This window comes from Mya arenaria, chromosome 8 (assembly GCF_026914265.1).
Source record: "Mya arenaria isolate MELC-2E11 chromosome 8, ASM2691426v1".
Classification (NCBI taxonomy): Eukaryota; Metazoa; Mollusca; class Bivalvia; order Myida; family Myidae; genus Mya; species Mya arenaria.
In genome coordinates this window covers 2,958,480-3,017,922 of record NC_069129.1, presented here as the reverse complement: position 1 = coordinate 3,017,922, position 59,443 = coordinate 2,958,480, and the positions used below count along the sequence as shown (strand labels likewise).

At 35.8% G+C, this 59,443-nt stretch overlaps 2 protein-coding genes across 2 annotated transcripts; both read right to left on the bottom strand.

The window, feature by feature from the left end:
* Nucleotides 1–14,957: 14,957 nt before the first annotated feature.
* On the bottom strand, nucleotides 14,958–30,885 carry LOC128242968 (extracellular protease-like). Its single transcript, XM_052960423.1, has 3 exons — nucleotides 30,156–30,885; nucleotides 15,543–15,617; nucleotides 14,958–15,298 (listed from the first exon to the last, which is right to left on the bottom strand). Exons 1-3 carry the CDS (start codon nucleotides 30,883–30,885, stop codon nucleotides 14,958–14,960), a joined length of 1,146 nt encoding a protein of 381 aa, XP_052816383.1.
* A 2,297-nt stretch (nucleotides 30,886–33,182) lies between these two features.
* On the bottom strand, nucleotides 33,183–33,686 carry LOC128242967 (uncharacterized). Its single transcript, XM_052960422.1, has one exon. The coding sequence runs from the start codon at nucleotides 33,684–33,686 to the stop codon at nucleotides 33,183–33,185; it is 504 nt and encodes a 167-aa protein (XP_052816382.1).
* Nucleotides 33,687–59,443: the final 25,757 nt, after the last annotated feature.

The window sequence follows — 59,443 nt, the reverse complement described above, 5'->3', positions numbered from 1 at the left end:
AGCCTTTGCTAATCATTGTATGTATCAGAAGCTGAACAAACAAGTGTTTACTTTTTATTAAGAAAACTCGTATTATTTAAAAGATTTATTAAACAAATTTGCAAAGAGTTAATCTGTAACTGCAAAATCTGTAACTGCCAGCATGATTTCTGACTATTATGGATACTTCTTCATCTGTCCTGCTAATAACCTGAAAATTTAGGTTGATACACTTAACAAAGATTATATATATATAATCATAACCAGAAGCTAAAAGAAAATGTGCTTTCATTAACTGAGAGAAAATTTAAGTTCATGAATGTGTATGATATTTTAACATAATCTGTGCCCTTTTCATGAAAGCATCTACAGAGACTGGTCATTATGTACGTAAAATCCACAATAAGTAAAATCAAGTACATTAAAAGATAAACAAGGCAGACGTCATAGGGACCTGTCGCCACATAAATGCTTGTCATAAGCTTAAAAGAAAATGGAAGCCAACGCAGATGGACAAATTGGACGGCTAAGTGCCACCAGCTCTGCCTCGCATGGGACACACAAATTATGTAATTAATACTCAAACATACTTATTCTTGAATGTGTACAACAGACGACTTCCAAGCATAAAGACATAAGGTGGTTCCAACATCTGACTGGAATAGGGCGTGTTTGACATCATTTATGACCCAAGTTTTCTTTTTAAATGTTTTGAAAAAGTTAACCCATGGCCATTCTTTCACCTTAAATACAATACATTTCAACATTTAATTTAAAATTACATTAAAATTACCTTTTTTAAAAAGTAACAACAATTCATGAAGCACTTGTTCTTTTAAGATTCCATTAACCATGATTAATGTGACATTTCAAGCTTGTTCTAATTCCCACAACATAGTTAAAGGTATGTTTAAGTGAGAATTCTGAATGATTAATTAAAGTATGACTGTTACATTGTTATTATATATTATCAATTTACAAAGTTAATTATTAACAAAGTCATTCAAATAAAACAAGAAACAAAACAGGAAGCAAGAACCTGAATGGAACATGAACATTGAATTTTACACATTTAGGCATAAGCCATTTTAGCTCAATTCGTGGATTTTTCATCTGACCAATAGTAGTGCATACCCGCATAAATGCACAAAATTTAACTTTTCTTAAATAAATGCACATGTACTGTGGAAAAATTATTAGTGGGGCACTTATTTTTGTGGGATAGCTAAACAACGAATTTAAGATCCCACTGAACATTAATTTCCCCTTGCTTTTTTGTTACAGTTATGAAATCCACGAATATGCACACGTTTCAATAAACCATGAAATTTCATGCCAACGATTATGAGTGTATTGACAGAATGTGACAGCATTGGAAAATAAAGATATTAACATTTTTTAAACTTTGGAAACCGTCTTACCACCGCAGGTAGGAAGGACTCCCCATGTTTAATGAGAAGATATTCTCCAGAAGAGTACCTGGCTCGCATGGCGACTACGTTCTTACTTCAGACCGATATGACGTCACTTTACGTCACCGGCTGTCACCTGGGCCCTCCCATACGGTTAACGTGGGGACCTCGTTTCGCGCTTTTGAACCCTTTCGCGTTGACGTAGAAGGCTGGGACCGGGCGCGTTGTTCTTAGACGGCGGCTCGCATGGCGACTACGTTCTTACTTCTGACCGATATGACGTCACTTTACGTCACCGGCTGTCACCTGGGCCCTCCCATACGGTTAACGTGGGGACCTCGTTTCCCGCTTTTGAACCCTTTCGCGTTGACGTAGAAGGCTGGGACCGGGCGCGTTGTTCTTAGACGGCGGCTCGCATGGCGACTACGTTCTTACTTCAGACCGATATGACGTCACTTTACGTCACCGGCTGTCACCTGGGCCCTCCCATACGGTTAACGTGGGGACCTCGTTTCCCGCTTTTGAACCCTTTCGCGTTGACGTAGAAGGCTGGGACCGCGCGCGTTGTTCTTAGACGGCGGCTCGCATGGCGACTACGTTCTTACTTCTGACCGATATGACGTCACTTTACGTCACCGGCTGTCACCTGGGCCCTCCCATACGGTTAACGTGGGGACCTCGTTTCCCGCTTTTGAACCCTTTCGCGTTGACGTAGAAGGCTGGGACCGGGCGCGTTGTTCTTAGACGGCGGCTCGCATGGCGACTACGTTCTTACTTCTGACCGATATGACGTCACTTTACGTCACCGGCTGTCACCTGGGCCCTCCCATACGGTTAACGTGGGGACCTCGTTTCCCGCTTTTGAACCCTTTCGCGTTGACGTAGAAGGCTGGGACCGCGCGCGTTGTTCTAAGACGGCGGCTCGCATGGCGACTACGTTCTTACTTCAGACCGATATGACGTCACTTTACGTCACCGGCTGTCACCTGGGCCCTCCCATACGGTTAACGTGGGGACCTCGTTTCCCGCTTTTGAACCCTTTCGCGTTGACGTAGAAGGCTAGGACCGGGCGCGTTGTTCTTAGACGGCGGCTCGCATGGCGACTACGTTCTTACTTCTGACCGATATGACGTCACTTTACGTCACCGGCTGTCACCTGGGCCCTCCCATACGGTTAACGTGGGGACCTCGTTTCCCGCTTTTGAACCCTTTCGCGTTGACGTAGAAGGCTGGGACCGCGCGCGTTGTTCTTAGACGGCGGCTCGCATGGCGACTACGTTCTTACTTCAGACCGATATGACGTCACTTTACGTCACCGGCTGTCACCTGGGCCCTCCCATACGGTTAACGTGGGGACCTCGTTTCCCGCTTTTGAACCCTTTCGCGTTGACGTAGAAGGCTGGGACCGGGCGCGTTGTTCTTAGACGGCGGCTCGCATGGCGACTACGTTCTTACTTCTGACCGATATGACGTCACTTTACGTCACCGGCTGTCACCTGGGCCCTCCCATACGGTTAACGTGGGGACCTCGTTTCCCGCTTTTGAACCCTTTCGCGTTGACGTAGAAGGCTGGGACCGCGCGCGTTGTTCTTAGACGGCGGCTCGCATGGCGACTACGTTAACGCGAAAGGGTTCAAAAGCGGGAAACGAGGTCCCCACGTTAACCGTATGGGAGGGCCCCGGTGACGTAAGAAAGTCCTGGAAAATAGTACTCGAAATTATAAGATTTCACATTTACTGATAGAGCTTCTCCTGTATTACTTAAGACCAACATTCAACAGGTATGCTTACACAAATTTGTAAAAAAGGGGAAACCAGTATGAAATAAGAGGATCCCCATCATACTATATACAATTAGCATTTTTTGTATAGATCAGATTAATTGCAACACTTAATTTTGTGACCAAAAAAGGGAAATCAGCTGAAGAGAAAATTGGCATCCCTGATTCAATTATGATATCCAAGACTATATGTCTCCATATGGCTTTTAAGTATACTTCATTCTATTTTATACTTTGCTTAAATTGAACTTTAGCTGTAAATCTTAATACTATGTTAATGGACTAACCCAGAAAGCAACTGATTCAGTGGAAGAGCCTCTTCAGCATTGGGATTGATCTTCTCATCTAGAGCCGTCTCCAATGCCTCTCCAATAGTACTGAAACACAAAAGGGCATTCTTTGTACATTTAAGGTTCAGTTATGCATCTGATCGTGAATAAAACAGGTAGCAAGTTAAGCTTACTGTTATTCATTTGATATTTACAATACTTACCAAGAGTCTTCTACACATACCACATGGGTCCCAGGGTGGTATTTCGGCTTGACCTCTTCTTTGTTGAAACTGATTGTCTCGTCAGCAAATTCATCTGGCAATTGGTCACTGATTATGTTCAGAATATGGCTATCTGCATCAAAACTCCAGTCACTGTCACTGTCCTCAAAATATGTTCCATCAGAGTTCGTGCTGGTCATTGGCAATAGTACTTTGAAGTGATTGAACGCGAACTCCTTCTCAGGAACTTCAATGCCTGTGAGACTTGTCCACATAATGAAGACAGTTTCTTTTTTGCAACGGTCTTCACTAAAGGGGTATAAAATCAGATGCATATCATTTCGCAGAGTGTGTGTGCCGTAGGTTGGACAAACTGACACAACAGGACAACCTAAAACATTTGCCAAGCTGGCTAGCTGCCACAATCCCATCCATTTTCCACTCTTTCGTATGTCTAAAACTTCTTTTCTGTATATGCTTTGTATTGCCCGTTTGTTTAGACCCTGTCCCATGTAAAATGGCGAAATATGCGCAAATGTTTGTACAACTCGTTCGTTTCCAAGTTCATTTTTTCCCTTTTGCATTGTTTTATCGTCAAGATAGCGCGTCTCATTCTTTGCAAGTTCATACACTATTCTACAACGCAGGTCTTCGTGATATTCTTCATTTCCATAGGCTGACACACTAGCTGACCGTGGCAAACAGAGGAATATCACTAGGCACAAGCTGTGAACTTAAGTTATCCACACTTTTCTTAATCATAGCAAATGACAGGTCTTTAGAAGTGCCAACTGCTTCATTTTCTTTTACTGCCTGTTTTTGCAGGTCTTCGAATGTTCTACATCCCAATATTTGATCTTTCTGTGTTTTTCTTTTTCTTTGTATTTTGACTTTTGGTTCCTCTTTTCTTTTTCTTGTCATCCCATTCCGCTTTTGTTTGTTTCCAACATCATCCTCACTGTTGTATATTGTATGATGCACCCAAACAGCAACATACAGTCGAACCTCGCTGTGTCGACGTCGGATAAGTCGACTTTCCGGTTATGTCGACTTTTTCCAGTCCCGAATTTATTCCTTCTTATTCTATATAAAATAAATCTGTTTGTGTCGATTTTTTATCTCCACTTTTTCGCTATGTCGACCTCGTTTTTCAGTCCAAGTGGTCGAATTTCACACATTTCCTATGTTCTTTATGTCGAACTGTAGATCGAGACGTAGGTATTGACACAAATTATAACATTCAAACCTAGCATCAAGTGTGTCAAGTTACATCTTGAACTAACAAATCTTTTTTTTTGCAAAAGAATACATTTAAATGCCCGTTTTATTGAGGACAAATTTTAACATGTATAAAAAAATGGAGATGCATCAAAAACTTGCAGAACATTTTCTGTGAATTCTGCACAGATGTTTCATTGACAATAACACAGACATAGCTGATACCAATTATGGTATCATTATGGTATCAAATAATATTGTTTCATAAAATGATACAAGTCAATTCAGAGATTGATCAATTTTAACAAAAGACTTTCTTCCAAGATATTGGTTTAAATAAAGCGTCCTACAACAGTTTCTATTGGATAGCTAGGATGAATAAAGATGTAACTAAGAAACCTTTTCTATTTTTAAGACGTAACTTGGACTCTACTTATGGTGTCAAAATTACATCTATATTTCAATTCTTGTAAACAATGTGAAAAGGGATTTCACAGGCAACCAAAAAAATAAATAAAAATTGCAGTGTAGTAAGTAGACATATTTTCATAAATGTAGGCATATGAACCAGTCTGAAGAAACAATTCAGAAGACAGTTCAAGAGATGTTACAAAGACTCCAACATTTTATAATTGATGTAACAAGGACACAAATTCTGTGTCAATGTTACATCATTGTTTAATTATATGTTATTATCATAACAACACTGAGGTACATATTACCAGGACGCATAATATTTTTTTTTTGCAAGTAAACATAATATTGCTTTGCTGATTCTATTTAGTTCGTTTTTGGGCAGACCAAAAAAAAGATGTCACATGTACTCTGATGCGTGTATTTAGACATAACATGGACACAACCACACATTTTTAAAATGTAACATTGACGTGACCAAGTATAATAACCGGTTTCCACGATACATCCTTTTAATGTTTTGGGTTTTTTAATTGTTCATACACATGTATTGTTCATTCTTCATTAAAAAAGTGTTGGAATGAATTTTCAAGCCATTTAAACCGAAGAATGTCTGTATTTCTTAATTCAGAGGTAACTTGGACAGAAAACAAGTGTCCAGTTCAATACTTTCGCTAAAAATTATAAACAGGCTGCATTTCTTCTTTTTTAATAATTTATTCCTCTTTAAGATGCATATTAAATTTAATTGTTAAATCATGAATATTTCTTTGTCACAAGCTTTAAAACAAATGTCAGTCCTGCGTTTTAATAAAATAATTATTTGGACGTAACTTGGGACTCTTTACCCAAATGCCAAAATCGATAATGAATGGTGTCGCCGTTACGTATTCGTGTAATAAAGAGCTGTGTGACAACAGGCATTTTTAAGAAATTCCTTATTTATCTGGTTAAAATTTACTCAGTTTATATGCATAAACTGCGAATTGTGACTATTTAAAATACAGCGTGTACCGATGTAAACACAATGACTTCGTAGACGTAACATAAGACACTAAAATACCAGCTTCGGATCGATCTTCACAAAACATTTGAACCGAACGTGCGTGAAATCGAATGTTTTAAACCTCAAGACAATTGAGACAAATCATTATTGTTTGTACCCGTACAGGCGAAATATACAAGCTGCATCAATTAATGTCATGGAACTGAATGAAATAAGCCCACCTCGAACCTGTTAGGTCGTAACTTCCACGACAACACTTACCCATGCTTTGCTTGATCCACCATCTTGGATATACTACACAGTATCAATGCGCGCTTTCGGTGCTACTTTCCGCTCGCGGGATTAGCTATATGCCACACAGTTAACGTTTGTCGAAATACACAACGGGCTGTGTACATGAATACAATCTGAAAAATTTGTGACGTAACATTTGAGACACGACTTTAGGCGAAATATTTCGGGTGATCAATACACGTTTTGTACGTAATTATGGGAACTATTGTTTTCATCAAATGAACACCTGACCTTGGTAAAATTAAAAACAGGTCTCTTGGTGCATTATATATGTTATGTTGTCGTCCAATCACCAAGCGACCCGAGACGTAACATATTTAACACGAAATGTTACGTCATGTTTTCTTCTGATAAAATCGGGATTTATATGTTTTCAACTCCTCCAAATGCTTATTTGGCAAATGGACGTTGGGAAATACCTTTCTATAAGAATAAACCGTCTGAAGCGACCAAAAGTCCAAAGTGCTGAAGAAGGCAATATCAGTTTTCTGAACCCACTGTAAAAATGTTCATCACAAGTCAAACAAAATTGACCAAATTTTATAAAAAATAACTAGTTCCTGTATTTTTAAAAAAAAAATATTATTATACACATATAAAATTTCATCAATGTTGTCTTTCTAATGATTACAACACTGGAAGCATAGAAAAAACGCAAACTACAACAAAATCCATTTATTTGATATGTAACTGTAAATGCAGGACAGTAAATTCTTCCTCATATTAAGGATTCCCTTAATCATTATAGGCCCATGTCCAATCCATGCATTTCTAAAATTAACCAGTCTTGGTTCATTTGTACCTTGTATGTTACATGATGCATTTCTGATGTTTTCGATGAAATCAGGCTTGTCATTCAGTTGAAAACATATGAATGCATTTTCCTGATCTTGATATGGCCAAAAGCCATCCTTTTGAGATATCTGGAATTGTATATGTTTCTGTCTTCCTATTTCACATAGTACATATTGTATGGGCATTGGATCTCCATATTCATTTGATTGTTGCCAATCTTGCAAGAATTGTCTTTCTGTGCGTACGTTATACAATGGACAAAACTTATTGGACAAGGCTAATACCCTGATGAGAACTTTGAATTATTGTATGAGCATGGACTGAAACGAAGTCTAAATGATATCAATTCCCATTCAATATCGTAACCTTTTTTCTCAGGGATATCATCTGGTTTATACAGTTCATGTGTGACATTACAGTACTCTTGATTTGGAAACATTACTGTAGCATATTTGACCATGTATTGATCTGTGTCAGTGTTTTTGATGGGAACATATGTGTACACTTTATGATTGTGTATACTTGTAGACTCCCCTGATTTGAATATTTTAACATCCTCGAATGAATCCATAGATGTTGTATCATTGAGTAATGCATTCAATTCCATTTTTTTAGTATTGTTTCCAGTGTAGATTCTGGTATATACATTAAGGGATCTAGACCCTGTTCAAATAGGAAAGATGTTGCCTGTTCCTGTATGGAAGTACTACGAGTCTACTACTACCACCATCATCATTACTCACTTTTTTAAATGACATGTTGTTATACGACGGATATTATTGTTTAGGATACATTATCAACTATGTCTATAACTTTTTCAACTTGTTTTGGGTGTCCACCTCTTATTAAATTTATAACTTCTAGTACACCGAACTTGCTGGTAATAAATTTATTATTTTCAGCAACGTCTACGTCTCCTTTGTCCTGATGCTTACTTATAAAATATGGTTCTTTATTGTCTCTAAATACAGCGTTATATATCTTTTTATGTGTTACTAAATATGCTATAAATTCAGTTTACTGATCTTCAGTGTATGCATTTTTTTGTTTATTGTATGCGTAATTCTCTTTTACGGGATCCCACGTATATTTTTTTGGTTTGTTCACAAAGTCTTTATGATATGTCCACCTCCCCTCGTCCATTCACATCATATATGTCCCAGGCCAGTAATCGTCCACTGCGAAGTAATTGTAACAGTTTATGTCTAATCAATGTATGAGGAGGTGGCGTTGCTGGTGGTGATGTTGCTGCTGCTTTTTTGTTTTGACTGTAATATAATATTATATTATACAAATAGGTTCATTTTAGCTTGTACATTGACGGAAGTTTGTCTGCTCATGATCGTGCCAACCGTTATCGCCGCTGGTTTGTCTTTGTTTAACATCATCGCTCCAGCTGTCATTACAAGGGTATTATTTGATGTACCAGTAGATGGCCAATTTGATTTTGTATATTGACTATCACCTTTATTATCATCATTATTACTAGCAACTGCTTCTCCTATACCAAAACGGGAACCAATGACAGTTGCAGCTACAGCAGAAATTATTTGAATCATTGTTGCAGCAGAAATAGAAGAAGCACCACCAGCAGCAGCAGGCAGATACACTTAATGAAATAGCTTCAGTGGTGGCTTCATGTACAGCACCTGGAGCGGCACCAGCGGATGTAGATCCCCATAGTAAGTAGGAATTTAATGTTGGAAATGATGATAAATATGATGATGACGCAGCTGCAGCAATAGCCGATGTCTCAGCAGCAGCACCACCACCAACAGCTGAAAAAGAAAGTTCTGCATCTTCTGCGGCTATTAATGCGTTAACTTCAGCAAGTCCTGCCTGCATTGCGTCATATTCTGCAAATGTTGTTTCACCAATATTATAGTTGACAGACTATCCATACTTGATAATGTTGTATCTCCAAATCCAGCAAAGAGATTCCATTGAGGCGTTTGCAGACAAACTGGCAATGTCAAATCCACCACTGGATAGTAATCTAGATGTTTCGGCTGCTGCACCAATGTCTACAAGTGATATTGCTGCACTTGTACTTCCTGCTACTGTTGCTTCTGCTGTTATACCTAATGCTGCAGTAGCAGCACTGCCAGCTACTGCAATTTCAGAAGTAGCACCAACTGCAGCTGCTGTACCAGCGATTACATTAGTTCTTGCTACTGTTCCTGCCACTGCTGTTGCTCCTTCTGTTGCTGCTGCAACTACACCGGCTACTATTAATGATGCCATTATTATGATTACTTTTTGACTATCTTATAATAGTCTGTTATACATTTTATAATATACCTTCTAGTATTTGTTTTCGGCAATTGCTGGGGTGCTACTGAATATCGGGTCCTTTTTTATGAAACTGGTGCTGAATGTTGACCGTTCCTCTTTTTTTTTGGAAGGCATTTGTTGTAGTGGTATTTAAATCATCAGAAATTACCTATAAGGATTAAACAATTTATTGAAAACATTTATAACAATAACGTATGACACAATTATATTAGCATCTCCTCAGCTAGTGAATCACACAGTAATAACCGACATCTCCTCGGCTAGTACATTAGTGATTGTTATAGGTGCCTAACTAATATAAATTAACACAGCAGCCACCTGATAATTATACTAAATATAAAGGCTGCGGTCAGTCCGGACAGTGTTTTACAGAGCATTTGCAGTCGAGGACGCCACGTCGTGGTGGTGGTGATGGTCTTCATAGCTATGGGTAAGATGATCTTTTTTGTCGATGTGCACTGGTAGTCCGTTTGGTAGGACACCAGTGTGTTCTTACTTAGCGATGTCGACGTATTCCGTCTCGTTTGCCCTGAGGTTGTATTCCATTTGTGGATGATGATCGAATAGGCCCATGATGAATTGGTGAACATTGGTTTTGGCACGATTTATTGCCCAAATAAGAGGACCCAACTTGTCTCGGGGATATGTTTGGAGTAGACTATATAGAAATAATGCCATTGTATTCCCCTCAGGCATAATATATGTATTAGGAGATTGTCCCGACATTCTGAATAAAAGTAATAAATAAATCTTACTACACAATCCAATTCATCTGGATAAAATTTGTTGTCTTCATCGGTAGTATGGTTTTCATTGTTGGCGGCTAATCTAACTATTCCTATTTTTTTCGGCAACATTAGAGTAGGCCCACGGCACATTATGCCAATGGTTAACCATATAATTGTGTCATACAATTCAAGTCTATTATATAGGGTATGCAGGTAAAAGTTTTAATTTTTTTATTATTTAAGTTATTTTAAATAATTTTTTCATGTTGCCAATTTAATCTCGATCATCTAGACGCTTGTATCCATGTCTGTATCGTTCATTGACTCTAAATAGAGCGGCTGCATGAATGAGCCGGTGCTATGATAATTGTAACGATCGAAAAAAACGCTGTTATAAGGGAAAAGGCTACATCCTACTAAACAAATTAGCGCTCGTAAAATAAACACTTTTTTTTTTTTTGCTTTTCTGAAGAAAAAGGTGCGGGAAATCCGATAAATAAGTTATTAATTTGGTGTGGCCTAAAGGCAATATTTATGAAGAGCACTTGTCTTCTAGTTTTTGAAAATGAATACCTGAAACAAAATATAGGGTTGAATATAGCATCCTTCCAATAACTAAGCTTTCAGTCCTTCGATTTTATGAAGAGTTTGCTAATTCATGTTATCTTTAGAACCGTATTTTGCGAACACGTTTTTGGCTGTTTTGGCATGTGACTTCATTTTCCATAGTAAATGTCGCTTATATTTTTAATAATGTTTTCCTTATTTGTTCCCAGTTTAAGCACAGGGGCAGGTTGCGTTGTTTTGACACACCACGCCCCCGTCCGTTTTTTTTTTCATTTTTTTTTTTATCAAATTTTAGTAAGAATATGATGTGGTAACTGTAACTTGTGAAAATTGGCAATTTTTTTTTTTTTTTTAAATTTTTTATTTTATTATCTTTGTAAAGGGTGACGACTTGACCCTAAATTTCCATGTATTTGCCGATATGACCCTGTTTAAGAGGCCATAACTTTATCAAATCTTAACCAAACTCTACATTTTTGGACTTTCCTTGTAAAGTTAGTGTCAATCTTTAAGAAAATGTACAGTTTTAACGAAAACAAATGCAATTTCAAACCCAAATTTCCTAAAACATGTTACTCGACGAACCAACTACCCGCAAATTTCACCGAAATTTTCCAGACTAAAATGCATTATTCCGGTATTGCATCATAAATTCAACACGTGTGCTTAAGACAAACAATATATCTATCACGATACAGGTGAAATGGAAGTCAAATATCGTCCCATCGAGCCGTGCATGCTAAAAAATAATACTTTGTATCAAATGAAATGAAATAAAACAAAAATGTATGTACTCTTACCGTAAATAAAGCTATATATCTAAAAATAATAGTCACGCTATTTTCACTTTATAAATGTCAACTAGCCGGTTTACTCACAAGATAAAATAGTTCCAGTCAAAATATCTAAAATTTACGAAGTTATAGATAAAATAAGGGCTCATACGGTTACAAAACGAAAAAGCACACAGAAATACAATCAACAATTACAAATAACACATATATCACAGACAAAACATACACAAATCCTTCCGCGGCGCTCCTCTTCTATCACGTGACACGCTATCAGCTGATAACTGTCAAATATGACAGATACAATGTATATAAATAAAACAGAATTAGAGTCTCTCGTGAAATATACTTCACGATCAGGGAGGATGGGTGGGAGAAAGAGACAAGGGGGGGGGGGGGGGGGGATATACCAATACGGAGGTGCCGGCGGATCTGCTGGACTTTTCAACCGCTTCTGGGCGTCAAAACGCAGGCAAAATCCCCTCAACGTCTGGTCTGGAGGACACGACAGCCTGGCATAGGACTACGCCAACCTCGATCGGGTAGCCATTTGTAGTGGGTGTGTGGAGACGACCACTCAACTTAAGAGTTTGATTGTATTTTTAAGAACGATGTCGAAAAAAAACTAAAATATATAATTAAACATTCTGAATTAAATGAAACAATTTTCATGTTTATACTCCAACAATAACAAGAACAGAAATAAAAATGTACAAACAATGACAAGAACGCATTTTTTTCTAAGGTAGCAGACCACCCGACTGACATTTCAAATTCTCTAAAACTGTAATACCCTCAACTTCAATACTTAACATGAAGCATTGAAAACTAGTCCTAAATTTGTTTTTATTAAATCCTCGCTCGTTTCACTTTCCATCGCCCCGAAAAAACACTTATTCCGTCCCACTGTCACAATTGGCATCGCCCTGAAAACACTTATTTCACACTCGAATTGGATTAGGTGAGCGATACAGGGCTATCAGGGCCAACTTGTTTAGTATATTTTGTTTTTCTCGCAACCTGACTGGTACGTTGAACCTGACCAAAATTGTACTCTGGTCAAGAGTGGGAATATAGAAAGTACAAGTTGTTTGATCGGTAACATAAATATTCTTGGATGTATGAACATATTATAAAAGGATATTTGTGAAACTTGTTCATATTGTGTGTAGTGTAGGTAAGATCAATGTCAAGCTAATTTTGGAAAAAAAGTCCTTGATTTATAACATCGATGAAATAGCAATCCTTAAGTATTTTCGATAATGTTATGATTTATATTGTGGTGACGTCATAACATTGTTTAACTGCTTTTGCAGAGAAGAAACAAGTTATAAATATATTATTACATTTGTGTCCCTTGTTTTTTTTTAAATATTAAACGTGTTGCACATAATGATAATGCTTGGTAGAGTGCGCAAAGTATCAATCTGTGCAACGTGTTTAACACTTTCAATTAACATTTATATGTTATCCTCTATTTAGCATTGTCATAATATGGACCCGAAACTTCATGATAGATTACTGGCAAACATTGCAATTGGTTCGAGTTCTTGGATCAAGTTCAGTAACTGAAATGTATAAGGTCAATAAATCCAGTAAGAATTGACATGCCTACACTGCCAAATTATGTTGAGATATTGCAATTATTGGAACTACTATTGATGACCAAGTGCAATAATTCACTGTGGCAGCACAATCCAGAGGTGGTCTGTATAAGACAAGGCAACACCTCCAGAGTTTGTCTCCAAGTTTGTTTATACGTGGTCGATCATTACTCTCTGAACGTGAGTGAACTGATGGATATCTTGATGGGAACCGTGACTGGTAAGAACATGGTCAACATTAATGTTGAAATCTTCACCTATCACTATTGTACTGGTGCAAGAATCAAAGGCTTCAATTTCCTTTAACGATTGATTGAAGAAAATGGTAGATCCTAGGTTTGGTTGCTTATAAGTTAGCAGCAAATTAAGACGACCATGTGTTAAGAAAAATGTCCTAGCCATAACTTGTATTTCATTTCTAGTTGACAACACACCATGTTTAATGTAAACTGCTAGTCCATGTTCTATATCTTTGCCTAAGAGGTGGAAACCCTCAATTGCGAAAGGAACAATGTTCTTGACGTGAGTTTCACATAAGCAAGAAATAGAAACCTTGTTAAAAAAAATCTGATTTTAAAGTCCTTGTGATGACAATTTAATGAGCATATAAAAGGCTACAATAAAATCATTTTCTGTTAACACTGAAAGAGGATGAGTCCAGCTAAAGAGACTGTCTGCTCTCATTATCTCTATTTCATCAACAGCAGCTTTGTTAACCACTATACAATTTTGTGAGAAGTTCTTCAGCAGTAATACTTTTCTAGATGTTACTTTGCTGAGAATGGTGTAAGCCTGTCTAGGGGTTATTGTCTTCATTTTGGTGCTTCTGGCTAAATCTGCAACTCAATGTTCATAGGTGCTGCCTTGTGATTTGTTACATGTGATGGCAAAAGCTAAAACTAAAGGAAACAATTTACGTTCCACTGAGACTGGACACTCTTTTGCAAGAAAAGAATGAAGATGTAGTGGCTTGAATTGGTACACAATGTTTTAAATTTGGTGGACTGCCCTGTTTAGCTGCTTGACCAATACTTTCAAGTGGGAATTTCACATGCTCGACAGACAATCTTCTTCATGAACAAGTTTTCTTTCCACAATACCAATTGTGTCACTCACAAGGTGATCTGCTGTATCTATATTTTTGGTAATAATAACAGCACACTTTTCTGCAATTGTGATTTGCCTTGGTAAGTTCCCTGTTTGATAAAAACTATTGTTCTGTATATTCACAGGTGCTGTGTTGGTGCATTTGTCTCTCTTACTGTCTGATGCAGTAAATGTAACTGTGTTTTTGAAATGCTTTACTTATAAGTTAGTGTATGATGCCCTCAGTAAATTTAGTTTTTCGGGGCTAGATTTTTTGTACTGATTCTTTGACAAGGAATGTTTTACAGGTAAGGTAAATGCTGCGTGTAGAATTGTTCCGTTTATGTTAGCAGCAGCCTTATCCATTGAGGCAGTGAGAAGTACAGTAGGTAGATCTGGGTTTTGTCCTGGTGTTCGCAAAGCTCGAATAAGAGCTGAGAAACAGTGTTAATCAGGTGGGTTTTCCCCACACCACCGCCACATCTGAGGAAGATTTAAAATGGTTTCGGAGGATTCTGTGACAATTTGATTTCCACGCCCCATTGGTAGGTGAAGTCAAAAAGTTGTCTTTGCTGTTCATTTAAGGATGTAACTATCTGATAATAGTAAGTATCATTGTGTTGTACTGTAGAGGTGAGAGAAAACGGGTGAGTTGATGGCTTTGGTACTTTCAGTCGTTCAGCTGTAATGTTCTTTGGGTCTAAGAAGTTGTGTTCAGGAACAATCGCACTGAAGGTAGTTTCTACTTTTTTCTGTTCCGTTTGTGTTGCTATGTGTTCCCAAGCTTCTGGCAAGAGCTCTTCTGGGTCAAAATTGTCAATAACTTTGTCAACTTCTTCATGGAAAGGTTCAAACATTTTAATTATACTGAATATTTCTGATTGAATTGATCTAAAAATTTCAGTGTAAGATTCCTGTATCAAATCGTCTTCGCTTTTCCAAGGTTTGTAAAGAAGTAGCAATCGATGATGATATTTTCCAAAATCATTCTCCTTAAAGATGTATTGGTATTTAATGACTTGAGGATTCAGGCGCCTTTTCATTCGACCCAAATTATTACCTTAGTTTAATAACTCCACCTGTTTGGTAAGCATCACATTCAGTTAACTCTTCTGTGTTCTCTTTCTTTGCATATGACGCTGTTACATAGTATGCTGAAATTTCAGCAAAACACAGATGTTCAAGACTTGATGGTCTTGCTGCATATTTTTCATGTATACCTGGCAAATAAATGTCATTGTCATCATCATCGAGAGTTTTTAGCGCAGAACTGGGTTTTAACATTCTGGTGCGAATTTCCTTGTAGTCTGTTGATATGAAAATTACAGGTTTACTTGATCTCATAAGTGGAATAGACAGAACACGCATTATTGCCTCATGATGTGAAACTTTACGACCTTTGCGCAGCTGATTTGCTATATGATACATCTTGTCTTTAATGTTCTTATCTGCACTTTCTTTGCTTGCTTTCCGCATTAATTCAGATATTGTTTTCTCTAGTTTACATATATATGATGTGATGTAAGCTATTCATGCCCAAATCAAATTGAAGTTATCATTTGAATGTCCATGTTTGAACGTCGGCATTTCAATATAACTGGATTGTAGTTGTTGATAAATATGTCCTGTGGAGTAGGTTTGATCACTAGGTGTGTTCTTCTATGTGAGACTTAAAGCACTTCTTCGTAGTCTTATCAATATAAAGACCAATTAAAAAACTACAATGTGTAAAACGCATAAGATATATATGAGAAGTGTAAGAATGAGCTTTAAAGGTGCCATATAAAATAGAAGATGCTAGGTGATATACTAAAACACTCACATAATGAAATTGATGAGATCCAGGTGAAATGTTTATGTTGTCACAACAAACGTTTTCAAAATGTGGGTCACAACATTGTCGTCGTCTTTTTTCAGACCGTTAATGTTATGTAAGCCAATGACATCTGGGGCAGGTTGCTCAAAACCTCTATTTATGCCCCCACAAAGTGGCGGCATATAGGGTTGCCCTTGTCCGTACGTACGTACGTACGTACGTACGTACGTCCCGAAGATTGTTTCCGATCTAATTCTTGAAAACCGTTTGTCCAATCCTCACCAAACTTTAAACACATGTTTGTGACCATAATATCTTGATCAAGTTCGATAGTCATGGAAATCGCTTTAGTCATTTAGGAGTTACGGCCCTTTTTTGCCAAAAATTCCCGAAGATTGTTTCCGATCTAATTCTTGAAAACCGTTTGTCCAATCCTCACCAAACTTTAAACACATGTTTGTGACCATAATATCTTGATCAAGTTCGATAGTCATGGAAATCGCTTTAGTCATTTAGGAGTTACGGCCCTTTTTTGCCAAAAATACTTCAAAAATATATGTTTCCAATCTAATTCTTGAAAAGTATGTGTCCAATCCTCACCAAACTTTACATACATGATTGTGACCATAATATCTTGATCAAGTTCGATAGCCATGGAAATCGCTTTTGTCATTTAGGAGTTACGGCCCTTTATTTGCAAAAAAAGACTTGAAAAATACGTCCCGAAGATTGTTTCCGATCTAATTCTTGAAAACTGTTTGTCCAATCCTCACCAAACTTTTAACACATGTTTGTGACCATAATATCTTGATCAAGTTCGATAGCCATGGAAATCGCTTTAATCATTTAGGAGTTAGGGCCCTCAGATTATCCTGAATAATCATTATGGCTTATTTTCTGTGACAAAAAATCGAAGTGGGGGCATCCGTGTCCTATGGACACATTTCTAGTTAATACATATATTAAATAACGTCAGCGTTAAGTCCATAACGCCAGTGTTAAATCCTTCTAACAGGCTGTTAAATTTCTACTTCTTGTCCCATAATGCATCATTTTCCTTCCAAGATGGCTAACTTATCTTCTGCAAAAAAAGAGAAAAAACAAACTTTAATAAAAATGCAGTTTTGATGTTAGAGGAACTAATGAATGTGGAAGAGACTCAAGAGCTACTTAGCTGTAGCTTCAGTAACAAGGTTACGGATCAGAAAAAAAAGATGAATGGCACCGAATTGCTGGAGAAATTTCCTCTTTGGGCTTTGCCATAAGATCTTCGGAAGAAGTGTCAAACAAATGGCAGAATCTAAGAAGAATTGCAAAGGAAGAGGTAACAATGTGAAAATATTTGTTTAATTCTTAGATATATATAATACTGCAAAATAATAGATAATACCAAATGTCATCTTAATAAAAAAAAGATATTGTGATGTTGATAATTTCACTGTTTTGTTATGTTGTTTTCACAGCAAACAAAATCATTAGAAAATGTTTGTTACTAAACTGTAAGTGAAGTTATTGGTCATGGAATAATAAAATGGCAATACAAGCTTCAGCGGCATAACAGGAGGGACGGACACTGACGAAATCCACAGTAATCAACATTTTTTGTCAGTTTTATAGAAACACGATCACACGGTAAGATAAAGCATTCAACTCCCAAGAATGAATACCGCAAAAAAAACTATACCAAGAATTGAATTGCGACGCAGTGACCTCCCTTTACCAGCTGTTGCAAAATGACACAATATTAATAATGGAATTCAATTACATTGTTACTTAATTTCAATTGGAAACTAGATTTTGTCATGTACAATTGTTATATACTTACAACTTAGTTACATGTGTATATATATTATAAATTTAGTCGACTTTCAAAAGCAATTCAGTGGCATGATAAATCGATAGCCATTAACTGTTAATTGACTTTTCTGTCTTTCTTGTTGGTAAATTTTGAAATAAGTCAAAACGTACTTTATTCGTTGTTCTTTAATACAGGTTGTTAGAAACTTATTGCATATACGAACTAAGTTTACGGCAGCTTCTAGAATATCGATTTAACAGTTTCAACTTAACCTTGTCTTGATAATTGCATTCTCTAAAGGCCTAAGCGAAGAGGTTGCCGAGTGGCAAATTCGTTTCTACAAATCTCAGGTGGCATTGTCGGAGAAGAAGGTATAAGCATCATTTATAAAATCAATTTTCTATATTTTTTTTATTGATTTTGTGATTGTTGCAGCTAATTATCATTATTGAAAGATATAGAATTAGAACTAGAAGTGTAGTAGTACTAGTTATAGTAGTAGTGGTAAAAGTAGTAGTAGTCGTAGTAGTAGCAAAAACAGCAGCAGTAGCAGTAGAAGTAAGTAATAGTAGTAGTAGCATCAGAAGCAGTAACAGCAACAGCATTAACAGCAGCAGGAATAGTACCATCATCAGCAGTAGCAGTAGGTTAAGTAGTACTAGTATCAGTATCAGAAGCATTATTATTATAATTAATATTAACATTACCATTATTATTAATTTAATTAATAATAATAATCTTTTTCAGCAAAAGCTGGTTGAGACACAACAACGTCACTGTGTGGGAATGGACACCGGATATAGCTCAAAAAGTAATAAGTAAACAGACAATTATGCAGCTCTTTTTCTTAACCAGAGGTAAGATCTTGCTGTGTTAACGCATATCTACCGTATCAACAAATGAAGCAAGTGTTTGAATTAATACCTGAATGCTAAATTTGGCCGTTGGTATACTTTAAAGTGCTTACGATTTAGCAGACTTCGTAAAATGATTCTTCAAATCTGAGCTGATCACCTCAAAACTTTTCGACAAGTATTGTTATTTTTAGAAAATATATCGAATAAATAAATTTGAATCGAAGGATTTTACTAGCATAAGCTCAACTACTTTTAATGTGAGATATGGCAATGTAACTTTTATGCCCTTAGAAATGTTCACAGTACTGTCCTGGGGATAGCCGTATTATTTACTGGGATAGTTTCAAGGTTGAGAAATTTGTGTCCTGGTGATAACATATAAAATGGGACAAAAAATGATAGTAACTCGGTTAATATATAATATACATGTATATGTCTATTTCGAACTTTCAAATAATCTGCAAAAAGTGAGAGTACAATTTGATAAGAAATTATTGAGCAAACTTTAGTTAACAATGAGTTTGATCCATGCTCTCCTAAATGAACGTATATATGCAAGCTGCGTAAATATCAGGGCTGGTCAAAGTACATTCTTTCTCACTGAAATGAACGAACAGAGACCATCATTCTGTTCTAATGCACCAGTCAATGGTAACCACGGACCCCCAGGTCCGGGGATAGCCGGGGAAATGGGCCGTGTTTTTACCTTTGAGGTGGCCCCGCAATGTCGGATGAATGCGGTGGTTTTATAGCGGGGAATGGGCCTTACCCAGGGTCACTTGGGTGCGGGGGCATTTGGCGGGGACTTGACCAGTGTTTCGTCCCCGCAGGGCGGGGATTTTACCCGGGCTTTGCTGGACCGAAAGACAAAGTCCCCGCTATTCCCCGGATCTGGGAGGGCCGTGGTTACAATTGACTGGTGCATAAGTAATACCAAAATCGACCCAAGCTAAGAAAAAAGCTTTACGTGATCACAATATCTCATTCCCCACTGGTGACATTCTGTGTGCAAAAACGTAATGACTTGATTTATAAAGCAATACTATATATATGAAAAGAAAACACCAAAAAAATCTGCGGCCATGTTTTGTGTTACTCAATAAATCAGATTACCGGCGTTTTTCAAATATTTAGACATTGATGCTTGTGAAAAAGACATCATGGTTAATTAATATATATGAATGAAACAGTTTAACATGTTTTTGCTCTCATCCCTCGATATTGACAACATCGAACAATTTCCATCGAGCTCACGTATAGATAAATATCCGTAATCATTATCACAGTCTCGTTATTCTAAATACATCGTTACTATCCTCGGTCCACTTAATAGCTATCCCCTGTGCAGTTATTCATGTGCTTCATCTATCCCCAGTACACTGCCAGGGCATCAAAAGGTATGAATATCTCCGTAACAACAAAATATATCATATTGATATTTTACACATTACTAGATTATGTTATATCAATGAAATCGCTCGATTCAGTTTTTATTCTTATATTTAATTTGTTGATTTATGTTTGGAATCGTACCACATAAACGAACATTTGTGAGCGATCATGCAACATTCGGAGTAAATTGGGCTATTATACAAAAGAGGAGACATATTTCCATCATAGTCGTATATTGCACAGTATCAAGTAATTCAAAACTCATCGATTTTATTAAATATATCAACATTAAATACAAAAAAAATGATAGAAAACTGACCATGTGTCAAAATCAAACTCTTATCGATTTATATTTTGTTGAGCTATATCCGGTGTCCATTCCCACACAGTGAACGTGTACTCGAGAAATGAGAGAGGCGTATGGACAATGAGGAAGTTGAATCCTTCATAAAAAGTCAATTCTTCAATTAAATTAAATTAAATTTAATTGTATTGTATTGTATTGTAAATAGATATGTAAAAATTTCAACAAACAAAACAGTTAAAGCTTTTCTTTATTCCAGCATGATGATGATAATGATGATGTGAACATGATGATGATGAAGATGATGATGATGTTAACTTGATGATGTGAGCATGATGATGGTGATGATGATGATAGCATGATGATGTGAGCATGATGATGTGAACATGATGATGATGATGATGTAAACTTGATGATGTGAGCATGATGATGATGATGATGATGATGATGATGATGATGATGATGTGAGCATCATGATGTGAGCATCATGATGATGATGTGAACATGATAATGACGTAATCATCATGATGATGATGCCGACGATGTGAACATGATGATGACGTGATCATAATGATGATGATGATGATGATGCTGATGATGTGTACATGATGATGATGATGATGATGATGATGATGATGATGATTAATTCCAAAGTATTGGAATCAGGATCTTGACTGTCAAAGAGTTTGGGATCTCCTAAATACATCATCATATCTTTCATATATTGACCATCAGCAATCAAATGAGAGTAAAAACCAGATGTACCACCTTCATAATACCTGATATAGTGCACAGTGTTATCGTCTGCAATTTGGGCATGATGTAATGCCAATCTGGGTGGATAATGTATAACATTTGCATCATCAGGCCATGCATCTGTCAAATCTGACAGACATTCTGCATTTGTTTGTTCTTCGTTAAGTGTTTTTATTAACTGCCAGTTTTTATTGCTGTTAACATACAATCCGAAATCACTAATATTGTGTACACCGGAATGACCTTCTGCAGCCTGTGTGGTAAATAGATATAACAGAGTTATATCCATTATCATTTCTAGATACATATGGAGTAAATCGTAATTATTATACAGTTTTGTCAGGTTATCTCTTTCCCAATTGAAGTTCTTTGATTGTGATTTCCAACCTCTGTCTGTAGGTAGTAAATTGTCAAATTGGTCAAGTAATGACATTGCCCATTGTTGCATATCTTCAATGACCCTGTTGAAAGATCCTGCTATTTTGGGTGCTGTCCAGAATTGAACGAAATCTTCGAATGGTTCATCAATTGGATTACTACCAGTTGTTTGAGCTGCGGTAACTTGTGTTGTACCACCAGTTACTAGACCTCCTTTGTTGTATACTTTATTCAGGAAATATTCCATTTTATGATGTATACTCCAATATCCTCTATCAAAGGCTTTTTTTCCACTGTCGTTTCCATACGAATCCATTGTATACATTCTTTGAACTTTTATATTGTTTTGATTGCAATTTAGTGTAAGCGCTATCAATATCTGATGGTTGATATTGAAATATGGGATTAATATCTGTTTGGAAATCACCATGGTTATGCTCTATACATGCAGCCAATGTGGTTACTGCATCAAAAGGTCCAACTTGTAAGAAGTCTGTCAATATATTCATACTACTCTTTTTATTAAGTCCTTTCTTTTTAAACATCATTACAGATGATGTTTTGAATATATTGTTCATTGTGGTTGGAGTTTCACCCAGATTTATATCTTCTTCTGGTTGTGATAATATCATAGGACCACGTTCGGACTCTGACTGCCCACCAGTGGTAACAATACCATCTCCTCCAACATGTAGGTCTGACCTTTGTGGTTGTGCATCTTGTGATATACGATTGAGGTTTGTAATCTGTCTCCCAATTGATCTATTGCCATATTGAGTACCTAACCAAACATCTCCAGGAACTATTTTTCCTATGTATTCCTTCATTATATTTTCTTTTAAAATTTCCATTAGATTGATATCATTTTGTTTCTTAACATATACTGGACGTAACTGTAACTCTATAGTGGCCTGCATTGCCATATCATTTTCTGTCATAGGTTGATCTCTAGAATCGAATTCACATGCTGATAAAATATTAAGGATTCCCTTAATCAATATAGGTCCATGTCCAGTCCATGCATTCCTACAATTGACCAGTCCTGGTTCGTTGGTACCTTGTACATTACATGATGCATTTCTTATGTTTTCTATGAAATCAGGTTTGTCGTTTAATTGAAAACATATGAATGCATTTTCCTGATCTTGATATGGCCAAAACCCATCCTTTTGAGATATCTGGAATTGTATATGTTCCTGTCTTCCATTCTTACAGAGAACATAGTCTATGGGCATTGGATCTCCATATTCGTTGGATCTCTGCCAGTCCTCCAAGAATTTTCTTTCTGATCTTATACTATACAATGGACAGAACTTGTTAGACAATGCAAGTACCCACGAGAATTTTGAATTCTTATATGAACATGGACTGAAACGAAGTCTAAATGATATCAATTCCCATTCAATATCATAACCTTTTTTTCTGGTATATCATCTGGTTTATACAACTCATGTGTTACATTACAATACTCCTGGTTTGGAAACATTACTGTAGCATATTTTACCATGTATTGGTCTGTGTCTGTGTTTTTTACTGGTACATATGTGTATACTTGATGATTTTGTATACTTGTAGCTTCTCCTGATTTGAAGATTTTAACATCTTCAAATGAATCAAATGATGTTGTATCATTTAATAGAGCGTTTAACTCCATTTTTTTCTGTATTGTTTCTAATGTAGATTCTGGTATATATTGTAATGGGTCTAGTCCCTGTTCAAATAGGAATGAGGTAGCCTGTTCATGTAAAGATGAACTTCTTCCACCAGCATCATCATTATTATTTTTAAATGACATATTTATTTTTGTTGATAATTTTTCCTTTTTAGGAGGATATAATATATTATTAACAGTAGATAATAATTGATTTACTTGATCTTTATTGCCACTTCTATAATATATATAAATAATACTTTTAAAATTTATTGTATATTTAAATAATATTTATTATTTTTTTTTAAATAGTTATACGGATCAATGGTACCCCCCCCCCCCCAGCCAACAGCACATCCCAGAATCAGCCACCAAAGAGATCATCTCTTGCAGCAGCAGCCGGGTCGTCAAGATGGCAGGATAAAGACATCCGCTGGACCCATAATAAACAGACACCAACGTTGATCAACGGCAAAAGGATTGTAGATATGGAAGACGATAGGGTCAGTCCACAGATAAAAATATATCACTTTCGAAATAGGAACATAATATCAGTAGACCCAATGGCTAAAGTAAGCATAAAACAGTCTGAGGCTAACGTATTTGTTGTCAGATTTGACGACAAGGATGAGAATTTGGCACAATTAAGGTCGTCGTCAACTCAAACACCATCACCGATTATGCATGCCACTCCAGACTCGCCAGCAGTGGTTGTGTCCAACACCCCCGTACAACGACGAGTAGTTGTAACTAATGAAGTACCAGCAATTGGGAAATCAAACATATATTACAACTGGTGTGTCATGTGTAATAGGCATCATGCCACTGCTCTTGGTGCTGGACTGATAAAAAAATGAGTGCTGGACTGATAAAAAAAATGATGATGATGTATGATGAAAGACAATATTTGTTGTTATGTTGTTTATTAGTTATTTGTTAAAAAAAAATGTGTATATAATATAGTTATGTGTTGAATAAAGTATTGTTTAACTTTAAACTGTATTATTTCATTTCTTTATTAAGGTGGTTAAACGAGTAAGAAAGTTAGAGCCCACACCCCCACCAACACCATCCCCTCCTCATTTGATGTCGTTCTGTAGGAACTGTAATGGATTTTATCGTAACGGACATACTTGCAAGAGTGAGAATAATGATAGAACAACAACAACTACTCATGCTACGGAGACAACATCACCGCAAGAATTGACTATTTTGGCAGCAAAAGTGTACAAAAAAACTGTAAATAAAATTAAGCCTAATAACAAATGTACTCATGAATTTTTTGAAAACACATGTCCATCATGTATTTATACGTTAGATCATGATTATGTCTTAAATAATAGTCCCATTAAAATAGTACCAAGAGTACTGGTTTCTCAAACAGAATTAGAACGATTGCAAGATGAAAGAGATGAGCAGGAGGCTCAAAAGAGGGTTGATATTTTAATAATGGAAGAGAAAATTAAAAATGCCAAAACATCTATGTTAATAGGGAAAAAAACTTATATTTGTGATATCTGTGATGTTACTTGTTATTCTAAAGATTTTATAGACACTCATTTTAAGGGGAACAAGCATAAACAAAATTTAAGAAAGTCAAAATTAATGAAAAAAACTAAGAAGGGTGTGGTAATAAATGAGGGTAGGGATGGGGGGGTAAGTGATGAAGGGGAAGATACTATTTTTAGGGAAGATATTTCTGAGAGGGTGGGGGGAGGGGAGGATAATATAACACCAGCAGAACATGTAGTAGCATTTAATGAGAAATTTTGTGATTGTTGTAATAAATGTACAAAAAAATCTAATTGGTCACACCATTGTAAAACTTCTTCACATATTAATTTAGCTAGTGGAATTCGTTTTGATTGTGAAATTTGTGGTTCTTTTTTTAATAGTGAGTCTAGTTTTAATAAACATTTAAAGTCTAAAGCACATATAAAAAAAGATAGAGAATCTGCTGTTGATGTATTAGGGGGGGGGGGGAGGGGAGGGAAAAGGGGATAAAGAGGGGAGGGGAAGTAAATTGTTTTTATGTCAATTTAATGATTGTGTCAAATATAAAATTGCTAAATCTTTTAAATGTTATTATTGTCCTTGTTGTGATGTTAAATTTTATAAGTCAATTGATTTAAATAGACATTGCAAAGGCACAGATCACAGAAAATTAAATAAGAATATTGGCAAGTCAGAAGTTGTTTTACAAAGAATGCAGGCATTCAAAGATTCTAAATTTATTCAATCTATTGCTATTGGTAATGAATTTGGTGTCACTGAGAGCCATTCTCATACACATGCTGTTTTTGAAACTGTAAATTCTACGACATTTTCGGATTTTAAAGATAATTTTTTTTCAATTACTCATATAAATATTGATGATATTCAATCTGTTCGAAATTTAAGATCTGCAATTCGGTATGTCACCAAAGAAGATCGATATGCTGTAGTTGATGGTTTTGATTTATCCTTGACCAGTTGTGTATTTCGAGCTACTATGTACGCAAAAAATCACAACGAGGTCAATTGGGGAGATACAACACCATCAACTATAGCACATTGTGATAGGAAGGTGTTTGAAGCTATTGTAAAAGATGAAGTTTTTAAAAATCAAGTTGCAAAGGAAGTTTCCTATTTTGATACATCTTTTTCTTTACGTCCATGGCAACAGGTTGTCATGGACCGAATAAATTTACATAAAAATAGTCAAACTAAACGTGAAATTCTTTGGATATCTGATACAGTTGGTAATTCTGGAAAAACAATTATGTGTGATTATCTTCAAGCTACTTCTGGTGCAATCATTTTTAATGACACTTCTGAACGTGACTGTGCCTTTGCATATCATAACCAACCTATTGTATGTTTTGATCTTGCTAGACAAACTGATATGTCCAAGATACATTACACTTGTATAGAAAATTTTAGAAATGGTCGTGTGTTCTCGACTAAGTATGAGTCGAGAACAAAGTCATTTGCCAAGCCTGTGGTGATCGTTTTTTCCAATTTTTGTCCTAATAAGCTGTCTCTATCACTTGATAGATGGGATGTGAATGGTTTAACTGTAGACTACACATTAGACAGACTGAGCTGTTTTAATGATATCTTGGACTGTAAGGATAATACTGGCCACAATTGTAATAATAGGAACAGGTAAACAAATGGAGGGAGGGGGGAGGGGGGAGGATTATCATGTGGGAGGGGGGAGGGGGGAGGATAATAACAATATATTATAACTTATAACTGTTTATTAACTTTTATAACAAGTAACATCATAACAACAATAGTATTATTCAATTTTACAACTATATTGTACATATATATATTATGAACAAATCAATAAAACATACATTATAGACAATAACAACAATAATGTCTATATAGTATAGTAAAAATAATATGTGTTTGTCTTTTTTTTTGTTTCTGTATTAAGAAGACTGTATTGGTGGTAGCAGTAATTCTGCACCGTCTTCTGATGGTTTAGTCATTGTTGCAAAATAGAAAGCAGAATATTTGATGTATTCGTCTGCTGGTACTTGATGATCTAAGAATCCTAATTGTTAAGTGCTGGTGGAATGAGATATGACTACACCCCATAAGCTATTGAACGGTGACATACACAACCTTTTACCAGCTTTAACATCTTCAGAATTTTCTACAGCTGGAAATGTAGCATCCAAAGTAGTGGGATCAGGACTTTGACTGTTAAAGAGTTTGGGATCTCCTGAATATATAATCATATCTTTCATATATTGTCCTTCAGCAATCAAATGAGAGTATAAACCAGATGTACCACCTTCAGAATACTTGTAATAGTGCACAGTGTCATCGTCTGCAACTTGGGCATGATGTAATGCCAATGCGGGTGGATAAGTACCATCACCATTAGGCCATGCATCTGTCATATCTGACAGACATTCTGCATTTGTTTGTGATTCGTTAAGTGTTTTTAGTAATATCCAGTTTTTTTATTGGCGTTAACATACAATGTGAAATCACTCGTATTGTGTAGACCTGAATGACCTTCTGCAGCCTGTGTGGTAAATAGATATAACAGAGTCATATCCATTATCATTTCTAGATACATATGGAGTAAACCGTAATTATTATACAGATTTTCAGGTTATCTCTTTCCCAATTGAAGTCAGTTGATTGTGATTTCCAACCTCTGTCTGTAGGTAGTAAATTGTCAAATTGGTCAAGTATTGATATTGCCCATTGTTGCATATCTTCAATGACCCTATTGAAAGATCCTGCTATTTTGGGTGCTGTCCAGAATTGAACGAAATCTTCGAATGGTTTATCAATTGGATTAGTACCAATTGTTTGAGCTGCGGTAATTGGGTCATCACTACCAGTTTGTGTACCTCCTTTGTTGTATACTTTAGTCAGGAAATAGTCCATTTTATGATGTATACTCCAATATCCTCTATCAAAGGCTGTTTTCCATTGTCGTTTCCATACGAATCCATTGTATACATTCTTTGAACTTTTAAATTGTTTGTTTTGCAATTTAGTGTAAAGGCTATCAATATCTGATGGTTGATATTGAAATATGGGATTAATATCTGTTTGGAAATCACCATGGTTATGCTCTATACATCCAGCCAATGTGGATACTGCATCAAAAGGTCCAACTTGTAAGAAGTCTGTCAATATATTCATACTACTCTTTTTAGAAAGTCCTTTCTTTTTAAACATCATTACTGATGATGTTTTGAATATATTGTTCATTGTGGATGGAGTTTCACCCAGATCTATATCTTCTTCTGGTTGTGATAATATCATAGGACCACGTTCTGACTCTGACTGCCCACCAGTGGTAACAATACCATCTCCTCCAACATGTAGGTCTGACCTTTGTGGTTGTGCATCATGTGATATACGATTGAGGTTTGTAATCTGTCTCCCAATTGATCTATTGCCATATTGAGTACCTAACCAAACATCACCAGGAACTATTTTTCCTATGTATTCTTTCATTATATTTTCTTTTAAAATTTCCATTAGATTTATATCATTTTGTTTCTTAACATATACTGGACGTAACTGTAATTCTATAGTGGCTTGCATTGCCATATCATTTTCTGTCATAGGTTGGTCTCTAGAATCGAATTCACATGCTGACAAAATATTAAGGATTCCCTTAATCAATATAGGTCCATGTCCAGTCCATGCATTCCTACAATTTACCAGTCCTGGTTCGTTAGTACCTTGTACGTTACATGATGCATTTCTTATGTTTTCTATGAAATCAGGTTTATCGTTTAATTGAAAACATATGAATGCATTTTCCTGATCTTGATATGGCCAAAACCCATCCTTTTGAGATATCTGGAATTGTATATGTTCCTGTCTTCCATTCTTACATAGAACATAGTCTATGGGCATTGGATCTCCATATTCGTTGGATCTCTGCCAGTCCTCCAAGAATTTTCTTTCTGATCTTATACTATACAATGGACAGAACTTGTTAGACAATGCAAGTACCCACGAGAATTTTGAACTCTTATATGAACATGGACTGAAACGAAGTCTAAATGATATCAATTCCCATTCAATATCATAACCTTTTTTTTCTGGTATATCATCTGGTTTATACAACTCATGTGTTACATTACAATACTCCTGGTTTGGAAACATTACTGTAGCATATTTTACCATGTATTGGTCTGTGTCTGTGTTTTTTACTGGTACATATGTGTATACTTGATGATTTTGTATACTTGTAGCTTCTCCTGATTTGAAGATTTTAACATCTTCAAATGAGTCAAATGATGTTGTATCATTTAATAGAGCATTCAACTCCATTTTTTTCTGTATTGTTTCTAATGTAGATTCTGGTATATATTGTAATGGGTCTAGTCCCTGTTCAAATAGGAATGAGGTAGCCTGCTCATGTAAAGATGAACTACTTCCACCAGCATCATCATTATTATTTTTAAATGACATATTTATTTTGTTTGATATTTTATCCGTAGGATATAATATATAATTAACAGTAGATAATACTTTATTTATTTGATCTTTATTGCCACTTCTTACGAATTTGACAATGTCTGCTCTTTTTTTACCAAAATTATCTATAATAAATGGATGATCAATAGTACTTTTATCTACTGTATTATGAATAAAATATGGTACTTGTTTATTTATAAATAACTTTGAAAAGAAATTTTTATGTTGTAACAAATATTTAGTAAATGTAGATACTTCTTCAGTTGAATAAGTATGTGGTTCTAATGGAGATAGTGAATAATTTTGGTTTTTATGATCCCAAAAGTATTTATCAGGTTCGTTGATATTTTTTTTATGAAGATGATAATAACGACCAAAATCCCCCATTTACACCATAATATCCCATGCAAGAAATCGTCCACATCTAACAAAATGTATCAGTTTATGTCTAATTAATGTTGTAGGAGGTGGTGTAGCTGGCGGTGTTGTTGCTGCTACCTTTTTTGTATTACTGTAATAATAAAACAATATATATATATATATATATATATATATATATATATATTACAAAAATATATTCAATTTAGCTTGTACATTAACATTTTTTTCTTGACTAATTATAGTACCAACAGTTTTACCTGATGGTATATTTTTATTTAACATCATTTCTCCAGCTGTCATTACTAGATTGTTAGTTGATCCACCAACAGATAACCAATTAGATTTTGAATATTGTCCATCACCTGGACTTACAATTGACATTCCTGTTTGATTATTATCATCACTACCAGCAATTGCTTCTCCTATGCCAAAACCAGCACCTATGGCAGTTGCAGCTACAGAAGATATTATTTCAAGCAATGTTGCAGTAGAAACAGAAGCAGCACCACCAGCAGTTGCAGAAAGTCCCAATGTAATGGCTTCTGTTGTTGCCTCATATACAGCACCTGGAGCGGCACCAGCTGAAGTTGCTCCCCATAGTAAATATGAATTTAAAGTTGGGAATGTAGATAAATATGATGCTGCTGCTGTTGTTGTACCACCACCAACTGATGCTCCAGCAGCAGTAACACCTCCGAAATATGCTGCATCTTCAGCCGCTATTAATGCATTGACATTGGCTAGTCCTGCTTGCATTGCAGCTACTTCTGCTATTGTTGGTGTCATACTTGATACGCCTGTTAATGCTGTTCCGCCTACTTCACCAAGAGCTGCTATTGAACTAGTAGATGATAATCCTGCAATATCTAAACCTCCTGATGTTGCTAGAGTACATGTTTCAGCAGCTGCACCAATATCTATTAATGCTGCTGCAGCACTTCCAGCTGCTACAGTTGTTGTTTCAGCAGCTACACTGGCTGCAGCTGTAGCAGCACTTCCAGCTATTGCCAATTCAGATGTAGCACCAACAGCAGCTGCTGTTCCAGCTATTGCTTCAGTTGTGGCTACTGTTCCTGCAACTGCGGTGGCTCCTTCAGTTACTGCCGCAACAACACCAGCTACTATTAATGAAGCCATTATTCTTTTATTATTTTATAATAGTCAGTTATATACTTGATAATATACCTTCTAGTATTGATATTAACTGGTGCTGATTGTCTTGACTTTTTAGATGGAACTGCGACTGTTTGTGAGTTGTTCTTCCTTTTTTTTGAAGGCATTATTATGTGAGGGCATTACATCTTCAACAACCTATAAACGGTTAAATACATTTATTGAACAATAACAATAATAACAAGTAACGTATGACACAATTATATTAGCATGTCTGTCACCGAGTCAGATCACTAATATAAATATTATTGCACGTATTGTCGGCAACATATTATTTTTATATGCTATTTTTTGTAAGCAAGCATATATTGCTTATATAAAAGTTTTTTGTGTGTGAGATAAAATATAATATAGTAACTATGAGTATGTGTTCATAGTTCAACTATATAAATGTTCTGGGGGCAATGTCAATTAGTCACTGCTGCGACGGTCTGCATCTCCAGAGCTGCCTGGCATGTCACCATGATGATCGGACATTGCATGTCCCATATGGTCATCGTCATCAAAGTGTACAGGTGGGCCATTCGGAAGTACTCCAGTGTCCTCAGACTTGAGAAGGTCTACATAGTCTGTATTTTGAGCTGCCAGAAAGTATTCCATTTGGGGATGATGATCAAAAAGACCCATTACAAATTGGTTCGACTTTGTTTTAAGTCTATTGACAGCGTATATCAGGGGCCCCAATTTGTGCCTAGGGTAAGTCTGTAGTAGACTATACAACTGATAATCCATCAACTGCGTCAATATCGGCAGTTGAAAGATTGCCATAGTATTACCCTCTGGCATTATATGAGGGGATGATGATGTTCTAGTAGTAGTCATTCTGTATAATAAAGAAAAATAAAATATCTTACTACACAATCCAATTCATCCTCGTATAGTTGATCATCTGGCTTATCATTGGTAGCTATCCGTACTGTCCCTATCTTTTTCGGCAACATTAATGTAGGACCTTTACACATTATGCCTATGGTCAGCCATATTATTGTGTCATACAATTCTTCAGGGCGTGCACCATTCAATTTTTGACAAACAGCAAAGATAAATAATGCCAAGAAAAATAACAGCTCACTTAAATAAATTAAAACATGTAAATTAGTTGTATTTACAGGGTTTTTTTGCATATATTTATTAATTCTATCCATTATTATAATATGTAATAAAAATATTAAGGTATAAACTTATATAAAGCAATTATTTACCTTTTTGTTGGTCGATAAATTGGTATACGCAGCACCTGTATCGTAAATCTGTAGTTGATATGAATTTAATTGAAGGAAATGACGTAGTAGTATTACGTATTCAAGCGCGCGCTATTCACGCGCGCGTTATCTATGGCGCGAAACTTTGGGTAAGTCTATTATAGAGGGTATACAGGTAAAAGTTTAAGTTTTTTATTATTTAAAATGTTTTAAATATGAAAAGTGCATTAAATTACTCTTATTTTTATTAAAATAAAACAGTTTTCAGAATTAAAATCGGATAAAAAATAAAAAAGTTATAAATATTTGAAATTGGTAAACATTTATATAGTTGAACTATGAACTCGTACTCGTAGTTCGATGCTCCGCGTCAGGTTCTAAGCACCTGCGACTGTTTGTGAGTTGTTCTTCCTTTTTTTTGAATGCATTATTATGTGAGGGCATTACATCTTCAACAACCTATAAACGGTTAAAAACATTTATTGAACAATAACAATAATAACACATAACGTATGACACAATTATATTAGCATGTCACTAATATAAATATTATTGCACGTATTGTCGGCAATGATATTATTTTTATATGCTAATTTTAAGCAAGCATATATTGCTTATATAAAAGTTTTTTGTGTGTGAGATAAAATATAATATAGTTCGGGGGCAATGTCAATTAGTCACTGCTGCTGCCGCGCCGGTTGGGGTTGGCATCTCCAGATGGGCCTGGCATGTCACCATGATGATCGGACATTGTATGTCCCATATGGTCATCTTCGTCAAAGTGTACAGGTGGGCCATTCGGAAGTACTCCAGTGTCCTCAGACTTGAGAAGGTCTACATAGTCTGTATTTTGAGCTGCCAGAAAGTATTCCATTTGGGGGTGGTGATCAAATAGACCCATTATAAATTGGTTAGACTTTGTTTTAAGTCTATTTACAGCGTATATCAGTGGTCCCAGTTTGTGCCTCGGGTAAGTCTGTTGTAGACTATACAACTGATAATCCATCAACTGCGTAAGTATCGGCAGTTGAAAGATTGCCATAGTATTACCCTCTGGCATTATGATGCTGCTGCTGTTGTTGTACCACCACCAACTGATGCTCCAGCAGCAGTAACACCTCCGAAATATGCTGCATCTTCAGCCGCTATTAATGCATTGACATTGGCTAGTCCTGCCTGCATTGCAGCTACTTCTGCTATTGTTGGTGTCATACTTGATACGCCTGTTAATGCTGTTCCGCCTACTTCACCAAGAGCTGCTATTGAACTAGTAGATGATAATCCTGCAATATCTAAACCTCCTGATGTTGCTAGAGTACATGTTTCAGCAGCTGCACCAATATCTATTAATGCTGCTGCAGCACTTCCAGCTGCTACAGTTGTTGTTTCAGCAGCTACACTGGCTGCAGCTGTAGCAGCACTTCCAGCTATTGCCAATTCAGATGTAGCACCATCAGCAGCTGCTGTTCCAGCTATTGCTTCAGTTGTGGCTACTGTTCCTGCAACTGCGGTGGCTCCTTCAGTTACTGCCGCAACAACACCAGCTACTATTAATGATGCCATTATTCTTTTATTATTTTATAATAGTCAGTTATATACTTGATAATATACCTTCTAGTATTGATATTAACTGGTGCTGATTGTCTTGACTTTTTAGATGGAACTGCGACTGTTTGTGAGTTGTTCTTCCTTTTTTTTGAAGGCATTATTATGTGAGGGCATTACATCTTCAACAACCTATAAACGGTTAAATACATTTATTGAACAATAACAATAATAACAAGTAACGTATGACACAATTATATTAGCATGTCTGTCACCGAGTCAGATCACTAATATAAATATTATTGCACGTATTGTCGGCAACATATTATTTTTATATGCTAATTTTTGTAAGCAAGCATATATTGCTTATATAAAGGTTTTTTGTGTGTGAGATAAAATATAATATGGTAACTATGAGTATGTGTTCATAGTTCAACTATATAAATGTTCTGGGGGCAATGTCAATTAGTCACTGCTGTGACGGTCTGCATCTCCAGAGCTGCCTGGCATGTCACCATGATGATCGGACATTGCATGTCCCATATGGTCATCGTCATCAAAGTGTACAGGTGGGCCATTCGGAAGTACTCCAGTGTCCTCAGACTTGAGAAGGTCTACATAGTCTGTATTTTGAGCTGCCAGAAAGTATTCCATTTGGGGATGATGATCAAAAAGACCCATTATAAATTGGTTCGACTTTGTTTTAAGTCTATTGACAGCGTATATCAGGGGCCCCAATTTGTGCCTAGGGTAAGTCTGTAGTAGACTATACAACTGATAATCCATCAACTGCGTCAATATCGGCAGTTGAAAGATTGCCATAGTATTACCCTCTGGCATTATATGAGGGGATGATGATGTTCTAGTAGTAGTCATTCTGTATAATAAAGAAAAATAAAATATCTTACTACACAATCCAATTCATCCTCGTATAGTTGATCAGCTGGATTATCATTGGTAGCTATCCGTACTGTCCCTATCTTTTTCGGCAACATTAATGTAGGACCTTTACACATTATGCCTATGGTCAGCCATATTATTGTGTCATACAATTCTTCAGGGCGTGCACCATTCAATTTTTGACAAACAGCAAAGATAAATAATGCCAAGAAAAATATCAACTTTCTGTTACTTACGTGTATTTTTAAAAGACAGAGACTTCCTACGGGAATCATTCTAGCTAGCCAAAAACGGTTTTAAAGAAAACTCGAATCTGCAGAAGTTTCATAAAATTAAAGGGCTTTATTAATTTATCTATCGTTTATTTGTGAGAAAATCCGAATGATAACCTTTAGCAAAAAAATTAAATTGACAAAACGCCTTTGTTGCTGAAACATTAAACACGGTTTTAAAGATAACACGATTCCACGTAGTTGTATTTAATAATAGGATAGATAGATAGATGTCTTAGATATTATGAAGGACGAAATAGTCAACTTCATATTTTTATGAGGAAGTAATCATCAAAGTAGTTGCTAGATGTCAATAAGTTAATTCTAAATTAATAATTATAAGCGTAGTTTCCGTTACACGAGATTGAACTTCTACTGCACTAGTTGAACTACATAAATCTATTGTAAAAAAAGGATTGTTCTTTGTCCGATTGTCCGAAGACCATGTTAAGGAAGAATTTATGCAAGCACTTTCAGAGTGCACATAAACTGACAAAAACAACAGGCGAAGACTGTGTTCAATCCGTTTAAGACGACTTTGTGCCAAAGGGCCGTCATGTATATTACACATGCATAATAGAAAGGTGCATATAGTTAATTTGGTTAAGGCTGTGTATATCATAAGCAAGAAAACCATACAACATCATTCATTTGATGCCCTTAGTACTTATAAATACAAACTCGCGAGCTTTGTCATCCGCTCCGAGGCACACCATTAACGTTCTTTTATTCTTCATTATAACAGCATGAAGGCCAATACAAAAACAGGTTAGTTATTAAGAGTAAGTGAATTCTAACAACTGACTTATAGTTCCATTTCATCGATGGACGTTCGAACGCTTCATCTTTTTTCTTAACTTAGCCAATTCACATTAAATCTGTAACAGCACCAGTTTGTACAATCCGTAGCGCAAGCCATTAACCGAAGTTCTTGAGCATCGGAACCATTGCTTACTCATATCGACAATTAAGCAAGATCGGAGATTTAATCGGGTATTTTCATACATGTTTAAAGGCTTCCTTTAAACCCTTATTGCCAACAAAATCGAGAACATATCCAAAAGGAAAATTATTTTAATGTATTCGTCTCTTTTCTTTTTAAAACCGAAAATGTGACAAATAAGCAATTCAATGTAATTTCAGGGAGAAGACCTAATCTAGTATGAACTAACTATCAATGTTGTTGTTATTTTTCAAAAAAAGAGGCAAGTTGGTCCCTTTTTCAGAGAAATTTAAGTGCAAGGGTTGTCTTCGAAAACAAATAAATCTTGCAACATAAAACCTTTTCGTGTTGCTCCCCCGTCTCCGATTAGGAAAATTAGTGGTATGTAACCTTGATGATTACGATCTTTACATTCCGAGTAATTATCGCCGAGCTTGGTCAGCACACACAATCCTCTAAGTTTACATTGTGCGTAAAAAGAAACAGAAATTGAGGGGGAAATCGCCATAGTTATGATGGACAGCAAGTGTGCCGCAAACTATTTTGCTTCGCATATTCGGAAAGAAAATACTTATAAACATCCAGCAGGCATTATAATAAAATGACCTGACTGCCTGCACCATGGTCTAAGTAAGCAGCCATCAAATTATGGAAAAGGTCTAACATATCAGGACAGGGAAAGAGTGCGAACTTTTATTGTGAAATATGCTCTTTTATTGCCTGGCAATCTATTGCAGATACTTATTCTTCTTTTGCAAAAACAATGGTTGAAGCGGCATATAAGGACGTGAGTTGAAGACCTTTCCAGTGGGTATGGTATGGCAGGAGTTTTGTCCACACATTATACTGCCAAACCAAAGAGAGATCTATGCCATAAATGGCAAACCTCAGCAATTTCCACATCTTCATGTGGTCAAGATGAAGATGAAAAGGCAAGGCTTTTAGAAGCATATACAAACCATATATAAAAAGCAAAAACACAAAATGATCACTACAGAAATCAATGAGCTCAAAGTAAAATGTGTTTTTGGAGCTCAATGATGAGGAAAAGGCTGGAAGTACTGGTAGTTGAACTTAAATTGGGTTTGTTTCAACTCACTTTGTATACAAGTTAATACTTTAAACTAGTTTTGCCTAAAACTGATTCTTTTTTCTAAATAGTATTAGAATGCATAACAGGCAATCTGTTATGAAAAGTTTGAGTAAATATGTAAACTGTCAGAATGTATATATGTACTCTTCATATTGCTGTCTTATTTCAGGACATTCTCCTGCCTTGCCAGACACCCTCAAATACAGTTGGGGTTTCGCACAGCAGGTCTTCTTCCCCCATCATGCCCAACAGACTGGCCCTATTTTCTTCGAAATCCCACGGAAATGTGCTGTCTTTGGAGTGTGTGCAGAAGGCTCAGGTACATGTAGATTGTATTTATAATCAACTCAGTTCATATATTATTAAACAGTGGCTTATTCCTGAATAGTTTTTTTCAATCAATGTCTGCGTGTCAGTTTACTTGCTTTTTTCTTGTTGTTTTCAATTTTGCAAAAAATATTTTTATACGAAATACACGTAAATGGGTATCTCAACGAAAGTATACAAGTTTCGATATTTCATGTTTCAGACAGGGGGCAGACACAGTTGTTAGCCTTGTTCACCACTATTTCCAGTACCATGGTATCGGAGAAGAAAATGCAGAAACTCATTTCGATAACTGTTCCGGCCATAATAAGAATCGTACCGTTTCGTAAAACTGAAAAATATTTGTCATAAATCAAAAAAAAAAGTAAAACAATGTAGTTAAATGGATATATTCTTAACTGAAGATCCTTAGTTGCTTTATAATTAATCTTTCCCCAAATTTTGAAATTAAACGTTCCCCCGGGTACTGAGTATTGAATCATGAAATAGATTCTAAGCTATAAGTAAATTTCTGTAATGTATCTTTTCAATTTGTACATTTTTTGATTGTTCCCTTCAAAATTAATCCTTTTCTTTCTTTACGAAATAAGAATGATAAATGACTTTGACAAATTTTTTGTTAATAGTTAAGATTTATTAAACTGTTTGAAGAAATTAGTAGAATCGTCCTGAAAGAAAACATATTGTTATGCAATGCAACTAAATTTGTGGTTCAAAATACAAACAAACGTGTAGTGTCAGTTCATTCGCCTCTTATAGGGAAAACGAAAAGAAGAATATGTTCATGTTGTGATTTCAGTAAATGCTTATTTATATTTAACAATTTTCATGCAATTTAAGGTAAACTTATTTCTTTCAACCTATCGGTTTGGGCGTTAAGCACTGCTCAAATCCATTCGTCCGGGGTGAATACATCATTTGACGCAAGTCATATGGAATACCTGTTGTGCAAACAATAAATAGATGTTTATTAAATTCGAATGCTGTGAAGAGTTTTTAAGAAGATATTTTTTTTTTTATTTTATAAATAGATGTTATCTTCATACTACAAATGAAATAGTTCAGAATTAATTATGAATGGAATCATATCTCACCTAGAAAACATTTGGTCTATGTCTTCATGTGTGTGTCCTACCATTAGGAATGACAGCTCAATCTCCCGGAACACACCCAGTTCAACCAACATTGCCAGGAAGCCCTACATGTACCTTAATACATAATTGCATATCCAATGAGTAAAAAAATACTAAATTATGTGGTGCACATTTTGATTGAAATAACAGTGCCATTTTCCAAGTATAACCAGTGAAAGAAAAAGTTCATTTATAGTAATTGTTCAGAATTTACCTGTTCGTGTTTTGACCTGGACAGTTTTCTAGCTGCAGGTTTAATGACACAGGGTAAACGCGAAAGACAAAGAACACAAAAACAAAAATAAAACACAAACAAGAAACACGGCTCAAACTCCACAAATACAGTCTGCGAAATATTTTGCCCAGCATTTGGGCCTATAAATATATCAAATCCATAGGCCCGAATCATAAAACAACAACAACAGCATCAAAAAAATTACATAAATAACAAATTTGACCACTTCATAGATTATTTAATCTCTTATATAAAAAGACAACAAAGAAAGCACATGGTCCACAACCATCTCAACATCATCAGCATCGGAGTCCTCAGAGTCTGAGCGGTCAACGTTCTTACATATTATTTACTTTCATTATTCTGGGTTAGGGCTTCACGTTTGAAGTTGATCGAGCCCTTCACAAGTGAAGATTATTTAAGCTTTGTATCTGAACTGTTTCCATACAAACTCGTACAGTGCTTGCAAAACATAAGGTTAGTGTCTGAGTCAAACCTAAGCCAAGAAAAATCACCAAGCCATTTCTGTAAAAAGCCTCGTTTACTGCTAATACATGTTGCCTTTTGCTTGAGTGCGACACCGGGCATAGGGTAGGACGTAAAACGCAGTTTAAAGTGGTTCGTTTTTGTTTTCAACAGTAATGTACTACAATTTAACCTTTAAAAACAAGACGACTGCATCCGAGACGATCGGAAAATTCCGAAGATATGACGAAAAAAAACGAGCATCTATCCGAAAAACCCGTTAGCCAATCACTTCACGTCGTGGTACGTCGTAATGAACATCAAATATATTCCAGACTTTACCGAGTTGTACTCGTACATAGTGATCGTGAAGGTCGATGCACTATAAGGTGATGCATTGTTAGGCATCGACACGATGTAGGATTCGGATAATCGGTTTTTCGAAAACAGAGAGTAAAATGGATCAAATAGATGAAAATATCATAGGCCGCCGGGCGTACCGTCTGACGATTTTGACAGGCCCAACGGATCTTTTATATTAAAGGGTAAATCCAATTCAATTAGGTGTTTTAAACATCTTTGCAATTCAACAGGGGTAAGGAAATTAATGCATTGAGGTATTAAGTAACATAATGAAATATTTACCGTTTATTGTAAATGAACTGTCATGTGCCCATTGGAATGTGTTGAAGAACCCACAGGCGCCGTAACAAGGTACTTTAGCTCCCTTCAGGCTTACTTTGATCTTCCATAGATTTGGCAGTCCCATGGTCATATAAGTTGTGTGAGGAGCATTGGCTTTATGCTTGTCCATTCCATCTAGATTAATGGGAACGTACTGATCGGGCGCTGAACCGGCCTTCTGTGCATGCTTGAATTATTTCTCTCATCACTGAAGACATTGTCATAAGCGTTAAAGAAACTTCAATTGTTTAAAGGGCAGTTGCTTCTTCTATTTGATATCAAATGCTGAAATTGACTTATGACTTAGGCATGAAAACTAAGTGAAATATTAAAGCTGATGCAATCATTCCGATAACATTAAAACAACCTGTCCGTAAACGATGCTATGCCTGTCGATATATCAAAAACAGTCACTAATAAACATTAATAAATGTAAACCTCTTACTTCGAATTAGTTCTTTGTTGTTTTCAGGCAGGTGGTTCTTTCTATTTCCCGCTGTATTTTAGTACAAATGTCGCAGGAGGTAAATCTGGATCACTGAAAGACATTAGTTTCCATTAATATGTACAGTATGTGAGAAATAAAAATTCTGGACTTGAGAAGTGTTCTTGTGCGCCTATTGTGCATTTAAGCATTATCTTTATTTAAAAAAAAACGTGTGCATTCCATTCATTTTACGAAATAAATGCCAGCTTCCATTAAAAATACAAATAACGCAAATTTTGCCAGAAATACCCATCTATAAGGCCAAAAATTGTTTGTTTAGGGTAACCTTCCCTAAATTTCTAGGTAGGGTAGGTAGGGATTTATTTTTTATTTTTTTCAAAATCTGTCGTAAGTTCAGACTGTTTTCATGCATATGGCAGTCTTTCCTACATTACCGTCATTGCCTGACTTTGTTTTATCATATAAACAATAATTCTGAATAAAATCTGCATTTATCTGCCCTTCGTAACTTCCTATTCGCTAACGAATATTTTTTTTGCTCAGAAACGGAAAAAAATAGTTAGGGTCGGCGCATTTTTATAGGTAGGTAACCCGAAACAGACATATTTTTTTTAGGCCTAAGGAGAATTAGAATGTAGTGAAAAGTTGCTGTTTTTAACCCGAGTCTGAAATTTAATGTTTCAAATATCTTTTATGTAACGTTTTCTAACGAAGGATGTATGTTGAATTGTAATCGCCTTAACATTTGTGAAATTAGCTAAAACTCCTGGAATATTTTTCAAACACTAACATTAAGATTTACCTATTCTGAGTCACAGACTCAAACTCAGACTCAAGCCATTATAAAAGTAGGACACTGGTTTGTGAGCTAAGACATATACCCATTTTTGAGCTATGACATTTTGTCATTTTTTTTTATTCGCTGCAGCCATTGAATGTGTTTACTAAATATATTTTATAGATTCAAGATTTATTTACAGAATATCCAGAAGACCATAACCCATGTGGACAAATATATATATAAAATATAGTGTTTTCAGGTGATTCCATGCATACAAACAACAAAACTAGACAACCAAAAAAAAAAAACAACAACAACAACATAAATATCAAATACGCAAATACACCAACTTCATATCTGTTTTACTACTCATAATTGATATAACAGTAATTGGCAACATATGCTATTTGGATAATGAACTATATGACTTTGTCATACTGATTATGAATTTTTTAACACACAACTAAAATCAGGAATGAATCCAGCAAAACGAATTTATATTAGAATATCAGTCAGTGCATACTAACCTTTGATATAATCATGTGAGATAAGTATCTATTCTAAATGCGAAAGAAACGTGTTTGGTATGTACAAACACCTCCATTTCAAAGCCATCATTTCGTATACAGCCTTCTTGGTCAGGCAGCAGGGCAGGTGCAGTCTTGACGATGAATAAATAAAGCATTTATGTATTGCAGGAATTTACATTGAGCACCGAGGTGCAAGTCACTTGATTATGAAATGATTCCATTTCAATGCAGTTCAGCTATGCAGTTGTGTGTTTTGCACTACGATTAGATGATAATGGCTTTTAAAGTTTGGCAATGAATGTGTATTTCATATTTTTCATGATGCATTCAGAAGGATATCCAAAATTCATGAGAAAATTTATGAATAAATCATACTTGGCGGAGTCTGGGATCTTGTCGGCAAATTTTGTAGCTGTTTTCTGCAGCAATGGCAGTGCATACTGGCATTCTGCTCGCACTGCTCTACAAACCTTTTCTGGACCAACTATCTGTTTCACTCAGCTAATGGCAACATATTAAGATTTACGAACTCAAAAGTACATTCATAACATATCTTTTCAATATTATTTTGATCACATAATTCATTGCCCAGTCGTTAGAGACAACTATGAGTTGTTTTTTTTTTTTAATTAATTAATAATTTAATGGAATATTAACTGACTGTCATCAATAAGCCTATGTAAGAAAAACAACAAAACAAGAAACCTTATGAACGTTACCGAGGAATTTGCTCCAAATGTACAATGTACTGGTAGGCAGTTCCAGGCACGTCGTCCAAGCCTTCTGGCATACTTCTAGTCCCCCAATTAGGTACACTGTTTTGTTGTGTGGCCTATTTAAAACAATTTCAAATTTTAAAACAATACTTGATAAGTGCCATCAATAAGAGCAGGGGTTCAGTTCTTCTTAGTTCTATTAAGCATTGAATCCCTGCTGAAATTGAATTGGACAAAAACAAAATTTAACATTTTGTTATAACACAGCATAATTGCAAACGAACAGTACGAGGGTTGTCCGGAAAGTTTTCAGACTGCATTCATAAAAAACTTACCACTCATAGGATGCATTTAAAATTTTATCAGCTGTCAATTGTATCTAATATAAACAAATTCTGAAAGTTTCAACAATATACTATGAAATGAACGTATACAACAAAAATTACAAAAAGTACAGGTTACAAGCCACAGAGCACTTCGTTTTCTCATTGCGTCACGTCATTATCAGTTTTTCAAAATACGCTCCTTCTGCACGTACACACTTACGGTGACAATCAACCCATTGCTTGAGTATCTGTCTGTACCACTCTTTTATGATATGAACAACTGTCCTTTTTAGCCGAACAGATTCGACAATTTCCCTCACTGTCCTCCGCCGGTCTTCTTGTAACATGCCCCGAACTGAATTTACGTCACTTTCACGACTGACGGTCTGCCACTCCTTTTTAAATCGTACACATTTCCATACCCATCACTGAAACGTCCATGCCAGCGAAATACCAAAGCCCTTGAACATGTTGGCTTTGATTTATCCCGAGGTAGAAACGTATAAGTATTTGTAGGAGTTATCCCGCTGCGAACACAGTGTTTGATCATAGCGCGCTGCTCCTTGTGTGACGTCAACGTTGGATTATTTTCCGACATCTTCGAAATATCTCTCTACTTTCGCTGAATGTTACAACCATGTCTACAATTAAATTGCGTCAATAATTTGCGCAGTGATACAGTTGATGTCATACTGTCGTCATATGCTTGACGTGACTTTTTGGCGTCTATTGTTCAGACGGAGAAGTATATATGAATTGTGAACAATTTTCAGAAAACGTCAATTTCAAAGTGCTCCATGAAGCGCTAGATGAGTTGTCTTGACAACCATTTCCTTCCTTATTACGAGATTATTAAATTCTATTTTTCAAAAGGAAACTCGTGAACAGTCTATATTCACAGCTGTATATTGTTTGTTGATTTATATTACAAACGTTTTGAAATATAGACACAGTCTCAAAACTTTCTGGACAACCCTCGTACAACCATGTCTACGGCTAAGGTGAGCTAAAAGGTAGCCTCACTGCAGTAAATGAAGTAGCCTCAACGCAGTATATTCAGTAGTATTGCATCGGAATACGAAGTAGCCTCCCGGCAGTGTATGAAGTAACCTCACCGCAGTGTATAAAGTAGCCTCACCGCCATTGTGTACACACCGGTCTTACTGACCTGTGTGAAAGCACTCTTAAGCATGATGGGAACGCACTACTTTTTCAAGATGGCGGCTTAAACACGGAAGTGTCAAAATTATAAAATTGTAAAGTGAAAAACAATTCAATTTAAACGCCGTTTGTGTGATCTACTGCAGATATTGATAATATTTAATTTGTTTCACTGTTCTTTTATCGTATTTTACTTAGATGTAGTATATTGAATTTATTTGATCCATCATGATGCTGTTCAATGGTGTCAATATTAAGCAAACAGAAGAAACAAGGTCATACTTTGCTTTTAACACAAATGGGGCCACTTGAAAAATCAAACTTTTCCCATATCCGGTTGGCAAAATAGCCATCACATCATGTTTACTTAAAACAAGCATCAAACATTCCCTCTGACAGTCTTTCAGTGGTTTTACAAACCCAATTTCCTTAGACACGCGTGTTATTATTTCGTCCATTGTTAGTTAAAAACCGAAAGTGAAAGTACATAGTTTTAAATATCTGAATAAAATAATAGTAACACGGTCAAACTTTTAATTGTATCTTGAATTTTAAGACCACTGAAGAATAAGTAAACCATTTTTAAACACTTGAAAAAGATATAATGTGTTTCATTAAAAAATCGCCATCCCTACGCGGACTACTTTATGTCGGAGTCTTTTTTACCCCAAATGGGGGTGAGTAATGCGTCGTAAGACACAGGTCTATTTTTGAGACCGGTGTGTACACATTGGCCTCACCGCAGTATATTCAGTAGCCTCGCCACAGTATATGAAGTGGCCTAACCGCAGTTTATGAAGTAGCCTCACCAGAGTAGCCTACTATATATACTGTGCTGAGGCTACTTAATATACTGTGGCGACGCTAATTGATATGCTTCGGCGAGGCTTCTTCTTGTATTACTTTAAAACATAAACTTAAAAACTTCACTAGCCCGTCAGCGATTTCCATTCTCTATTGGTAAAAATTAATATTAACTGAGGTGAGAAAAAAAACAGAAACAAACAAAAATGTAAACTATATATGCGGTTGTTCCGACCCGCCTAAAGTGTATGACCAACCACATTGGTGTGTGAGCAAAATCTAGGGTAAGACTCATAAGTCAAAACAAGCATGGCCGTATATGTGCAAGATTCATTGGAACTAAAATAAAAATGGTTGCCCTTGGGGAAGGGTAAGAATTTATAAAGATCAGACCTCATCCGCACCTTTTCCTGCAGAAAATTATAGGCAAAAGGGACCGAGTGACGTCAACCAAATTCCTGTAAAGTCAAGTTACCCCATCTGTGTTGCGGATTATTTGGCCAATCCGTTGAATAGACTTACCCCGCCGACAGAGAATTGGTAACATTGGTTCAGTCCTAACTTCCCCCAGACCCCCGGCCTACATCGCAAGCCATCCACTTGCCATAAAGCCCAGCCTTAAACGCATTCAAGGAGGGACCGATCCTTTCAATGTCCGGGCATCCGATAAATCTACCATAGCTATGGCTAGTGGAGAGCAGCAGATATGTACATCAGCGCAATAGATTCCTGTTGCAGCCCCATACCCCGGCAACAGTCAACACCATAGAGGGCGACGTTACTTCTCAAACCAGGGCCGCAACGCGTACACCGACAATCCCGCTCTTCGAAGAATAGATCGTCGACTTGCTGATGCCCGGCCCGCTAGATGAGGCTGACCAAATATTCCAGGGCCTTGACCAGTGATAAAAAGAGCGGCGCTGCCACCTCCAGGTTACCCTGAACGGAAGAAGGCGGCAGATGGAGCATCCCAGGAATCTATAGCACGCCCATTGAGGTCATGCAGGCGTGCATGATAAGAATTATAACAGCCATGGATAGGGCGAACTGTGCAGTCAACCATCGAAGCCCTGAAAGATGATGTCGATCAAATCGAGAAAAAAAAGTTGCCTTTGATGGGTCCCTGCGAAACCCGATCACAGTAACTTGGTATTTGGACTGCATTTATGACCATCGAGCTACCTGATTCGAGCAAATATGTCTCAGCTTTTCACAATAACTTGAAACCATGCACAAGATGGCACATACGAATCTACGTGTCAAAGCGCAATATCAGAAGCGTCACTATTACCTTACCGCCAAGTGTTGCGCTTTCATCAAAGGTGATGCGGTTTGGTTGTTCGACAAGCGAAAGCGAGTTGGGGTTTGAAGTAAGCTTTCACCCCAGTGGAAAGGACCATGTCTAATGACAGTGAATTGACGACTTGTACTTCGTGAAAACATCACTGCGGTCCCTGGCCATTTCACATAGACCGTCTGAGATTTTATCGGGGTTTCCATCAACCAGCATAGCTGAAAATATAATTGTTTTCCTAAAAAAATAGGCATGGTAAATAAGCCATTCCGATAGATATTTGTAAATAGATGCTTAATGTGTAAAGCTGTGTTATCGATTTCAATAACACCTCTTCCTTATTACTACACTGTCGATTGTTCAGGGAAATAAGCCTGCCGAACAACATAACACTGCACAACAGGGGGATATAAGAAAATATACAACATGTTCATAATATTGCTACATTATTAGGGTAATTGAGATTGCACATCTGATATACATTGCATATATAAATAAATTGATAATATAGTAGACACCACAGCATATAGAATCACAACACTGATTCACATGAATTATTCACAGAGGAGATATACAGTCGGTCAGTGTAAGGACATTATAAAACACTAGAAGTACAGAGGTGTCAGGTTTGGTTTGGCGAAAAAACAAAAACAAAAAACATTCCACTTGCTGGTCAAGTAAAGAACCTGTCTTTAATCTGCAGATCGACACTTAATAGAGATTAAATGATTAACAACTCCGTCGAGTTTTATTTGAACCTGCGAGGTTCCTGTTATAGGCAGCACCCGACATATGTAGGAAGAACGGCCTGATCAACCGTGAGCGCTTTACATAAGTGTTTTCGACATACGATGTTAAATGAAATGCATTTATCTAAGTGTTGGACACGGTAGACAGTTGAGAAATTTGCTTATGTATATTATGTACTGAGTATGTGTTACTCAACCAGACTCCTCTTCTTCTATTGCAGACTGGGAATGTGAAGTATGAGACAGTTTGTTTGCGAATAAGCGAGAACCACATAAGAAAAACTGACCACCAACGGCTGAGATACATGTGTCCTTGGTGCTGTTCCTCTCCTAATAAATTGAAATGTCCACATGAGCTACTACGGCACATCCGGGGCCAGCATTCACACCAACATTCCTCAATCCCCCTAAACTTTTAGCAACATCAAATCTCGCCTACCGCTGCACCAATCCTTCATCTCCATTGAACCTGCAACTGAGTACTCGTCCGAAGAGGCCATCCTCATGCGCTCCCTTATCTCCAAGATGGCAATTTCCCACAACACCTCCAGAGTATGGTAAGGACAAGTCACACTTGAAACCTGCTCTAAAAATAAAACCTCTGAGCACTCAATCACCTCTGTCCTGATGAGCAGCAACCACGTGGAGGTCATTTATTAGGCTGGGGAAGACCTTATCAAGGCACATTTCAACCCTTACATCTTAGCCGACAATAAATTAAACAACCGTCTTCTTCGTATGATGACCTCTTGCCCAGTCCCGTCGATACCCTCTGGTGGCAATTGGCTCCCTGCGCCAGGCGCCCTTGACCAGACTTCCATGATCCTTTGTATCAGTAAATAGTACATTCGACCAACTGAACGACCGACCTTTACTTCATTCAAAACTGCTAGGATTGCATCCCCCAATGACTCCGCACAGCCTGTTTTCACTTTCAACCCCACCACCAGTACCTACACCACCCCTAGCAGTAGAACCTACGTTCATCCTGAGAAGCACCAGTTCAAACCGATTACGACATCGAACTTAGTTGCACTCCCAATGTCATCACCCCCAGTATCCCTGCCACTCAACGTGAATGATATGCGATCTCCAACCTCGGTCTCCATTTCAGAACCACCAGTTGACGCGCTCACCACACCAGATCTCAACATGCCCCCAAAGCGATCACCACATAAGAAACCAGCTACAAGAATGACTTTAAATTGAGATTTATATTCCAAACCACCAGCATTCGGCATCGCGACATCAAACACGCATTTCACTGAATCATCCATCACCGAAACCGCAGTTATTCCAGTTCGAAAACCCTCCACAATGCAACATTCACCACAAGATAAGCTTTTTTCAGCCACCACCTTGACTGATATTCTGAACGAAGCAACCACACCACCATCATCATCAATGTTACCTTCAGCAACACCACTGTTCGGCATCACATCCTTCAATGAAACCTCTCCCTTTTTTTATTTAAGCACTCCCTTCTCCATCGCAAGATCACCTAGTTACAGCCCCCCAGCCCCAGCTGAGCGACAACACTAAGCCCACTAGACGTTCCTTACCTCCAACAACAGACACACAATGTTCCACCAAAACATTACAAGAAGCTATAGATGATCCCAACACAAATAATTTTTCCCAATAATACATCCCAACTTCACTGACTTCCACAAAACATCTTGAGAGTAGTGCGAAGTCAATCCTTTTCACTGGACGAATGCCCCCTCTCCCACCAGGGAAACGTGATTACACATCCATATAACCACAATTCATCTCTTTAGGACCAAATTTTTTAAAATGAGAGCAAAAGTTTGATTATACATAAACACAGTTAAACTTTTTGCAGTGACTCCAGTGTCCAGACACATGTAAGACTTCCAAATAAAATCGTAATTCTAGAGCTTATAAAGTAACTTAAAAGATAGAATTCGAAGAAGAGTTGAGTGTGCAGGCAAACATCTTAGTCCAAGAGCATGGGCAAACATAATTGAACACCTGATAAAAAACACCCTAGAAGAAAAGTCCAACTTCCTAGGAGAAAGCAGTGATAAAGCTGGTTTCTATTCGCGTTTAATTGCGGATGGTCAGTTCATGAAAGACATGATGATATACTCAGAAGATCCACAACTTTTTAACAGTCAAGCTCCTGATGGCACGGCTTTGAAGGATACATTTACTACTAAAAAAGCTGATAAAGTTACTGCTGGTAAAAGGTTATGTATGTCCCATTCAAGAGCTGTCACAGAGACAGCGCGTTCGACTATTCCGCCGCTTTTCAGTGTACGGATTGAAAAGTTTTGGCGAAACATGCATGGATCACTGTTAGATTAGATAAAAAAGGCAATTATTTGCAAAATACATTTATATATCTTGGTTATTCAATTACGTTGAGTGGTTGAATACCATTCTATAAAGTCTCAATGCAATACATCGAGTAGTTGCTGCGAAATTAACCTATGTGTGCTTACACGCAAAACCTTAACCAGATTTTCTATGTCAAATAATAAAGGGTAATTATTTGCATTAAATGAAACTAGATTTATCTTACATGGTTAATTAAGTAGGTTGGATGGTTGAGTACCATTGTATCAAGTCTCAATGCAAGACATCAAGTCGTTGCTTTGATATTAAAATAATGTGTGCTTGCACGCAAAACCTTAACCAGAATTTCTAAGTCGTTTAATAAAGGGCAATTATTTGCATTAAATACAGCTTTATAAAAAAGAAAAGAAAAAATACTGCGAAACTGTACTATTATGATTTAAAAAAATAAAATACTTTAAAAAAGAATTCAAAATACAGGTACAATATCTTAAATCATATAAATGTATTAAATCATAAAAAAAAAATAAAAAAAAAATGTTAAATGGAATACTTGCACTTCAAAAATGATTTTTTTTTTACTGCGAAACTGTTTTATTTGCTTGCATTCACTTGGAACAGTTTCGCGGGAAAAGAAAATGGCTTTGCCAAATAGTACTAAATGACAAATGCTCAATTAAATAAATATTTGCACAGATATAAATTTATTTATTTTCTAGAATATGTATCACAATATTTTGTATATATTTTTGCAAAAAAGTGATTTTCTTAAAAAATGTCATATGGAACAGTTTCGCGATCAGCCCTCGAATTGTCAACATGATACTGAGGTAGAAAATTGCGGAAATGGTGAGATTCCATCATGGCTGCCGATAAATGCCTCTTAGTAGTTATGCTTGAAAGAAACTTTCAGAAATATGTATGCATCTATAGGCTAATATAGCAATTCTTGTCAGTTTTTTTAACAGTTATTTGTACCAGTCATTTTTACCACAATATATTAAGATTGATTTTTCTCATCCATCATTGTTCACTTTTGACTAAAGATTAGCTATATATTGGCGTAGTTGTATCTAGTGAATTGCTGGCCACGAAGCTATAAATGAAAAAAAAAACTCAAAAATTAATGCTCTTCTTTATCTGTACACAAATAATGTTTTTTTGTTTTGTTTTGATCATTAAAGTCACATGAGTTAAACATGATAATGCATTAAAATAAAAAAAAGAATGTTTGCATCAAGCTATTATGTGCTCCATCAAGTTGCATGAAAATCAATTTGTGGAAATGACCATTAAACCATCTACCAACTCCAAGATAGTCCGGATTACTTTCACATAAAGTTTAATTATGCAATATTTTCAGCAGTAATATATAATACTAGTTGAAATAATACCTTATTTTTTTAAAAAACAAACTTAGCAGTTTGATGAAAAAGCAGCTTGATGAAATGATGATGTTTTAGCCTTCAATGATTAGTCATTAGTACAAAAACCCTTTACAAATCGTTCTTATTTGTTAGACCTTTACCAGATGGGTGTTGATAATGATTACGATGATGCGGTTGACACTGGGATTGAAGATTAAGTTCCCCATACCATCCAAGGAAATTATGAAATTGACATGGAGATGTTTGTAAAGCTTAAGCTGAAAATGTAAAGGCTTTTCACATATATGCATCCGTCCGTTGTTTTTCTTATATTTCCGAAGGCTCGTGTTTTGTTATTACTGACCGTCTATCTGTGTGTTAGCAAATTTTTAAGTGTCAACCTCCCTATATTTAATTTCAAGTACTCCAGCAGTCATGAATTGATTTATTACAGTTCATCAAGGTCTGAATTATGTTTACAGTTTAAAATTGTTCGCAAATCACAGATTTGACAGCTTGTCTAAATCATTTTGTAATAATTTGAAAGCATACTTTTTTGACTCATTGTTTTTATATTAATACAATTGATGAAACAGGGACAAGTTCTGTGAACACATAATGATTATGGTTTTTCCACGTCATTTTTCTTATTTGGCTTCAGGACTGAATTTACCCCTACGACATATGGTTTGCAACACTTAACGAAGGCAGGTGTCACTGGACACTTGTGGTTTGTTTATTTAAAAGTGATTGGTTTACAACTACATAGTAGTAAGCAAATCGTATTGCATTTTAAGTCTTGGTAATATTTTTATTCAAGCAGCCTTAAAATGTGTGTTTATAGCGAATCATACTTTATGAAATGTATTAGATGAAAAATATAAAAGCAAATGTAACAGGACGACTAATGATTTATGAAAGATCGAGATCTGGGTTCATATTCTAAGCTCATTTGTATCTATAATGCTTAAAATGTAATTTAAAGATATCTATGTTAGGGATTATAAACATATATTTTTGGCAAGCACGCTGTACATTTCTGTTTCTGTTAACCAGGCAATCAAACCCAAGGTACCGGAAATCACATATTAACCCTCTTTACGAGCTTCCGGACTGGACAAAGAGGTGTTCTGTATTTTTCTCATTAGACCATTGAGAAAAAATGTGAAAGCACGGTTATATTCTTGTAATAGCCATTGGCTTTCAAATTTACTTTTTCATGTTCTTTTCATTTCAATATTAAGAGAATAAATACAACAATATCAAACATTTCCGACTAAATAAATAAGCATAAATTTTCAGAAAAATCATGAAGGTAAGACATCCAAATGGACTTGATACAGAGGCACCTGGTGTCGAATCTGAAAAGAATACAACACTTCCGCCAGCATACCGGCACCTCATATGGGGTGTAAGTACTGAATTTTAAAAAATTGCAATGTGAGGATTAAAAGTATAATTTTGGATACTTTTTTATCACAACTTTGATTTTAGTTTTCAAAGAATTTGGTAAACGGAATGCCTTGGCAGCTTGGTTGGTTTAGTGTCCACGAAGAGCGACTAAGAATCGGGACAGCTCTACTAAATGCTGGTTAGCCAGTAGCCTTTTGGGTAAGTGAAAAATACGTGACGTTGTCAGCGAAAATGAGTCCTGTTGAAGTAATCACATTGCCGAGATAAAGCGAGATTAAACAAACAACAAGTATGCAGAGCAATTATCGTTTGTTAATTGATTGTTTGCCATTATTTAAACAGAATTTACAATTTCCGATGTGTGTACACTCTATAAAGGCACATCACTCTGCTATCAGTGGATTATTGTCGATAGTTCCATGCTGTTTGACCTTTACATCCTGACAAATCGCCTTTGATCTGAATGCTGTCTCTTTCCGCCACATTTATGAAAACATGTCGAAATCAAGGCAAAAGATATGACGGTTTCGTCGGTTTATCTATACGGCATTAATATGGGTGTTTCCGATAAATAACATAGAAGCATTCATATCGAGGGCTCAGCGCAATAGTGTCGTAACTCCATTTTTTTTCACAAAATGATGTTTTTGCATTTTTCACATGCTTTAACAGTTTTCCATCTGTCATAAAAATATTTTTGAAAAATATTGATTTTTGAGTACTTAAAATGAAAGTTGTCCAAAAGTTGTATCTTAATTTGACTATTTTTATTTATGCAACACTGTCGTAACTTGAGTTACATACAGTGTTGCACTGCAAACTATGCCAAGTTTGATTAAAAACAAATATGCAACACTGTAGTAACTAAATGAATTTATTAAAATGATGTCATAATCACGATGCCATAGTGCTGTGATTTCACTTTTCTCAGAAAAGAAAAAAAAACATCAGTAAACATATACATGTACATGTCAAACTTTTAGAATATTTATGGTAGCATTTTGATAAATAAATGAGTCTTACTAATACTTCTATACCATAAAAGTTAAAATAGCTTGCATTTTAAATGTGGTATTGGAAATCTAATATTTGTAGAAAAAAGACTTAAGGCAAAATATTGTGATTTGGATAAGAACTTTTGCTCCCTGAAGTTGATAAGTCAAAATGGTTGGGAATCAAATAATTCTGATTCAAATACACTAACAGTTCTTGTCAGTTTTTTGTAATCTTTAGATTTCACATCATGCTCCAAGCAAAAGCTACTAGGCATCAAGGAAGCAAAGTGTTTTGTAGCAGAGGGAGACAATGTGTAGCAAATTTGGTGTGCACATTCAGTGACATCCTATACAATTCAACCAACAAACTGAAATGAGGAAACCATGGATGAATTTTTTTAGGGTTGACAAACTTATAGCAATGTCAATTTGAAAAGGCCATACTGGTCAACAGTTGACATTCCTGATGTTCTGAACTTTGTTAACATTGTAAAGGAACATTCACTGCATGGAACTTTAGGTAGAAAAAGTACCGAAGTTCCCTTTTGGTCTCTTAGAGATGCCCTAGCAGATACATTAGAAATTGATTCTTCCAAATACAAATTTTCCATGGGGTGTTCCAGTCCAGCATACACATGCGCAATCATGAAAAGCATACAGAGCATCTTCTTTTTTGATCCCCATAGTAGGTCTTATAAAGGATTGCCAGTATGTGATGTCCTGATAGGTCAAGAAGATATTGAGAGCATGACATAGTTTTTTGACCAGTTGGCCGAGTCTCTTGAGCCTGGGACAATGAGAAATGTACAATTTGAAGTAATCAAAGCAAAAATGATTGGTCGGGGCTTGGATAGATGAGTGAGGGAGATATAACTTGCAAACCATATTTAGCTAATCGCTGTTTCTCAATAAAACCTTGCATTTGAGATTGGGAAAAATATCAAATCCAACTTTTATATTTTCCATTTTATTAGGTCCCATTTGGACGAAAGGTATATCGCTTTGAAATTTCCAGATAATTCCAACAATCTCATGTTCATTTTTTTATTAGACACACCTGAGCGAAGGTACTATATTTTTACTAGTAACGTAAGTTTCTTTGGTACAGAAAAGACATTCTATATTCGTATATAAAAATAGTTTTCAGTATGAAATATGCTATACTTAAATGTTATGATAGAAGGATTTTTCTATACAAAAAGATGTTTACTGGACCACAGAAACGGCTGTTAACAAAATTGCAACAAATTGAAAAACTAACATTTTGGCAAAAACACGTTTTTTATGTATATACTATTTTGTTTTGATTTCCAAAAGTTTACACAATGTCAGTGATTCAACCAGCAACAATGTAAGGGCAAAACTTCAGTATTTTTTCTATGTTGCTAATAAAAGTATCATCCATTCCAATATAATATACATATGGAATTTTTACTTTCTGTTAAATAAACCGACTGCTTTGGAAATTCAATATAAGATAAGTACCATATAGTATGTCCATTTTGGTGCATGGTAGGATCCAGGACAGGCCTCAGGTAGTACTTCACATTCAAATGGCCTCCTTACAGCTAAAGAGAATTATATATTGATATGTAGACATGAACTTTCTTAAATGAGCAAGGGGCATAACTAATTGAAACTTTACTTCAATAAGATAAACTTCCTTTAGCATCCTACAGCATGTCTAGGACATCAAAAATCTTTAAAAAAGGAAATTACCATTTCCAGGTGTCTGACCAAGTAAATAATTGGTAATTCCTGATATTCAGTTTTAAATTAACAAATGGGCAGATACAAGCTCATTTTCACAAACCTCTATAAGTCACAATACAGGAAACTCTGTATATTTTGTAAACCTCCGCAGGTTGGCAGTGGAAGCTTGACAGGTCTCACATTATGTTTTTTTCTTCCTTAAAATAGTATAAATACATGCACAAAAATACTAACACAACAGTCCACAGCTTTAATAACTGTATCTTTAAATAAAAACAAATGTAGCAGCATTTTATATTTCCATTAATTCTAAGTTTATGCTATGCCACACACAGGTTCACAGTCAATCAATACAATATACTAAGTATGATTTGATAAATAATTTACAGTATAATATCCATTTTATACATTTACACATTATAAAGATTGAATGGCCAAAGCAGAAACAATGACTCTCTGTCTAAATTGTATCTTTAAACTTACCTGATGAAATTCACTGTTAATTCCAATACAACTCCTTTTCCTTATCCAAGAAAAATACAGGACCATATTTTATCTATAGTTTCATCAAAAGTAAACCACAACATTAATTTCATTCCACTTCTTATTGATTTACTATTTACAAACAAACGATTATTTCTATTTTGTTATTCGCTGGGTAAGTTCCTTTGGCATATGATCTCAAGGCATAAGCCAGTTGCAATTTAGATGACACTTGTGTTTACACTGAACCTTTTGTGCACCACATCTGAAAAGAATATGAATATTTGTATATTTTATAATTTCTTTAAATAGGCCTCATCAGGTTAGAGCAATCGGTCAAACGTCATTGTTAGATTCTACGTTAAATTTCATGTGTGTTATATCCAATTTAATTTAAGCAGATAAATAAAAAGGAATAACTCAAAACACAGGTTTTAAACTACATATTTACATAAAAAGGGTTCCTAGAATTCTTCCTAGCGATATAAATGCTCAATCTTTGAGTAGTGATAAACTACATTTTACATGCACAAACTTTCAATTTGCAATTGCCTTAAAGTGTTGCCCTAATATGCTTATTGCCATGATTTATAGCTTATTATATAAATCAGGAATGTAATTGTTCTTATATAATTAATAGTTCTACTTTATGCTTCACATTCATATTTATAAAAAAAAATAAAGTTTGAAAACTAAAAAAATTAAATAACAGATATTCAGCAATCCCCCATGTAGTTGAGCAGGGATTGCCATTAATGTTCTTTAGCTTTCCAACTTTCCCATCATATCTTGTTTTTGGTCACAGGATCCTCATCTTTACCAGAGACACAACATTGGTCATCTATAGTGTCAAAATAATAAGAAAATGCACATACATACCCACATGATCATCAATGATAAATTAATGATAGCTCATTTGTAAAATTGTAAAACTACAATAAAGAGAATATAAAGTTAAATGAAGCTTATACTTTCATGTAATAGCACTTGCATATATTCATATAATTACACACATTGTGTTACAGTCATGAGGCTTCAAAACATCCCAATATTGTGTTAATGGAGGTAAAAGAGAGCATAACACAGAATGTTTAAATGCTGTCAGATAAAGAATTGCAAAAACATTATACTTAATCACTAACCATACTGTATTTATGTTCTTTTTACTGTGTAATAGCATTAAAGATACATGTTGAAACTGTGCGTACCTTTTAAATGAATTGGGAAAAGGTTTATCCATCCAAAATATGAAAAGCTTCAGAAACCACCATGTTTACTTTCTTCTTCATACATTTGAATTTCCTACACAAATGAATGTTAACCTGATGCTGATGGGCTGAGATAAATCTCTGTGGGAAGCTTTCTGCCTGACCTTTCATTGGGCTGATAAGCACAGGATGTAAAACACCTGGACTCATGAAGAGTGAACAAATTCTTGAACACGTAGCAATAATAACCTTTCAGCAGTAAACTTTCTGTTCATTTAAATATAAATGTTAATTGCCATATATGTATGATAGAACAACATATATCATGATTTTATTGTACATGTATTATATTTATATAAATATATATATATTAAAGTTTGAAATGATTTTGACAGTATTATAAAGTAGTTATTAGTTATATATTAATTTTATTTTATTCATTAGAATGAAGATAAAGTTATTTCAATTAAAACCTTTTTAGAATAATGCCAGCTATTGCAGGAAAAACAGGAATTTAACTTTTGAATGTTTCCTAGCTACCAGGATAAACAAGGAGTTTTGTTTTGCTGCTGAATTTTTGAGAATTTATCTAAATTCCTGACTTTCAGGATAGTTTGAATGTAAAATTCCTGGTGTTGACTGATAAATTTCTGGTTATCTTATTTACTAAAAGAAAAGTCCTGGAGTATCTTGGAATTGTCCTGGTCCTTGTCACTGGGTAACTAAAAAATCCTGGTGTGCCTGGAATACCAGGATACCTGCTCCAGGAATCATGAGATTCTCAGGAAATTCCCAGGATTTTGAAAAGACCAGGATAAATTTCTGCACGGGAGGTGCCAAGTCAGAAGTTACGATTTGGTTTATTTGTTTATATAAACTATAGTTTAAGCTGTCTAATGTCATGATAAGAGATTTTCTAGTCTAATAATTAAAATAACAATGTTTAAATCTTTTAATTTATATTTATTAACAGGCTTAATAATATTATACAAATGTCCATGTGCATAAATGAAAACTAACTTTTTTTACATTTTAGGTAAGCATTTTTCATGCCAGTGATACTTTATTAACTGTGCACTATATAAATATGCAAAACTTTAGATACAATGCTGAAACAGAATAAGACGCCCAACAGATCGGCTTATTTTAAACTAATATTTCTTCCTTCCTGGCCACAAAAATATTAACTTGCAAGGTCAGAGCCATGTTCCTTGGATGCAACTGTCTACTATAGCTGCGATTTTGTGCAGCAGGTCCATTTTCCACACGATAGCTAACAGGTGAGTTGATATAAAAATGTATTGAAATTATCCTATTATTTTAAAGGATAAGAATTTATAAAGGATTTAACATGCAGTAAGTTGCGTGCTCTACCATACTCGCCGGTGCTAATTAGGGTAGCGTCTGTTTGTTTTCTGAGTAACATTAAATTAGTGGAAAATATTTCTAGCTTTGAACACTTAAGATTTGTTGAGGTTTAAAAGTCAACAAGAGATATATTTAAGTGGTTAATTTTAAAAAGATAAAATTAATCAACATTTAACCTTCATACATGTACAATGTCTATTTAAGGAGGGCATAAGAAACTCCAGTATTTACTGATGCTAGCCGTCAAGGACCCGAACCAAATGTTCATGTGCCTGGCATTTCGGTGTTGGGAAAAAAAAGATAGAGACACATGAATGCAGAGACATGTCATCCCACTATGATCACAACATCCCGCATATTGTTGGAGGTAGTTGCAAACCAGCGTCATTCTCTGACTAGATCACCTTCTTCCAAAGCATATAAATGCCACTGAAGAACATTTCTAAGTAACATACATTTAAAGTATCTTCTTATAAGCTAGGGGATGTAAAAACAGGATGTTTGTTGATGCTCCAGAAGAGAAAATAAACATCATGAAAAACTGCAAAATTGAGCTAAGGTGTACTACCGAAGCAGATTTTTGGTGAAGGAATTAGTGCTGAAAGACCGTGGTTCTTCCATGATGATATTAGAGATATTTTGCAGATCAGATACAGGGTTTTTTTCTAAAAGAGGAGACGGGGCCTGGGGCCTTTGAGAAGGGGAAAAATTTGCGGCGTTTTAGTACAAAAGGGGAAAAATGTGCATGTTAATTTTTTATTTTTATTTTACTATCATGCCTCTTATAATATTTGGTTGTTAGATTACAAGTCCATAGATCTCTTTTTTTTCCTGTTCTTAAAATCTCCACTAAATTAGCCTCAGCACTACTTTAAGTTTTTTTTTTATTCGGTGGGGAGATTACATACATGTAATCAGGCTCGCTATTACGTCGTGAAAATGCCAAAATTTTACAGCTAAAAGAAGACTGTCTAGTCTCCTGCGAATTAGGAAATGATTTAATATAAGTTTATTTTCACAAAAAATATCAATCCTTTGGGTGGAAATATCTATTGCAATAATTCATGACAGATAATATTTCATACACCTATCTCTGAATGTGATGAAAATCAATGATTTCTAAGTTCAATTATCAAAGAAACTTTACATCACATTATTTATAAGGATGTCGAAATTGAACCTGTACAGGTAAAAAGATTTTCTAAAATATATATATATATATATATATATATATATTATTTTTTTTTGAATTTTATCGGAGGGGATTTTTCATTTTTAGGGGGAAAACTAGGCTTATTTTCCGAGGGGAAGGGGCCGTTAAACGGCCCCTCTCATATAAGGTAAAAAACACAACCTCAGATACACCAAAAATACAACATGCCTATTACCATTGGTTGCGAAAGATACAATTTAGACGCCAACAAACAAAGGGAAAGTACGGTACTGTAATTAAAAACACTTTCTCCGTGTGTTTTCGCGAAAGTTGGGAAAATGTTAACTGCTAAAAACTGATCGACATGCCTCTTGCTTTAATTCATGTACTGTTAATTGTATCTATTGCATATTTTATTAAATATAGTAACATTTTAGGCCGAAAATTGGTCATCAGGGACTGGATTCCACTGCCGTTATGTAACGGCTGGTGTGCCAATCCAAAATCGGCACTCCTGTGCCAAAAATCATGAGACCTCTTTCGGTAAAACGCGCACCTGGACAGGTAACGGCAGAGTTCAACCATGCGCCGTACTCGACGAAACAAAAACGCAAACATGGCCGTAGAAATGGTTCTTGCCGGACTCTCCGATAAATTCAGACAATCAAATACAGAAATTATACCATGATGAAGACACTCACAATTTTGTAGTTGGAATGAAGAACAAAAAAAAAACCGATGCGAAAACTTAAATCTGACTAATGTAGGGTGAGCGATTGGTTTAGAGGTGTCGGGGAGGTTTCAGAGCTTAAGGACTTTACACCTACATATTTGGACATGCTTCTGAAAACGATGTTTATTTAAACTAAGAAAAGCTAAATACGACGCCGAA

What these genes read in the sequence shown, in the direction of transcription:
- LOC128242968 (XM_052960423.1), bottom strand. Translation starts at nt 30,885, where the DNA reads ATGGCTTCATTAATAGTAGCTGGTGTTGTTGCGGCAGTAACTGAAGGA. An exon ending in CATAGGAGAAGCAATTGCTG is followed by an intron (nt 15,618 to 30,155) that starts GTAGTGATGATA and finishes CTGAAATTTCAG; the next exon opens with CATACTATGTAACAGCGTCA. An exon ending in ATGTGATGCTTACCAAACAG is followed by an intron (nt 15,299 to 15,542) that starts GTGGAGTTATTA and finishes CTTTCCATGAAG; the next exon opens with AAGTTGACAAAGTTATTGAC.
- LOC128242967 (XM_052960422.1), bottom strand. Translation starts at nt 33,686, where the DNA reads ATGGCATCATTAATAGTAGCTGGTGTTGTTGCGGCAGTAACTGAAGGA.